General features: G+C 37.8%; 2 long non-coding RNA genes across 4 annotated transcripts; both read right to left on the reverse strand.

Annotated features, from left to right (window-relative positions):
* Positions 1-27,172: 27,172 nt before the first annotated feature.
* LOC149919446 (uncharacterized) lies at positions 27,173-29,788 on the reverse strand. Its single transcript, XR_016463580.1, has 3 exons — positions 29,621-29,788; positions 27,810-28,084; positions 27,173-27,257 (listed from the first exon to the last, which is right to left on the reverse strand). It is a non-coding gene; the product is annotated as an uncharacterized LOC149919446 (long non-coding RNA).
* Positions 29,789-38,429: 8,641 nt separating this feature from the next.
* On the reverse strand, positions 38,430-55,090 carry LOC116244295 (uncharacterized). Of its 3 annotated transcripts, none has more exons than XR_016464939.1 (6): positions 55,001-55,090; positions 52,641-52,873; positions 49,110-49,184; positions 48,757-48,808; positions 48,242-48,361; positions 38,430-38,825 (listed from the first exon to the last, which is right to left on the reverse strand). It is a non-coding gene; the product is annotated as an uncharacterized LOC116244295 (long non-coding RNA). The 3 variants fall into 3 exon arrangements; XR_004170156.2 differs by lacking the exon at positions 55,001-55,090 and adding an exon at positions 54,206-54,292; XR_016464937.1 differs by lacking the exons at positions 38,430-38,825; positions 55,001-55,090 and adding an exon at positions 54,206-54,292 and having other exon boundaries at positions 48,121-48,361.
* Positions 55,091-72,089: the final 16,999 nt, after the last annotated feature.

Raw genomic sequence — 72,089 nt, forward strand, 5'->3', positions numbered from 1 at the left:
TATTATTTAGTTGAACACAAAAAAGGCTGATATTAAAAATAAGTTAAAAATATCTATAGTCTTTTTAATTATTTCAAGCATGGGTAATTTATATCCTTCTATTTCACTTATTTAAAAATAACCTATTTTCAGTGCTTTTTATTGTATTAAAAATATTGTATTGAAAGTACAGACTTAATGCATCAGATCATTTGCTTTCTTCTATTATGCTCCTCAACAGCTAATTCACCCCAAGGCATAGATTAAATAGTATCCCATGGTGATATTCCTTTCTTCTTTGTTTATATCATTTCTTACAGTATTTCATGTCCATCATTCTATTTAGACCATTATACTAATCTAATTTAAACAAAGAAGTTGTACTTTCCAATTTCTTGTGACATTATATGCAGTATCTTGATAAAAGAAATGAAAAATCTATTTTTTGCTTCTTTTATCAAAGAAAGACTTTTATCCAAACTGTACATATTAAATTTATAAGTGAAAACCTAGAATGTGCTACATTTTAGTAGATATTTCATGCAAAGCACTGTAAGAAATAGGCATAGAGAGCAGGATTTTGAGATACCCTTTGAAGTACCCTACAGTACTTAAGATTATGATGATACCCAAATCTGCCAGGAGCAATGAACTACTAGAATTTCAAGGCATTGCTGAACATGCAACAGGGCATGATGTCTTAGGACATCTTGAATGATGCTAATATTTACATAAGTGCTGGACCTCTGCTTTTGGAAAAGTTGATCTCTATAGTCCATCGACTGTGTTAACTGAAACTTCATTAACTTTGACAAAGACTAGACACTGAATGGATGAGGAGATGTCTACATTTAAATGAATTCATTCTACCCTTTTTCAAAAGTAGTTGTCTAGGCTTCCATGGTTGCCAATATCAGTAGATAATCCATCCAGCATAGACCACCACAATTCACCTCCTATGGGCGCCTCACTTAAATCTACTTTGGTTTATATGCCATAGAAGTAATGCTAGTCATGTAGGCAAACAACCTTTGACAACAAATACTGTATCATCTAACTTAGGTGATATGTATAGCTATGTACTGATTCCTTCTACAGCTGTAATTCCACTCTTCTCTGATTCTGAGTTGTGATGCTGTACATAAGTAATCATGTTTCAAAAGAATCCCATCTCTACTGATGTGTTGAGGGATGGATACAAACAGAACATTGTTATTCAGGTCAGTGTTTGGATGTCTTATCAGAAAGATCCTGCTCTTACTTTTTTACATTGTCTCTACAATTAGAAATAAATGAGTAAGCACTACCAAAAGTGCCAAGTTACTGCTCTTGAAAAGATTTGTTTTTTTTTTTTTATTTTAGAATTACCTGTTTTAAAAAGTAGTAAATGAACCTAGCATACAATATTTCAGGCCTGGATGTATACCTGCAACCTTTAAGCATCTCCTGAGTCTGAGAAACAGAATTTGTACCTGATGTAAGGCCTGGTACCAAGTGGCTGCATCACAGGTTCAGTGAATTTGGGGAAGGCACAAGGAGAGGTGAGGAAGGAAGCAGATAAACAATTTTGGGCTATGAAATACTTTATCAGTCTAATATTTGCAATACATACTTTAAAACAATCACATTTCAGAGTTTTTCATCCTTCTTCCTTTGAATCCCCCACTTTCTGCTTAAGCCATCTATTACCTGCCATAAAAATTCTTTTAAAAAGCTCTTCCTAAATGGGAGGATGATGCATAGCAATTTGGATTTAATGTTTTTAGTAAACTAAATGTTATTTGGCTATTGGCATGAGACTGCTGACTCCTTATAAAAGTCATGCTGGGGCTGGACAATCCAGTTTTTGTAAAGCATTGAGAAAATAAGAATATTAAGGAATTATGTGTTCCAGTATTTTTGCAGTCATAAATGACTGCATATGCAAAAGTGCAAATCTACATTAAAAGCAACTTTGAGGCATATGTAAACGTTGTGTTTATGTTAGTCATAAAATTCATAAATAAAAAACTCTAAAATTAGTTTTAAAATTAAGGAGCTGGCTCCTTTGGACTTTTACCATTTCTGGAAAGCTGTTGCTACCTATACACAGAAATTCTCTAGAATAGCTTTCTACAAAGTAACAAATGTTTTTGTTTGTTTCTTTGTGTTTAATGTTTTTAAACTCATATAGGAGTGTTTTGAAAGCTGAAAATGTATTTTAAAATTGAATAAAATGAACTCAGAAAGTTCATTCAAAAATATTTTTGTTTTACTCTGAATTAGTCTTTAAAAATTATAGCCTGTGGGAGCCTGATGAATCTGTCAAACTCACTATCAAACTCACAAGGTTAACATTAATTTAACTGAAGAACAAACACTTTCTGTGAACAATAAAATTTGGCAAAACAAAAACAAACAAAGAAAAAAACCCAACTTGCTGGGTACTGCCTACAAAAGAAGCATCAGTATACTATGAAAAACATTCTCATCTTTTAATGGGCTAGAAATGTTGATTTCTGCTTTCGAAAATAATTTAGTTCTGCAACACAAAGGAAATACATGCTCACAGTGAAGACTTCCAGCTCCCTTTTTAAAATGCATGTAGTGTCACTGCTGTCGCACACCTTTGATCTGTTTCTGGTTAGTTGTCATGTGAAGTCTTTTGTAGTTGAATAAGTACCTTACCAATAAGTATTTTCAGAAGTGCTCTGCCATGGTTGACTGGATGGCCTGAGACCAGATCACATTTTAAGAAGCTTCCTCTGTCCATTTCCTTCTGGATGACTGCCTTGGAGAGGCATTGCATTCGTAACAATGTTGAGCTATTTTGTTGGGTTAAAATGTCTGGAAAGATAACTCATTTGTGAAATTAAGCCTGTCAAATGAAAAACTTACTGTAACAGTGTCCAACCCCCATCTCCTTTTAATTATCAGATGATAACTTCTCTGTGTTTTAAATGTGGGCCTTTAGATCTTTGCTTGTGAAATGTTTAATATTCACTTTATGCTGCCTCAGTAGCAGACTTCCAGTTATTGGTAAAATGAAATTGCTTTTGTTAGCATTTTTTTAAGTCTATGCAAAGAAGTGAATCATAGGGAACCTACTGACATTTATTTTGACTTACTAGAGAAATATTTTTGAAGCATGAAGATACATTTTCCTGAAAAAATGCCAAATCTAAGTTTCTGTTACTTAAGTAAAAGCAGCTGAAAGGGTAAAAACTGTGAAAAAGCTAAAAGAGCTTTGAAGAAAAATAACACACACCTACAAAGGAGTATTTCATCAGTAGGGAAGGACTGTGTCTGCTTTGTTCAGCTCACCTTTACCCAGTGCTGGGTCACATCATATCATGCATATCACAGAAGACATCAGACAACAGCATAGAACATCAAGCATCAGTGGGGGCTCTGCCTGCATTCCCCTATTTCCCCACATGTGACCACCCTGAGTGTGCTTTGAGGTGCAAAGTAATTCCCCAGCATTTACTCAGAAAGATAACCTCCCTCCTCACACCCTGCCGGTTCCCTGCACTGTCCACAATAATGATGAAAACATCTCTTGTTTCTTTCTGAGCACAGCCTAGTTTATATAAGCCTTAATAGAAAGAAGGAAAACGAGGCTTCCTCACGAGATATGGAGGGATAAGTAGAATCTGTCCCTCAGACTGTGAATCTGGCCTGTATGTTACTAGAACAATTTAATTTTGCAGCATGGAAATGCACTGCAGAAAGGAAATCCAACCTAAGCCTCTGTGCAAAACGAGATTCAAACGAGAAAAGAAAAATCAATAAACAGGTGTTTCTGTCACTACAAGCATTCAGTGGATGCTGCTTTCTATGTGTTTTCTTTTTGTCACTGTTGGGAACAGAAATAATTTCTTGAAGACTCTTACATATGTGGATAAAGTTATGTATATCTGCATACATACATACATACAATCTGTTTGTATACATATACACATATATATACATACACACATCTTGTCATATAGCTGGGAACACTGTAAGATCATCTTCACAATATTTTGCTTTTAACACATATTACAAATGGCAAATTATCACAAAGATAATTAAATAAAAGGTATTGGAGTCCACATAACTTCCCACCAGATTGTTTCTACCCACAGAATCAAAGATAAGCTCCTCTCAGTCACATTTAATTTTCCACCCCTTGCTATACATTTGTGTCAGATGTACTGTGTTTCTTCCTTGCACAGCAGCAAACCCAATGGCCAGACAATAAGGAAGGAATAAGAAGGGATAACATCACAAATCTAAACTTGAGGTTATTTGACTTAGCATTTGTTTGCTTAATGTCTGGCAAGCAAAGAAAACACACAGAAAGCAGAATAAGGTAGCTATGTCTGAGAGACAAATATTTAATTTGACTCTTGTGTAAGCTGATGCTCGTAAATGACAGTTTTGCATTTATCACTCATTCATACAGTTGGCAGCTTGAGTTCACCAATTACTCAGGAGCACTTTTTCCTCTTTTTTTTTCACTAAAAAATCTCTGGTGAAATCAATTAATTTCAATTCATTTACTCTAAATGTAGGACCTGTTGTTACATGACCTCAGCAGACAATGGGTCAGACTACTTTGGCAATGGAACAAAGCAAAACTGGGAGATTATTATGAAGGCACTTCAGTTACTGTACTCTTTGGATTACACATCCTACTGGGTGCTCTTCAGCCACATTCCTTTTTCAGGCAGAAATTTTATCTCATCCTATAAAAAAATAGTCATAAGAGCTGCAGTACTCCCGATAAAACTGGATCTCCTTACCTGGGGGTTGAAAGAACTTTTTGCAGACTCTGATTGTAACAACTCTACTGCTAAAAAGTCTATTTTCATCATTTTAATACATTGTCCATGCTTTATCCATTGTCCATGCCTACTTAATCAAGCCCTTTTTTGCAGAATGGTAAATTTCAGATTTTTCAGGAAACAGAAAAATTTCTAGTTTGCATGGAGGGAAGACTTCACAGATAAATTTCACTTAGTAATCTGTACACCCTGAGGTAATGTTTTCCATGAGAAAACTATCTCTATTATTTGTAATAAGTATTCTGCAACTTATTACGTTGCCAGGAATATGATCAAATATGAATAAGGAAGCCTTTATTATGCATTGAAAGTTAAACCAGCTCCCCTGATATGGAAATTTGCCATCAGGAATGCTTCTATAAGGAAAACTGGATAAAGTTTGAGATAAGTGAGAAAATTTTCAATCTGATATGTTACTCATATGTTCATAGTGTTCATCAAGATAGTTTCACATTATTAAAAAAAAAAAATGATTCCATTGAGGTTTCTTTAGAGCTTTTTTTGTTATTGCTGTTGTTCTTTCACAACTCAATTTCAAATGCCATCAAAGACTGTTTTATGTATGACTGAGGAGAAAAATCTGTTTTGTAGTATATTCACCTGTGACTTCCCCATCCAGTGTCAACTGATCAATCTGATATCTAGGTTTTGGTGAGCCAAAAATACTGAACATTTTTCACTTTTTAGATGTCATGGGGAAAAAATGGATGAAATTGCAATGCCTTTTTTCAAATTCGCTGTAAAGAAATCCAACGGCAGAGATACCTATTGTACTTCAGGAACTCCACAGAGAAAACTATGTTGTTCAGCTTAAGACCAAACAAGACACATAACAACTGTACAACATCTTATGATATTCATCCCAGAGTACTCAAACAGCAGGCTGATGTCATCATAAGACCTCTCATCATTTTCCAATGGGAATCTGGAGAGATTCTAGTTGACTGGAAGTTGGCAAACATTGTCCCAGTTTTCAAGAAGGGCAAGAAACAATTCTCCAGTAATTACAGACCTGTCAGTCTCACTTTGTTATCTGGCAAAATTATGGAGAAGATCATACTAGGATTTACTGAAAAACATCTGAAATACAGTCACTGGTCACAGCCAGTGCAGGTTCATGAGGGGAAAATCCTGTTTAATCTCCACCACAATATTTCTTTGTTATTCTTTGAACTTTCCACAGCAAGTGGGGAAAATGCTTACTATGGCACTGTGAAGGGATACTAGAAAACTTTCACTGAAAGCACAATGTTCTTGAAGCCTTTATTTTAATATCAGATTTCTCTCTTTGATATCTTACCATGAGTTGTTCGGGAAGTATAATCTAGCCAGAGAAAAGTTTATCCTCAACTATCCTCTCAACTACCAGAGGAAAAACTTGATCGTCCAATTGTATTTTGCAGGCAAGGATATTTGTATACAGTTCAATCTACTTTGCTATCTGCAAAGATAACAAAAATGGGTCATACCATAACATTCCTCTATTTTTCCATTATGGGCTATGCTTTTAACTTACTGTAGCCACTGAAGCTTGTTAAAAGAAATTAGAGGAATCTCTGCTTACATGAGACAGAAAAATAAGATTCAAATCAGTAGATATTCTTAGATATAGCCATCAACTCTGCAAGGAAAAAAAAAAAAAAGACACCATAAAAAAAAAAAACAAATAAAAAAAGAACATAAAAGCAAGAGCCTCACTTGGAAGTAAATAACTTCATCAACAGTGAAGTCTATGATGATATTTTATGTCAGGCAAGGCAAGGGAAAGCATAAGGAATGACTTTTAATTGTAGATCTTTTAACTGTAGATCTCTGGCTTATGGTGTACAGATCCTAATCCATGTAGATTAAAAGAAGGATATCATAAATATTCTCCTGTCAAAGAAAAATCGCTAAATAGCTGTGAAGAGCTCATGCATATGTAATATTTACAATTTACTGGCCTTACAAATGCATTACATCCCAAACAGAAGAAAAGCTTTTAGCCTCAGTACAATTGGCACAAGAGGGATACCAATGTCTCAGCCTGGCACAACTAGCAGGGAGTGAAAAGTGTGATTTTCTCTTAGTGTTTCATCTGATAAGCAACCACAGAAGTTCAGCTCCTGTCATAAATGCAGCCTCTACTGTGTTACCAGCAGGTCATTACACCAGTGGAATTTTTCAGAGTGTACAAACACCCAAAACCACTCCTTTCAGAGTTCACACACCCAATATATGTTCTGAAGACATGAGAGTGGCCAGGAGATCCTGTGCAACCAGTAGCCTAATTTGCATTTTCTTACTTACTTGGTGTCTCCTCAAAGACCATGACTCTCATTAGAGATCTTAAAGACATGAAAAGCTAACAACACTGCTAAAGGCTCATAGTTAAAAACTAAATTTGAACTAAATATTTTGCATAACCCCTGGAATAACATAAGGTATGTCATGGTTTTAATATTGTCTTCCATTCAATCAAAAGAAGTGCTGACATGATTTTAAATAGATGTGGAGTGTGATCTATAGCACAATATCATTTCTTTCTTGTTCAGAAAATGCTGTGGCAAATCTTTCACAGTGGCAAATCACAATGAATAATGGGCTGGAAACCTGGCAGGACACAAGTGCCACAACAGGCTTCCATCTAACACAAGAACAGTGTTCAGCATCCTGATATCCACACAGTACATTTTTCGCTTTTGCAGAAGTGCATTCCTTGGTAAAGAGGCAGAGCTGATTATTGGAACTGACAATATCTGAACCACATCTACCAACATTTTTTTCCCAGTGAAACAATAAATATTTAAAATAAATGCTTCACAGTTCACAGCACAGAATTCTGCCATTCAGTTAAAAGCATTCTGTTAAAATACTGTCATCTTACAATAAAATCTGAAGCTAAATGGACTATTATGAACTAATCTAGTGCCGTGTAGTTTTGTTTTACAACTTTGTACTACTTCTACTAGGTTTTCTTTCTGGCTATTCATTAAAAGATTATAATAGAGAATACTAGGAAAACATGTAATGTATAGTGAGTTTGATGTATTCGTTTCCTCTTCACAGCACTCCTTCCCTCAAAAAAGGTGACTTCAACTTCAATCAGCATTCAGAACTGATTTACTAAGACTTGTTCAAGCCAGTAATAGCCTACTCACTGGAGGTTCAGACAGGAGAGTGAGGGGTGGATGTCTGAACTGGTACTCACTTTTCTACCACTTACAAATTAGCTTTGAAGAATCTTGAAAATTGCAGTGCTTCTTGATTTTAGACAAATAAGTGGCTTTAAATGCCACCAGAAAATGAGTTTCTGCTTCAGATCTCAGCCAAATTCAGCATGCATACTTTACAAATCAAGGTTAAAAAGGCTGCATTTTTAAATAATGCTTCACCACTAAACTCAGCTGAAATTTACAAAATTTAATTCAGACCTGTTACTGTTTAAAATACTCACAGAATATCTCACATTTATATTTCAGATGCTTTATTTTTTTCTGAAAATTTTGATGAAAACACCAAGATTAAGAGGCATTCAAGAATTCAGACTGATAAGCAATTCTGAAGCTGTTCTCTGATGTTTTATTTTTGTAAGCAAAGCTCTTCCCCACTGCTTCACGAAGATAAATATCTTCCCTCTCCTGAAAGTCTTCAACTTACGAACATTGGGTAGATGGGAAGGGGGCACAATATCCCCATACCAAGTTTTTCTCCACTGAGTACATGAACAAAGACCATTGCCTGGAGACTTTTTCAGTCTTCAGTAAGCAAGAGAAGACAAATAAAGATAAAACTCTCACTAAAATAGCGTAGCAAACCTGTATAAACTGACACTTTAAAATAAGGAGCATAAAAAGTATAGAAATCCCCTCTGGATAATGAGAGTTTCAAATGCTTTCCTGTTTTGATATTGGTGCATTTTGTGCTTTGAACAAATGTCATGTCAAGCTGTGTGAGCATAAGAGCACTAATTTTCACAAAGCACACAGCAAAAGAAACAAATAAAAAATTAACTAGAGTAATAGAAACTGTTGAACTATTCCCATCATAAGAAAGGGTAAATTAAGTACCAATCGGACAATATGTGGTTTCTTTCTATTTTCCAAATGATTCCCACAAAATGGAGCACAGCACATTTGTAATATACAGAACACAGATGATGTATAAACACATCATATAGCAATATTCAAGAAACTAATTCTTCATACAACCATAAGGAACAAAATAAGCCAGACTCTCTTCACAATTAGTCTGTGTTTTTCCTTTTATTCTTACTGTTACATATTTCTTTTTTCTCCTCTCTGCTACGTGAGGCTTGGCTGCTAATGATCAATGAACTCAGAAGCAGGTCACAAACACAGAACTACTGAGCAGTGCTGTCCTAGTTCCTTCCTTCTTGTTAAATTCAGTGCTGTCTGTATTTTTCAGAGTGGATTTCACACAGTTGTGTCTACTTACAGGCTTAGAGTATGCTTACCAAAGGTTCAAATGTTTTTGTTGCCCATTTGGTTTTGGTTTGTAAACTGTAAACAAACAAACAAACAACAACAAACATAACATAATAAAGAATCTGTGTTTTATGTTACAAGAAATATTACTTCTACCAGAAGTAAAGCTCCCCTGCTTTGTATATGTAAACTATCATATTTGTCTTCTCTCTTCTTTTTTCCTCTGGTCAGTGAAAATAAAATTGAATTTAGCCACACAGTTAAGAATTCAGCACTTCATACATAGAGGAGAAACTAAACAGGTTTTTTTTTCTCATCTAAACACACACCTTCATGAAAATTTATGCAAACCAGTGCCAAATGGAAAAAAAGAAAAAAAAATAGAAATATCATTGCTAGATAGACAAATTATTGTTTTACCATGTAGATTAGGTTGAGATGCCTGCTGTGCCTTTGTTATCACTTACAGGGAATTCCATTGCTTATATTACTGAATTTTATTTAATCGAATTTAATGAGTTCATTTCAGCAGGGTTTTGTCTGGAGTCTCTATGTAAGGCCAAAACAAATGACATCTATAGGGATGCCTAAGTTAGCTTGGGCATAGACCAAAAAAAGTGCTATATCATCTCAGACAAATTTGAACATAAAATGTTTAAAATCTCATTGAGTAAGGTAGATTGATGGGTATGGCTCTAGCAATCACCATGCCCTCTGACTTCACATAACATCTATCTTCATCCTGCCTCAGTCAAACTGGATATTGAAACCACCCCAGCATACCTATCTTTAATTTGCCACAGACACCTTTAGACCAGATTAATTATTTTCAATCTTCGGGTCAGTTGCCTTACACATGAATATTAAAAATCAAAAGTATGCCCTCCAGTAAGAAACTTGCACAACTTTACAGAATAAGTGAGATTAATCAGACATGATAATTACGGTAATAAATGTAATATTAACTTATCACATCATATAAATTCAACTAAATGAGCTCCATGGCAAAAGCAGTTAAGAAGAAGGAAGAAAGGCAATGACAATCTACATTATTGAAAATAAACCCTTCAGTGGCCGAATTAAAGCTATTTCTCACAGTCCAGATACAGTTCATGTTATCCATATGCTCTGCATGTCTAGAGGGAGAAAAAATACATGGGCCTGTATCCTCTGCAAGTAAACTCTAACCAGATAAACTTTGACACAGCATGGAAAAAGTGCTGTAGACAGTTATTCTGTCTGGCTTTTCCTGACAACATAGCATTAAATGTTCTATTAGATCTTTATCGTTGAAATTCTGGTTCAGCCAATAGGCCTCAGTTAGTTTGTAATTTCACAAATTTGAAATGCTTAAAACTAGATCATTTTTCATTTTAGCTTCTAATATGCATTTTAATGTGGAGTTTGTCTACTGAAGGCAGAAAAATGTGCTCTGTATAAATGCTGTATCAGTGTGTTTAATTGATGACACTAGAGCAATGAGAGGCAACACACAACTTGCACTAAAAAGCTGAAAGATAGCCACTTTCTGACCATCACAACCCTCTCAGAAAAGATTAGGTCAGCTTCCTTAGCACTCATACCTGATATTTCTTACTCTAACCTTATTTTCCAGGTGATCAGTTCAATTTCACAGTGTTCTACAGTCTTCTTTGGTATCCTCAAATGGAATAGGGTCTGTCCATCAATTGTTATCTCCATGTCTTCAATTTCTATCTCCACTTCATTCAATTTTACAGTGAAACTTACAGAATTTCTTTATCAGCTGTAGCTTGTCCAGCATTTTATTAATCTTCTCTGTGTTCTTAATAAATAAAGTCTGACATTGTGCTATAACACAAATTCATACACTGAAAAATGGCAATGAGATAATGAGAAAAAAGTTAAAACGCCAACTATTGAAAGATTGCATGTCAATTCATTTGAACACTGGAGACTATTTATTGATATTATCACTGTCCAATAAAAGTATTTTAAAAGAAAAAAAAATAATAAAAAAAAAATGAACAAACAACAACAACAACAACAAAAACCACCACCATATGAAGTCATTAGTCCACAATTATATTTTGCCTGGTTAACTGAATCTCTGGTATGGAAAGTAAAATATGTTGATTCAAAAAAAGTGTTTTAGACTGGAATAAAGTTGATTTTTTCTTCAGTTTCCCTAACTTGCTGTCAGAAAACTAGATTGAAATATTTTGAGTAGAATGCTGGGAATTTTATTTAAAATTCATTTTATTTGAGGAATGAATATTTAAATACCCAGGACTGAAGTTCTGTGCAAGATATAACTGACATTTTCATCTCTTTTTTTTTCAGTCTGTCAGAAGTTCTATAGAATGTTTCAAGTCATTTTTCTTTTGCAATTGCGTCCAAATTAAAACACGAAACCTTAGTAAGATATCAGTTAACTAAACTTTCTCAGATTCATTTTCAGAAGAGATGTGCGGTAGCTACAATCAGAACTGAAGGCCATGATTCTCTTCACCTCTACCTCCAAAACAAAGAGGGCTTTGTGCTCGTGCCCTCACTACCTTCACAGATCATGGTCCACCTCCAAAACTTTCAGCAGAAAGCCAGTGCCACACAGCAGGAGGCAAGTATAAATTCACTCTGGTGAAGGGGATTGTTGGTAAGTTCATACTATGTTAAATATACAGCAGCATAAAAACTTATTATTCTCAGGCTGTACCTGCTGTAGCTCTCCATACTATACATGGAGAAATCGTATACTAGCATGCTTGATCGATCCATTTTATAGATTGGATGTTGGCACTGCAAGAAACAGCATGGCAGAGGCAATGTGCCAACCACTGGAGAAGCTATGGAGTGGTCTTTGCATTCATTAAAATAATAAAGCAAATATCTACATACAATTACATACAGCAGACGGCCCATAAATGTCAATGTTAATGTTTTCAAGATTCAGTGTTTCAAAAGCTTATCACATATCAACACTTTTGTATAAAGAGCATTGTATACTGAACAAAACAATGTTCTTGTGTAAAGCAACAGGAAAAAAACTGATGGCCATGTTATTTCACACATCTTGCATATCTTAGGAGCACCCCATCACTCCTTTCTAAACAAGGAGGATATGGAGGATATTTTTCAGTATGGTTATCATGATATACCTCTCCTTCATCTGGAAGCTAGCAAAAAAACAACCAAAACTAGTATCCTAGAAAAATCACATAATGTATTTATTCATGTTGGGGTGGATTTTTTTTTTTTTTTTTTTTTTTTTTTAATGCTGTCTATGTCTGAATCTACTTCTCATCTCTTGTCTTACATTGTAATTTTGGGAAAGACAGAGTCTTTAGTCTGTATTTTTCCTATGCTATCTAACTAAAGACAGTCTGTGACTGTCTAGTGAGATAAATAATGCAAACTAATATTCAATACTGAAATTATTTCGACTTTCATTACAATACTTCAGAAAATTATTTTTAATACATTATTTGTATTGGCATAATTATCATTAGGTGGAACAGAAGATACAGATCACATTTGCTTCTTCAAAATAATGTTAGTCCTGTAACTTCAAAAGCTTTGGCAAATTAAAAAATGTGAGTTTCTTATACCCAGTGAGTTCTATTGTCCTCTAAGAGAATGAAAGTACTATGTAACAATCTAAAACCTTTTGTTCTGTTATTTTGTATATAAAAAATGCAACATTTGTTCAGTATTTCAAAATAAAACCACTTCTCAATTCCTTTGCATTCACTAAGGCTTTCCTTTTAAAGGCCTCACTGTTTAAACAGTAACTGCTTGCACTCAAGGACCATGCCTGCTCAACAACAGTAATGGAGCAGGCATGGATGGCTGCAAACAGGCAGATCTGTGCAAGCAGACAAGGAAACAGTGCTGATCAGCCATCAAACTTAGTGTGCTCTCACTTCTTGCAGACAAGCAAATTAATTTCTCTGTACCATCCCTTGGACCATCTCTTCTCTCACTCTACACGCAGGTACTGGCAGAGGCCTGTGTCTGCCGCTGCAGTCAACAGAGGAAACAATGGAAAGCTGTCTTCATCAAGTTGGCAACAAAAATACAACCACAAAGGTTTCACAGCCAGGGGAAAATCTCCAGCTCCAGCAATGTCGTGTTCACTTATGAAAAGCAAAAAAAATACAGATCTTGGTGACTAGAGAGGTGCCTGAAGCTAGAAACTCAGTGAAAGAGGAATTGCAGCTGGCTACTGTGAGCCAGAGATGAGACTAAGCCAAAAAGGAACAGTGACAGCTTTTATACAATTAATATGGGCTCTGTTCCAACAAAATAACCTTTTCTGTTTTATTTAATCGTCCAAAAGAAATGAATAATGGGAAGGAAGGTGGGAGGAATAGCCTGCTTCAAAAAAATCCTGGATGATGGAAACTAACTGGAGTTGGTTGCTGCTTTTTTCCTTCTCTGAGGCAATGGTGAAAGAAGATAAGCAAGAGAATCAAAACCAAGTGAGCTCAGGACTCGATGGCTCCTTGCCATTAAAAGATATTTTCCTGTTCACGTGGTCAAGTGAATGAAAGAGTCACAGGGGGCACTGAGGAGACAAGCAGGGAAAGGGTTTGCTAGACATTAGAACCATTATTTCCACCTTAGTGATGAATAGTCAGGATCAGGAAAAAGGAAAATAGTAAGAAACTGCTGTTGTTGTGCAAGAGCAAGACAAAGATAGATGAACTGGCAACAGCTAACACTGACCTTGCTATCAGGCAGAGAAATGGTCTGCAAATGTTCACAGCTGTTCAAAAATACCAAGGCAGCAGCAAGGAAAGCAGCCACCTCTTCCACCTCTCTTCCATCTCTTCTGCCTTAGCTATTGAGAGCATGAGGACTGAAATAGCATTGAAAATATGTAAAGAAGGTTAAAAAAAAAAAATGCAAAAATGTATTGAAGAGTCAGTATTCATTTCAATATTTTTGTGCCATGTTCTCATGCTGTTACTCCCACTTTTCATTGCAGATTATTGTATGAACAAAATAATTCTGTGAAGGAGACCACATAGGCATTAGACAATCATGACAGTGCATGTGGTTTCTTTCACTTGAATTTACTGTAGGAGAAAAAAAAAATGAGACATAAAAATGGAAAAGCACATCGAAAAAAAAGGGAAAAAGAGACAGATTGGGCCCTGAGGAGGAATTCCCCTCACCTAAAAATAGATGTCTGAAAGGTAGAAATATAGAATCCTTCAACACTCAGAGGTACTGCTGGAGGACAGTAATTTCCTCACAAGATAAATGCCTAAAATAGATTAGATCAATTTAGATTAATTATTTCCTGGAATTGTCTATATTTGTCCAGTAGCCCCCGAGAAACAATAAACAGCTAACCAACTAACTTTTAAATGGACGGTGCTAGGTAAGTTTTTCCCATCATAAGAGAATGTCATGTAATGGCACATCTCGGAGAATTTCATTAACTCATATGCACCATCTCATACTTCCCGTAGTAACAGTAATGCACCCATTCTATATGTAAATTATGAAAAAGGGGAGGACTGGAAACAATCATTAACTTTACAAGAAATAAGAAAATACTGTTCATTGTACTACAGATATTAAAATGAGATATTCCAGTAATTGTTATCTAATATTTAACAGGCAGATTCGGAGGGGAGGCAAAAATCATTGCCTGGATGATAAAAATACTAGGTACTGTTGAATTAAGCTCTAAATCATCTAAACATATAAGCAAATATTCCTGCAGGGTTTTACAGCTATAAGAGTATATAATGCTGTGGCAAAAATGGCATATATACTTGTGTTCTAGCTGATTTGAAACAACGTAATTCTACAAAGCTTTACCTTAGTAAAATTCAGTGTGGAACACTTCTGATTGCATTCCTCCTTCATAAGACCCCCTCTGTAACTCTTACAGCCTAAGCAACATGATTCATCTGTACTGTTGAATTATTTCTAGCTCACTAAGCAAAGCTGCTGCCTTTTTTTCATGTTTATACACTCTTCAGAAACCATTAAGACCCCGCCTGACTTTCACAGTAGCCAATACATCTTTTGTTTCAACAATAAGACACAGTCCTGATTGTCAGTTTGGAAACAGACATCTCTTTCTTTATCATCATGCCCCGATATTATTGCTCATCTTTTCCAAAGTTGTGATCCAAAGTACCATGAGAGGAAATTAAAAGGCGAGCAGGAGACGGATGTTAAGGATGGAGTTTTAGCCTTTGAATTTACTGTCTTTTATAAGTTAGATGAGATTATTTATACAGAGTGATCAAATGATGGTCAAACATGGAAGAACTCAGCAGTTAGTAGGGTCAGCTCCCAAGATCTGCCTAACCAAATAGTTAAGAATTCTTTACTCTCATGTGCACCCCTTGACTCCCTTCTATAAAACCCAACCAGCTCACTCTCAGCTTCAATATCTTTTTTTTTCTTTAAGGAGACTTACTGAAGTTTTCCTTTAAATCTTGTGACTCTTCCAATTGTCAGCTCTGTTTGAATCAGAACATATACATTTCCTGTCTTATTTCTTCCTCAGAAGGGATTCAAACCTGGCTCATTAACTCTCAGAGTCATCCTCCTGTGTAAGGGTACTAAAGAGAGAACAGGTAAGGAATAGTGCCGAGAGGTGTTCTTGACCACATCCTCCTTTTATAAAGTCTAAGCATTTAGCACAGTTCAACAGACAAAAGCCTGCCTTAGTTATTCAGATAATTCTATTGTAATGTATGCATCCAGAGGTCTATCCATTTAAAAAAATATAATGATTCAGCAGAGCACACATTACTGGACCTGCTCTGAAAATAATGCCTCCTATTTTATTATGTTGGTCCACAACATCACAGAATCACAGAATGGCCCGTGTTGGAAGGGAATTCAAGTATCATGATTCTCCAACCCCCTGCCACATGCAAGGCCACCAACCTCCCCATTTAATACTAGACCAGGTTGCCCAGGGCCCTATCCAATCTGGCCTTGAACACCTCTAGGGATGGGGCATCCACAACCTCTCTGGGCAGCCTGTTCCACACCTCACCACTCTCATAGTAAAGGACTTAAATGTGTTTGAGGTAGTAAAGTGGAGATCCTCCTGAATTTTCTGGAAATCATCAGACAAATCATCAATTCTGATCACTACATAGAAACTCTGATTAAGTTGAAGGCTCATACTTATGAATCAGGTCGGAGGAAAAGATAACTTTTCTCTTGCAACATGAAAACACCAGGCCCCATACCAGTTTAAAGACAGTGGAGCTCATTGCCAATTTTGGCTGGAGTGTCCGACCACACCCACCATATAGACTGAATTCAGAATCTTCCGACTTCTTTCTGTTCCAGCCAATGAAAGATGGACTATATGGGCAATATTTTCCTAGCACAAAATCATCATAGCATCTGCAAAACTGTGGATCTCCTCCACTTGTGTACATTGTGCTCTTGTTCATCACTGGTGAAAATGCACAGCTAATGGTGGTGAGCAGTTTGAAAGTAAGTGTTCGTTAGCTGAGAATTTGCTCTATAAATTAGTGTTATTATGCTCTTTGTAGCTGTCACTATTTCCATGGAAATAGATATGATGCATTACTTTCAGAGCAACCTATGTATCAGCAGGCAGTAAAATAAAAAGATTATTTCTCTGTCCCCAGCCATTATCTCATCTGTTGTTCTTCCTGCCCCTGTCCTTATAAGCACCTCTTTCCTCAGTACAATTTGACTTCTCTCTACCTCTGCTCTTCATAGCGTGTTTCTCTGATTTGATGTTAAATGATGAATATACAAGTTATGTGAGCACTTCTCTCTGAGGGAAATACTTTCGAAGGAATACAAGTGAGATGTAAATGATATAAGATAAAGTGCTATAATTCCACCAACATGAAGTTTCACCTGTAGAAATTTAAAAACTTTGCATGGTTCTGAGCCACCTCATCTAAGTTGGGGGTTGAAGTTTCATGGTCCTTGAGGTCCCTTCCAACTATGGCCATTCTGTGATTCTGTGTGAGTTCAAAGTTATCCTTTCTTTTGAGAAAGAGATTGGACTAAATGATCTGCAGAGATTCCATATGGTCTGTCTTTCCCTGGTTCTAGAAAAAGGGACTATCATTCCAAAAAGTTGCTCAGCAACATCATGAGAACTGGAAGCATATAACTATGTAAGCTATGTGTATTACATTGAAGCCATTAATTTAGCTTTAATTATAGAAAGATTGGTCAGTACAGTCTCAATAAACAATACAAAATTGTCATTGTAGAACAAAGCAATGACTCACATACTCCATTGTTGTGGCAGTAGCTTAGTAGTATGACTGCATGAAAAGTGAACTCCTAACTCTGTTTAAGTTTTGTGCTTTCCAGATTTCAATTTATACTTCCAATATGTCTTTATCCAGTCCTATATAAATGGATGTTATCATTATGCATATAAAAAATAATTTCAGTGGAAGCCTCATATGTACCTATGCTAAAAAACCTTGCTTACTCCTGAAGCAAGAGAAAATTGAACAAGTTCTCTGATAATTCAGCAGTATATTCCAAAATTTTTAAAAAATGAAAGTCTCAAACTCAGTCAAAATGCACCCCAAAACTCAAAGTAAATTCAGCAATCTAATGCTGTTTCTTCATTCAACATGGACAAGTTTTCTCAAAGTTCATTTGCATGTGCCTTAGAGTGCAGGCTTGAACAGGAGAAAACATCGTCATTCTTATTTAAAATCTGCCATCTTACAAATTTCAGTCTCAGACTCACACAGCTGAAAAAATACAGCTAATAAAAAGTATTCAGAAGACTTTACAGTGATGAGATCACTGCATTTCTCTAGCAAATCTCATCCAGCAAAGAACTCAGTTTCTTTTAGGCTGATGATGCTTCATTTCTCACCTAGTCAGGTAGCAGGTGCTTAGCCCTCTGAAGAGATCCTGAACATGAGCACAAAATTAAAAATGTAATAGAATGAGAGCAGAGGAGATAATATTGTCATGGCACCAGCATGGAAAAATGTTTTAGGGCAATCATTTTTAATTTGTATGACACCCAGAAGTAATTTCTCTTTCTCTTTATCTAATAGGTAATGCTTAGTGTCTTTTGTTTTGATTTACCCAGTCCCCAGGCTCTGATAGCACTTCATTTGGTGGCCATTTCACACAGCTTGATAGCTTTTTCTGTTGCTCCATGTTTTATAAAGAGAAATCTCTCTTTCCAACATCTGGAAAATGTTTCTTCCCAGGAACAAAGTTGATGACCTTGTCCCAAGAGACTTACCCCTCAGAAAGGAAATCAGAGTGGTGTGAAAATGCAGAGTTTACTGAGGAGATGTTCACAGTTCCTGTGCTCTTAAAATGTGTTGTTTACTGCTAAGATATAGCATAATCTCTCACGCTTTTGCCAGGCTCCTTCTTTGTCAACATATCAAGACAGCTCTGAGATTCACAAACTGTCCACTTTGGTCACTTCTGCTGACTTAACTTCAGTCTTATCCAATGCCATCAACAGGCGCCTGTTTCACCCTATGACAGCACTTCCCAGATTCTCCAAATCCTTGTTCAAGCTGCTTCCAGGCATGGAAATTTCTGTTCAAATAACTCCACTTTTACTGTAATCTCCAGAAACACTCAACACTAGATAAGTCTGAGGAATACTTAATACAAAAGTTCAAAATTTTGAATTAAAGAAAACATAATACTATGAAAAAGAAATTCAAATTTAATTAGTCTGTACACAACAGTATCAAAATATTTAACTGCTGGGAATGACACCAGACTTTGTCCTTCTTGACAGCAGCCTCAGTTAACTAATTTTTTTTATTTTTATTTTCACTATGTCCTTAAATACCACCTAAAGCCTTCAAAAGATTTCTGTTACTTTTCTGTGAAGTTTAATACATACTTTTTTTTTCAGGAATCTTTACCAGATTTTGACTTCTTCTTTGTGTTTGTGCATTTTTCCTTCTTACTGCATGTATCACTGGATAACCATAAGCTATTAGTGGGCATTAACTTTGACACCAACGGAGCACCAATAGTAAGCATCCATACGCTACAGATTTGTATAGATACAGCTCTTAATATAGATGTATCAGATGTATCAGATGACAACTGACCGAACATCCAAGCCTTATATGTCAGTACCATAATTTGGAAGAAAAGTGTTATGGTTATTCTGTTTCCTGGCTTTCTAATTGAGGCCATCCTGAAACCTCACCTCCCTGTTACTAAACCTTGCCTCGTAAAATTAATACAGTTATGACTAGGTTTCATCAGCTGTTGCATTTGGAATACGTTGAACAAGCATGTGGCATACTTTGAAGTGACTTTCTTGACCCTATTGCCTCTCTAGTGTCCTTCTCTGCTTCTCTACTTCACCATACCCTTCTCCACAGCTCAGCTTGCTCAGCAAGTGTCTGATGGTACCTTTCACACTGAAGTGTGTAATGGTGATTTACAACAAAGTAGAGACTGCAGAAGGCAAACGAAAAGTTGCAGAGTTTTGCATTAGTACCAGAAAAACTCCAGCTTTTATTTATCTTCAGCAACAATTACAGTGTATTTTTACACCTAGGAGATTTCATCTGATGAAAATGAAATATACTGGGAAAGCTGACCAGGTCTTGCAAGCTTCTTGTATTAGATGATTTTAATGTTTCGGAGTACCTGAAGATATTTCAAAATTAGTGTCAGAATGTTACAGATTTTTTTAAGTTTGTTGAAGGAAAGGGTCTAGAGAAAATATGTCTTAATAAACACTTTAAAATATTTCCCACCATTGTAAAACTCAGTAATGAGTGTAGATACTAACTCAAATGTTATCATCGTAACATCTGAACAGCTTCCAGTCTGAAAATATGTTTCTAAAGAGAATAGGTAAAACTTGATAGCAGCCATAAAAAACGAGAACAAATGCTTTCATAACAGGAGATCAACCCATTTATACAATTTCCAGGGACACAGTGTATCTGTCTGCTTTTCTGTTTTTCTTTAGAGGGTCATAACATTTGCTGAGGTAAAAGCAAAATGTAAATGGTTAAACTGGTGTGGTTTCCTTTTACGTTTATGTCCTGTGATGCACCAGTGCAGATATATTCTCCCTTTCATGACACATGAATACCAATTCATGTTTTTAGAACCAGACGTAGCCTATGAAAGACAGCAACCTATTGACAATTTTGACCTTTTACTTATTCTAGACTTTAATTGATTTCCTCTCTTCTTACAGGAAAGAACCATAGCCTCAACCAACAAAATTACTGAATTTTGTAAAGGTAAAAGCAACACTGTGTGGCTTATGATACGATCGTTCATAAACCCATGCCAGACACTGAAATTCAGATGCCTACTTCTTGTGACAAAGATGAGCTCAAGTACAGGAAGATTAGCAGGTACATAACAAGTATGAATTTGCCTTCAGTAAAGATTTCAGCAAAACACTGGTGGTATGAATTTAATCTACCTGGTTACGGTAGTTTACTATCTATCATAGACACAGGCCCAAATTCACACTTTTCATTGTTACATAATGTTCACATTTGGAACAATTGTTCTATGAATACATGTTTATTAAGCTAATATTTACACACTTCTTTAACAAGTAAATAGTAAGAATATTTTTACTATTAATGTACCACTGTGAGAGTAGAGTCTACCCCTTCTGCTAAATACTCAATTATGCTTCAAAGTAATAAAATATTATAAAGTAGCTGGAATTTTTTCTTTCTCTTGAATTGTGCAGAGTTCAGAATGTGATATTATCTTCTGAAATAATTGTGCTGTTGTGGTTCTTGACACTCTTCATTCATGCAGCAGCAAAATGATGCTTACCCTAACTTGGGATTCACCAGCAGAAAAATCATTTCCAGATATAGACAATGTAAATAAGGGAAAAATTTCATGCAAGGAATGATGTTGTTAGTTATTAGAAGGCAGTTTGGGCTGTATCTCAGTATAAAAAAAAACAAGAGTAAAGTGATCTTTAATATTCAGAAGAGACATCATCTGTTTCAAGTGAAAAACCTGTCAAAAACCTGATAAAAGATGGGTGTCCAAGCAGAGATCATTTTTGTAATATCGCAATAATGACTTCTGAAATATGTTTTTGTAGTAACATAGGCAACTATATCAACAGTATGAGTAATATGTTAATAAAAATCATATAGGTTAATGTCACAGCTTGATACAATTGAGTCAGATTACATTGTATTCTTCAACCCTAAGTACAGATAACTTTTTAATTACATCATCCAACTTAAGCTTGAGAATATTTTTAGTTCACATAGGTTTATATTTAATTTTATTTTGACAGCCATTAGAGATTGCTGTTTTACATCTCCAAGTCAATTATCCACCATCAGCCCCTCTATTTCCTAATCCTTTCCTACTAAAGGAGAATTGCTTATTAAACCCTTTGTAATATGCTTTGCCAGTCTTTCAGTCTCTGAATATTCTTTCTCTTCAAGTACTCTGAGTGAAAAGCTGGGTGATAAACTACTCTTTGAAGCCATAATGCCCCATGATAACTTCCAAGAAGTACTATTCATACAGCACAGTGCAAATCAAAAGTTTAGAAGATAAGATACTTGTACAAGTTTCCTGCACAAACATAAATCCTCACAACAGACTGCTGTTAAATCTCTAAGGACAAGGCTGTTGGACCAATATCTTCAGCATAATAGGCACAGTCTTCCTGGGCTTGCTGGCTTAACTGGAGAGCTAATGAAAACAAAGGTATATGTAGGTGCTTGTGTGTGTGAAGGAGATTTAAAATAATTTAGACACTACAAGCTTTTGTGGATTTCTTTATTGATAAACTGAAGAAGGAGATGAAAATCATTAAATAAATATTTTGTATTGATTCATTCCCCGATAAAGCTTGGCCATCTTCTTATGCTACTTTGAAAACTGTGACTAAAAATAATTAACATAGAATTAGTAACAATAACAACAGAAATAATAATTCACTAAGGTGTTAGACCGAAGAATAGACATTTCCAGGATGTCTCTAGGAGTCTTTAGCTGTAGGCTGTGTACTTTATCTAACTGATGTCCAAGGACTCTTAAAAACTAAAGAGGATATGAAGATCATGGGCCATGGTAATACTTGGTTTCAGATCAGGTTTCAGATGGGATGTAGAAAAATATGATATAACATTACTGAGATAAAAGTCAACCTTTATTTCTTTGAAAAACTGAGAATGGGAATATATAATCAGATATGCACACACATGGTGTCAAGGAAATTAATCCTTATTTCATCCTGTGTTTGAATGCTAAAATTTGTAGAGCTACAAATAGAGGCAGTTGGAATAGCTAAGGAAAGCATCTATATGGATGATCATTAATATGTATTTCTTTGTCTGAATTTCTACTCTGACATCTTTATTATGGATATTTTTCTTCCAGAAATGTTGAGAATGGGTTTCAGCTGTCAGAAGAAACTGCATTTCCTTGTCTACAGATTGATGAGGATGCTTAGGTAACCACTGAAGTTTTGGTTTATATAACTATGTAATGTAGTAAACAATTACTTTGTTCACTCTGAAAAATTAGGCACCATCTTCAGCCAGCTAAGCCATTTCACAGAGTTCATTGACTTTACTGCAAATGTTCCTGATAGTGTTGTTTGCAGGTAGACACCTAGAATGCCCTACGGTATCCTGAATGGACTCCATTCATTTCTTCAAAATGAAACAGATCCATTGCCAGTCCTTTCTCATAGTACTCTATCATGTTGTTGACACCCTTGGGTGTGTCAAATGGCTTTAGAGCCCTGAGTGTGGGAATCTTAATAGAGCCTTAACTTTCCACTGATTACAGGCACCTAAGCGTAGATGCATTCATGACACTGAGCTAAACACGATCCTGGATGTCACTGATCTCTAATCTCTGTATGTCACAAACTGTTTGCACAAAAAGATGAACTGATAAGATATTTTAACATTCTGTGGTGTAGTGGATTGTTCTTATTATAAGGTTAAGTCCAAGAATCTGCAGTGAGAAGGCTGGGAAATGGCAGGGACTTCTGCAGCTAGAGGAAAGGAGGGAAAAATCCAGGTACTCAAGAGAAAAATGAATAATTTATTTCTATCAAGGCTAGATTATACTGTCATTTATATTTAATGTCTTTTATTGTAAAGGGCTTCTACATCAAAAGAAATATGTGCCTTACAATTGTAATACAATTACTACTCTACGGGGACAATCTCAATCTAGTAACATACGGTATTGCTAAAGAATCTTGGAAAAAAGCAAAGTTTGATAAGGAACACTAGGATATACTTCTATTTTTAGTAAAAATATGCCTTAAGGCTGAATTTTCAAATAGGGACAATCGAATAACTCTCATAACTGCACAAGATACAGTGATTTGAAATGCCAATCAGGTAATTTCACATACAAATGCAGAGTTCAGTGCTATTTGCATATGCATAAGCTTTTTTCCCTGCATAGCTGTGGAGAGTGCATGGCACCCATGAATAAACATTTGTGGGCACTTTAAAAAACACTTCAGCCTAGTTGTCTATCACTTGAAAACTGACTTTAAATGTTCACGCAATGAAACGAAGACCTCAGTCTTTCAAGACCTGGTGTTTTTTTTCCCTCTGTGTAGGAGTTATTATATTGTTATTCCATAGCTCATATCTCATAGGCCTCGGAAGAGAAATGTATTCCTGTAATTATTCTAGTAACTTTATTTTGTTGTTGTTGTTAAATGAGTACGAGTAGACGACAAATTCCTGAAACAATCACAAGTGCTAATATTTACTGGAAACTTCTTAAACCTGACAACCAACATCTGATTATCTTTCTTTCAGTTTTACCATCTTTTATCCTGTTCAGTCATTTATACCATGCAAAGGAATTAAAATTCTTACCCACATTGAATGGGAGGATTTTCCATATCTCTTTCCATCATTTCAAGATGTGTGCCATGCCTGAAATAGTCCTAAAAGACTATCGCTGACTTTAATACATGACTACCAACATTAGATTTGCTTGTATGCTTAATAACAAAAAATAGATGAATAATCACTGAATTAAAAGGCTGGTTGTGTGAGGCACTAACCATGTAAATGGTGAGACAAATTTATGGTTTATTTCAGAATCAGCCTCTCGGGGCCCTTAGATAAGATGCAGCCATTCACCAACCGGCATAAGTCACAGTCCTTAAATCCAGGACTTAATTTACATAGATTTTTAAAATTTCAATGAAAAATTATCTCATTGAGGCTGAAACAGTTGTCAATTAAGAGCATGGGCAATCTCTCAAAACTTTTTTTTTTTTTTTTTTTTTTTTTTGCTTATTGAAATTCAGCATAATGTTCAGTTTCTGTTAAAATTCTAAGAGTAAGTGAAAAATTGAACGGGCTTTGTCACTGGATTTCCCAAAACCTCAGTACTAAAAGGTTTTTGTATTATTTATCTTCCCCTGAGAGTTTTATAACTATGCTGCAGTGAACAGCTTTTCCTGGTTTTGTAATTTGTTAATTCATCATTCCACAAAGAATAAAAAAAAATTCAAAACCTATAACAAATACCTACAGTAACAACTTAAAAAGATACACAAAAATACAATAGTAGATCATTCTCTGAATATACTGATATATCACAAGAGGATAATTAGAAAATTCACTTGCCTTTTTCAACAGCAAAAGCTTGTCATTCTTTTCCAGAGGATATTCCAATTTTCTAGCATTAATTTTAAACACATGATTATTTATTCAGATAGGAACTTTAAAAGTCTCTTCAATGAATTTTATCTTCTTCTTGAGTTGTTGTCCTCAATGTAATACTCTTTCTATTTGGAATATAATATGTATTTCCTTGTCTGGGTGTGAATTATAGTATTTTTAGAGGGTAAACTGTGCAGTTCTCCCACTATTAGCCTAAGATCCATCCAAGCTTTCTGCAGAGAGCTTCATAAAATCCTGCACCAAACCTCTAGATTATATTGTACTCCTTAACATTCAACAAATTCAAGTGCAATTTAGATCAACTAAAATGTAAAATGTTTGTTCTGTTAAACGTGTATGTGAGTACTATGATCAGAAAACATTTCAGCAAAGTGATCATATGGAAATCTTTCGAGATTAAAAACCTCCTTTGTTTGACAATTTGTGCTTTTATTTTTTAATTGTGTGAAGTGCTTAAGATAAAGCTAGTTCACTTTTGTTGAAAGACTTTCTCTGCTATGGACAAAGAAAAAAAAAGGTATATGTGTTTTGTATCCTTTGAATGCCACAGAGTCAGAGTCCAGCTTGCTTTCAGAAAGGAAAATAATAACAGTGAAAATATTTCAACCTGTCTAAGCTACTGGTGACAAGACATACATTCAATAATATTCCCATTGATCTTAAACCTTCCTGTTCTTCCTCCTAAATTAATTGCTTTACAAACATAGTCAGAACGGATCTCTCTTCTCCTGCATCTGGTCAAGGGTATCAACTTTCACAACAACTGATAAAATCTCTGTGGAAACTACTCCAGATTTAATGTCTGGAAGATGCATTGCACATGTAAGCCACCACGAGTAGAAAACCAAGGAATCTTTCCTGCCTACACTGACTATGCCTATGTTGGTAAATAGATGTGCCTGAAGTGGTCCTATGGTATCAAGAATAAGAAGAGAACAGCTCAGTATCATACTTTAGAATTCACTTTCCAAAACTGAATGGCTTTGTCTAACCTATCCTTGGGGAACAGTTCCTGATCAACACCAACTTCCTTAGGCATGTCCAAAAACATGTGAGCTGATAAGCAAAAAAAAAATCCAGGGATAACTCAGAAACCTAGGAACAGAAACAGTAGCAAACCAATGTGTAGGATGCTCTTTCGTTATGGTCAATTATTAGCATAGACAAGGCATTTTGAGTCAAACATTTCCAGCAACGCCGTGGTAACTTTTTTCTTCTTTGATATATTCCTAATTATTTTTTAATTATTCCTAAATGTGCTACATCAAGATACCTCAGTCAACCAGAAGCAGCTCTTGAACTGCTTCGTTGTTGTGGCTGCTATGTGGTAAAATGGAAAGCAGCGTAGTGAGAAAAGAGTACTATGTTTGTGTTGAGATATAGTCTAAATGTTTTGAGACTGGGATGTGACTTAGATGCTGAACATGACAGAGTGGTCAGTTCCTTATGTGGCTTCAGTAAGAAATCTGGCAAGGAACAACACATCAGTAAATTATCTTTATATTGCTTCAAGGCAATGCATTTCAAGAATAACTCAAGGTTCAGGAATACATCAGAAAATCGGTCATGGAAAGTGGGAAAAACAAACAAACAAACAAGCTTATAACTTAAGCAAACAAACAAAGTTTGAAGTACAAAAAAATAAATGGTCGTTCATATTTGACTGGCAAATTAAAAACATGAGGCTAACTGGATTGTGTGAGATACACAGCATGTGTTGTTTCAAAAAGACTACATGAGCATTGTTAGGTAATACTGCGGTAAGACAAGCCGCATCATTGCTACAAACAAAAGCTTAAACTATGTTACCTGAGCAGCTGTTTCCTACTGCAAGTCTTTTGGTTCAAGGTGTGTGACTTACTGCTGAATTGTGTAAGGCACAAGCGATCTTACTCTAAAGAAATGAGTGTCTACATATGACAGTACTTTGCAGATCTTTACAAAGATAGTGGTTGGGCTTAGCTGCACCATCTCAGGAAGTTGCTCACATCTAAGCAGGCAAGAAAGACATATGCTAACCCTTTTAGAAAGCCCACCTACATCAGTATGTTACAGATTTGATCTCTTGCTTTTTCCCAGATAGGGTCCTCTGACAAAGATCTCAGTGAAAATTTTCTAGGCTTCAGATTCACAAAGTTCTGCTTGCATCTGTATTTTGGGCATCTCAGTGTCATTCTCATCTTCAAATATTCCCAAATTCAAAATAAAAAAAAATATAAAGACAAAACAAACCCATTGAATCTGATGACAGTAAATACACATACAATGGAGAAAGAACTATTTAGACTTTCTTTTCCTGTAGGCATGGAGCAATTGTATTGTTCATCTTATTTCCTGAGAGCATCATTTTCTTTCCTTTCTCCCGTGTTCATCTATCATGCTAAATGCTGTTTGGAGAAAAATGAAGAAAAATATTATAGTAGGCACAATCAGTTAATACTGATTTCCTTTTTTTTCTTTTTTTTTAAGACTTAGAAATAAATGGAGAATTCAGCATCACTCTTGCATTTCACTAAGTAAAAAAAACAAGTATTGCTGAACTGTTTATTTGTCAGGCAAGAAGAAATCTGTAGCAACTGAATGGCACTTTTTCCTTCAGTTACATAATATCTACATGTATTCAAAAATGAGGTAGAGGAAAGAGTATTATCAGATTAAGACAGTCCAGGGAGAAAGATGTTTAAGATTTCTAAAGAAGGAATCACAGAATCACAGAGTAGTTAAGATTGGAAAGGACCTGTGGGTCCATCTGGTTCAACGCCTGCTCCAGCAGGGACCTAGAGCAGGGTGCTATGCCCAGGAGGCTTCTGAAAATCTCAAAGGAGACTCCACATTCTCTCTGGATATCTTGTGCCAGTGCCCCGTCACCCTCACAGGAAATAAGTGTTTCCTGATGTATATTTAGACATATCTCTTGTGCTCCAGTTTGTGCCTTTTACCTCTTGCACCTGGGGAACACTGAAAAGAGTCTCAGTCTGTCCTCTCTGCATTCTTCCATCAGGTATTTATAGACATTGAGGAGATCCCTTTCGAGGTGCCTTTTCTCCATGCTCAGTAGTCCAAGTTCTTACAGTCTCTTTTCATAGGAGAGGTGCTTCACTCTGTTCATCATTTTCATGACCCTTTTTTCTAGCAGCCCCATGTCTTCTTGCATGCGTATCATGCATGAGAGAGAGACAGATAAACCCATCATTATCCTTGTTCCTTCCGAGTCCTGAAAAAAAATGAAGTCATTTTAATTTTTTCCTAGGACAAAAATTTAAATTTGAAATCAACTGTTTTCTATATCTCCGAGAGCTAAAGAAATATGTCTGATGTCATGGGCTGGCCTAGATATTAGATGACCTTATCAACTGGATCTTATTCATTTTTAAAATCTCAGTGTGGGTTTGATCTCCCCTGGGTTTAGATGTATGTTCTAAAGGCTTTTATACTAGTCCTGGAGGTGCTTTTGCAGTCAGCAGGGGGAATTGAATTCACCTACCTAATTCAATGCCTTCCAGATGAAAATGGTATTTCAGCAGTTTGGATTTGGTTGGAGATTTCATTAACTACTTGTAGGTTTGGGACTTGTTTGGTTGTTTTTTTTATGCCACTTTGCTCCTGAATTTCTGAAGTCATTATCAAGGAACTGCTTCCTTGGAAGAATGAAGATGCATTTCCCCTACTGTTATGTCATGCAATGGTAATGATGGATAAAGAATATCTTATTTTTATGAAGGTTTATGACATTTTTGAATACCTGTCAAGAGCACATCTCTGTATAAAACATGCAATGCAGCCAAGATACAAGTGCAATTATGTTTTACAAACTAAGAAAGGTATTTTAACACTTCTTCACCCCCCACAATCCCCCTCCAAAAAAAGGGAGAAAAAAAAAAAAAAGGAAGGGGAAATTGCAATGCTAATCTCTCCTTTCTTCCCTTCTGTCTATGGTTTAGCACATTTTTCTATTTTTCAGAATGACTCCTCCAGCTGAGACAGCTCCATTCAAGTATTCAGAGTACAGCTATAATCTCACTTGTAGGAGTGAGTATTTGGTATCTTTCCAATTTGCAGATCAGCTGCCTCTTACACTAAGCTGTAAGCTATGACACAGTTCTCTTTTTTGCATGCCTGTCAAAGACTTACCTTTTCTTCCATCACAGCTTTAAGCAGCATGCAAGGCAAAACATTTGACTGGAATAATGCTGAACCGTGCAGATCTCACGCTTTTGTTTTTCATTTGACATGCTGTAGCCCTGGCAACCACCTCACTACACTGTCAGTGCTGGTCCACGTGCCTGAAGGCTGCTTGGTGATGTGAAAAGATTCACAAAACATGCCTTGGATTCTCCTTCTTGCCTTGCATTGTTCAGGGGAACTGCAGAACTTTGGCAACAAATCACCCATTATGCTAGGACTGGGGAAATTTTTCACCTCCCCACTGCAGCACAAGGTTTTGCAGTTTCAGATGGGGTGAGTTTTCCTGCAAAATGTTACAGCGCAGAACTGCTTGCCTCCAATCACTGCCATTATCCTGTCCTAGAAGCTACATAGCTGGCACTGCTAAAAGCACAGTTTGTGCACTTCACTTTGGGATGTTACAAGGCAAGCCACTCACTACTATCCCTAGATAAACCATTTTAGGAAAAAAACTAAGACTAAAACTGCAGACCTATGGGCCCTTACAATAGCCTCGAGTCCATAGAGAAGTAGGGCAGAGTGGGAGACAGAAAAACAATTAACAAGAAAGCTAATTTACGCTTACCATTGTAAGTTTACTTGTTGCTCTTATATTTTTGCAGAATAATATCTTCATTGCACATAGTATCTTATGTACTGTACTGTTTGGAAAAGAATTCCTTGAGACAGAACTGGATGTCTTCTCTCATGATAATGAATGGAATAGAGAATAAAGCAGGTTTAGTTTCAGGAGGTGGAGAGGCTAAAGGAAGAAACAGATTTTGTTTTCACTTGCTTGAATTTTGCTTGAATGAATAAAACTCTTCATCCTCAGAAAACTTGCAGTAATTGTGATTAGTTGCTCTATCAACATGTCTACAAAAACAAAATGTCTTTCCAAGAGAAAACAGTGTACTGTTGTATTCTGAGGATAGTATTGATGCAGATCAACACTGTAAGATGCACTTGGGTGGCAATTAAGGTGTTTATGGTCATGGCCCTTTTGTTCTTGCTTAGCAGGACAGTGGTATACTGAAATCTATATTTCCTTCTCCTCCATTTAACTTTCTCAAACTCTGTGTTGTTGTTTTTATTATTTTGAATGTGTCTTAACTATTCCACTGTTTTAATACTGTAGAAAAGAAATAGAAACTCACGCAGTGTTTTTGAGTTTCTTATTTTCACTAGCCAAACCAGACTGAAGATGTTCTTCAGTCTGGTTTAGGCTAACCATCTCTAAAGTTCATTATGCATGGTGGAAAAATCTTAAAACAGCCAGAACACAATTCATTAACACTAAAACTGTGCCTGGTGACTTTTTTTAATACTGAAATTCAGGACTACTAAGATACCAAACCAAATGCATCTTAGAGGAAGACAGGTTTTGATGTGAGCTTGACATCTAATCCAAGTTAAAAAAAAAAAAAATTAAAATGACAACACCAAGATGAGTGGTGCAGTTGATATGACAGATGCCACCAATGGAACATGAAAAATCTTCAAAAGTGGACCCGTGTGAACCTACTGAGCTTCAACAAGGCCAAATGCAAGGTGTTGCACTTGGGTTGGGGCAGTCGCAGATATGTCTATAGAGAAGTCCTTGGGAGCAGCCTTGTGTACCAGGATTTGGGGTTCCAAGCATATGAAAAACTTAACATGAGCCAGTAGCGTGCTCTGGCAGACCAGAAGGCCAACAATATGCTGGTGCTACATTAAAAGAGAGGTGGCCATCAGGCAGAGGGAGGTGAATGTCTCTCTTCTCTGACCTTGTAAGGCTCTATCTGGAGTACTGTGTCCAGATCTGGGGCCCCCCAGCACAGGAAGGTTATAGAGCTGTTGAAGCAGACCCAGAGGAGAAAGAGCAATTAAGATAATCAGAAACCTGGGACACCTCTTTTATGGGCTTGTTCAGTCTGGAGATGAGAAGGCTCATGGGGGACTACATTGTAGCCTTCCAGTACTTGAGGGGAACTTATAAACAGGAGGAAAATCAGTTTTTTACATAGTCTGATAGTGATAGGACAAGGCAGAATGCCTTTAAACTAAAAGAGGGAAGATTCAAATTTGATCTTGGGGAAATTTTTTACTGAGGAGTGGTAAGGTAGAGTTGAAACTGGCAAAGGTTGTGAAGAGCAAGAAGAGCTTCTAAAGATGCATCAGCAGCAAAAGGAGAACCAAAGAAGACATGCTTGATAGTTAGACAAGAAATTTCATGATGAGGGACACAGGAACGGGTAAGTTACCTAATGCCTTTCTGTCCCATTATTTATTGCAAAGGTCTGTTCCCAGATCTCACAGGTCTCCATGACTTGTAGCAAGTTCTGGAGGAGAAAGATACATACAATGGAAGGGGCTGAAGCTAAGGGCAGATATACATTCAGTGAGTAGACCATAACACAGTGGAAAACTGACTGGACAGATCGGTTCAAAGCTTAGAGATGGAAAGTTTAAAGTCTAATGAGTAGTACTTAATGTCTTATCTTCATATGAAATCAGAGATAAAGATGTGTAATATTATCACTACCAAGGTAACAGAGAGGTTTGCTCCCTAAGGCTCCCTTGGGATTCCGTGGCTTCAAATAAAATCTGAGGACCCTTCCAGAAGAGAGAAATACCAGCACTCATATTCTGTTGCACAACTCACTGTATAACATCTTGTGTCTTTCCTTGTCCTTCTCCAGACTTCTGTGACTATCTCTCATTCAGGTATAATCACAGAATCACAGAATCACAGAATGGCCAGGGTTGGAAGGGACCTCAAGGATCATGAATCTGCAACCCCGCTGCCACATGCAGGGCCACCAACCTCCACAGTCAATACTAGACCAGGCTTTCCAGGGCCCCATCTAATCTGGCCTTGAACACTTCCAGGTATAACTTAAAGAGTCCCTGTTTAAACTATCCTTTCAACATGATCCTGAAGCATGCTGAAAAAAAATTTGCATTTAGACTTATACATTCAAAACAGGCAGGTACTTTGTTTGAATTTTGTACCTTTATTAGAAATCATATCAAAGAGTTAGATCACAAATTAATATTGGTTATACTAATATTTCTAGAGACTCTAATAAGACAGTCGTTTTATATAGATGTAATAACAAGACGATTGCTGGGAAGTAGATTTTTCTCTCTGATAGACACAGTGAATAAGTACAGAAGCATATATTAAAACGAAAAATCAGAGACAAACACTCCAGAATCCCTAATCCAATAATTCTGAATGCTGCGCAAGTACAAGTAAAGTGGACCACTGACTACAGTCAGTCTTAAAGGCCCTCCCTAAATAGCAACTTGTATCAGCACAGATACAGAGAGACTAAGGGTTCAGGGGACCACTGATCTTAACCTTTTGTTTTTACAAATGGAAGTCAAATTAATCAGGAGTTCATATGAAGTCCAAGCTGTCACATCGGACTAGAATTTACAATTAAGAACTCCTGTCTTCTTATGCCCTGAACTTTTCTCTAAAAAAGTGGTGTGACCAGGCTTTGAACCAATGCTTTTTAAGAGCTGTGAGTCACACAGAGAAAGGGCAGCAGCCAAAGCAGTAAGTCTTTATAGAACCTGCAGAATGGATTAATTAAGTATTATTATGTATTTCTGTGTTGAAATCTCATGACAAATCCAGTGATGAATAGGTCTTAGCAGACACTGATTATCCCTGACTGATAATCCTAATGCTAAAGCCTACAAAATAGACCAATGAAAATATAATTGAAAATGATGGATAACTTCAGTCTGTGTTATCAGCTGAATGTTCACATTTCTTCATCTATAGACCCTATTCCTGCATCGCAAATCTTAGAAACATGTGGCCAATCCCAGTGCAAAGGAAAAAGGTTCCAGTGGTTGTGGCACATACCCACTGAAGTACGAGCAACCAAGAAACTGCTGAAAGAGAGGAAGGAGAAGGCAGAAAATGAAGGATAAAGTAGTCCTGCAGCCTCAGATCCTTGACTTTTACAGATCGGGGATACAAAGTTTGCTCAGTCTTGCATGACCCATGAAACAATGGAATAAGCATGGTGAAAGTACACTGTCCTCACAACCAGAAAAGGGAAACTGCTTAATTCTCTTTTTCATGGGTTTCATACACTCACCTAGTTACCCAACAACTCCAGCAGTAGGTCTTTTCCTCTGTAGGCTCCAGCTCAGAGAGGCACTTGAAAAAACAGTGAGAATAAAATATTTTACCACTATCAGATCAAATGACCCAAAATAAGGTTTTTTAAAAAGAGTTGGTATCTCCTACTCTCACATTCTCACATTCAATTATTACCCCATCAGAGTTGCTCACAAACACTGTAAATGTACCTACAATAAGTAAGAATACCAAAAATCTTTGACCTCAGTAGAATTAGTCAGTGGCAGAAAAGAGTACCAGGGCAGAAGTCAAGCCATTAGCTTATTTTACAACCATCCAAATTAAGAAGTTGCCATTCATTTAATTGAGAAACTAGCTGTAAGCATAAAAACTGTAGCTGATCAAATGAGTTTAATGTGTGCCTATAGAAAATCTCCGATTTCCCACAAACCACTCACTACATCTATATTTTATTTCTGCAGCTATTTTTTTTTAATAAATAAATATTTCACCTTCTGTAAAACAAAAACAGAATGCAGATAGAGTTATTCATAACACAGCAATCAGTGTCATTATAACCAGAGCTGACAAAAATTTCATTGTTTCTCCGTTCACATCATAATGGGCCCAAACCATAGCAAGAGATTCATAATATTATTGTGTAAAACTAGACTGCTTCCATGAAAATACTGAAAGTCATATTTGTCTTAGAATACTCTGTCAATCTCTGAACAGACATGAATTTAAAATCTTACTGAGGATATGATACACAGAGCTTTTTTAAGTGGCAATAAAATAAAGCACACACACTAGGTGCAGTTTTTGTAGTATTGACACAGTGACAAAAAACACAGCTGTCAAAACTTTGAAGGTTTTACGTGACATTGCTACACACATTGACATCTCTTGCCTTCTTTTCCTCATCCTTATTTAGGTTTCAGGATCCTGAAATTCCCAAGTCTGCTAACAGTACTCAAATAAAATTTATTCAATCTTCACTGCACTAGAATGTAGTGTTTATATACTGTGTTTCCAAGCAGTGCAGTGCACTGATCTTCACTGCCTCTAGCCAGTCCCAGCTGTTCACCATAGGCAGGTTTTCCTGGTTTTGCTAAGGTAAATGGCTTTTAATAATGGTAAATATAGCAAATGCATTTTTATTTTGTCTTTGTTCTGATGCAAATAAAACCAAGAAAGGAAGGAAAGTATTAATGCAAGGGGAGAGGAACTGCCTGGTGACTTAGGAGAACCCATCCTAGAAGCTTGTTCTAGTGGGAGGAAACCTCCAGGTAGAGAGGTGCTCACTGTCATATATTCTAGTACCAGATGGAGTATATCCGCCTTTGTAAGTGTCAAAAGAATGATTCCCTGGCACATTTGATGTAGCATAGCTGACTCAGAGTCTGGTCTTAATAGCTAGTCCAACTAATAGAAAAAATAAGGATATTCAATCTTCAGATACTGTCAGAAAACAAACAGAAAAACTAATAAGAAAAATATTTTTGGTCCATAGTTCTCTCTGTAGAGAAAAAAAATATATATATTCTCAGGTGCACAGAGGAGTATTATATATCCAAAGTATCAGAATTTGAGAGCAATCACTTAACTGTTCTCTTTTCCTTTAAAATAGTTTTCTGTAAATAAATAATTTTCTCAATCTGCATTTGAATAATTTAGTACAATTACTGTGTGAATCTAGCCATTTTTCCACTGCCTTCCACAAAAAGAAAAAAATAGCTGAAGGCATTAAATAGTAGCACTGCTTTTCCCTTAACAAACCTGGAGCCCAGGTGCTCAGTTCTCTCTTGATAATGTGCAGCTTTCATTACTGTACTACCTGGGTGACTGCCATTAAAAGGGTTTTTAGTCTGAAAATTTCCCTGTATCTAAGGCTTGTAAGACCATTATATAGAGAGTAATACTGTAAAGGTTACAGAGGTGTCTAAGTTTGGAACTGCATCAAAATCTCTTGTAGTATAGCTTGGAGTTCCACACACTATGTCCTGCTCTCTCTATGAAGGCCTTTTCAGGGATTGGTTTTTCCATTCCACTACTCGTGAGGAGAAGAGAGATGTACTAGGTATCCAGCTGGGCTTTTAATTATGTTTGGTGGTTTGGATGTGAGGCCTCTAGAGCCTCTTCCTTCTTGGCCATTTCCAGACTCCCGGAGTGCCCGGCAGTACAGCCTCTCCTCACACTTCAATGGAGAGTCAGTACATCTGCAGGCCTGTGACGCTCACAACACACACATCTCATCCCTCACTGCCCCCCACCTTCTCTATGCCACAGCTCTCCGTAACTCCCTACACAGGTCTCTTCCACTCACAACTTGCACACACCCCCATAACCAACCCCACCAGGACTGCATGTCAACAGTTTCCACATCCCCAGAAAGCTCCTCTAGAGCCCTTTGATGAACATCTCCCTCTGACTGTATGGCCGCTGATCTACCTACCAGCACCATCTTTTCCCCACAAGAGCATGGGGCCAACAGGAAATGTACGAAGTGAAATGATGTGGAACAAAACAGAATAGGCTGAAATATCATGGAGAAACGCATGGACATGTAAGGTCTGAGAAAACAGGTAGCTCTAGAAAGGTATTGGAGAGAAGGAAAGGAGGACTGCAGATGGGATGGAAGGACGCGGATGAAGATGGAAATGACAGGGGTTAGCATAGTGATTTTAAGTGGCTGTAAAGTGGGATCTGGCTCCTTAATAATGACTTCTGTATTTACAGATTTCTTCCATTTTCTTTTTCTTAATAAATTCAGGCTTTACTTTTTAAATTTTCCTACTCATTTTTCATTCTTTTCTGCTTTCTTAAAACTTCAGCTCTCTTTCACCTATTTCTGAAATTTCTCCATTCCTCTCATCCTCTCCATCCCCCACCTCCCTCTCTTTCTCCACAGTGTAACCTTCTTTTTTCTCCCTGTTAATGATTCCTGTTCTTATCTCAGTGCTGTTCCTTTCTTGCCCCCACATGTTCTTCATCCTACTAAATTTCAGTTGCCACAAATAGCTCTCCTAGTCTTTTAGGAGTCACATGTAATGATTAATTTCCATCCCTGATGTTGAAGGAAATATGCCTCTCAGAAACTATTCTTTCTATAACCAGATTTAGGAAGTGATACAGACACTCACAGCTGCTGCAATGACTGGATGAAATGATGTAGTGAAGTGGTGTTTGTGCTGATTGAAGCAGTCAGAGGGTGAAATAAGCACTGGCTGCATTGGCAGAGAATTACATCACATGGAGGAGATGCACTCCACCAAAATAAATTGCCTGTGGCCTGTCAGGTGGGTACGTTTCCACACAAATGTTTTATAGAGGGAACAGTGGACTTACTTTCTGAAATTAATGATTAACAATTTAAAAACTGAATGTCAGCCTTCTGTTGTCACTTATGAGAGATAATATCTGACGTTTTAATGGGCTCACTAGCTGACATCTTAATTCTCCTCGGCCATGTCTTTGAAACAATTATTTTCTTCAATTCTCTAAAAAAGCTCTGGAGAAAGAGAGTCCTTTTTGCAAGGACTACTCTTCAGCGGGGGAGTTCAGGGAAATTAAAATGGGTTGCAACTACAGGTAATGTAACCAATCAAAAATCTAGGGCAGCTTTGTCCAGAGAGAGGATACCTGTCTCTGCATTTATGAAAAATTACCCTTGAAGTATTTATTTATTTAAATGCATTTAAAATATTTAACCAAGCACTGTCTTTGGAACATGGGCCACCACACTTCCAAGGACAGGAAAGCTGATAATAGATGTACCATGTTTTCATGTCCTAAGAAAAGAATCACACAGTATCTGGCAAAAAAATGTGCCATTTTCTGGAGTCTGAACCTGAGCACAAACTAACACCAGGAAAGTATTATTTCAGAAAAAGAACAAAAATCCTTTAATGTTTCCTTGCAAAGTGCAATATTACAGGTATAGATCACAGTGTATCAGTCTTTTTGTCTAATCTAAAAGCTCCTTAGCTGCTCATCACAGTTCACAGACCACAGGTATCAAACAGGAAAGCATTGAAGTAGAAGCTGAGTCTGGTAATCCATCATCCATCACACTTTGTACGACCAGGCTGTTTTCAAATGCAACATTAAGCTCACATCAAAATTTCTCACCACAGTTCTATTTGTACAGCCTTTCATTTTTAAAAAGTTACTTTCTAGAGTTCACATTTCTTTTTTTGCTCTGAGAGACAAAAAGATTGGTTAAATTCTTTTGATTAATCAACATTAACTCTAGTGCAGAGCCCAGTAATTTATTTTGGCATGATGGTCACTGCTGGAAAAGTCTAGGATGTAGAAATAATTAGTACAGATAGAACAATATTTCAAAAAACATCCCCAAAATATTTGGAACATCAAAGCTGGGATACAAAGGAAATCTGAAGGAGAACATGCATTTTCCTCACTTCAGAAAACTTTTTTTTTTTTTTCCTGCAAAATTGTTTAATGAGATCAACTGATGTGAGCAGTAGTAAATCAGACTATGCATTTACTATTGCCTGTGTATTTCACTCCAAATTCTTGCCTTCTCTGTTCACAAAAGGGCTAACAGCACACAAGGTTGGATTACACTTGTACAGATACATAGATAGACAGATATAGATGTAAATTCTATGAACATAGATAGAGAAATTGATAGATAGAGTGAAATAGATATGAAACTGCTGATGAAGTTGATGAAGCTAAATCCTGAAATTTACGTACTCCATTAGGCATCTGTTAATATAAAGAATTCTGAAGTCTGGAATTAATACTCTGAAAAAATCACTGGAGTAATTTCCTTAGTTTTCATAAAATAAAGGTTTCTGCATTTGTAATTCTACAATGTCGAATTACAAATGGAAAAATGTAATTAAATGCAAACACACATATACACATACTATTGTGTAGTTAGGTGATGTGGCATTCAAAATTAAGAAATTCTATAGAAATGACCTTTATATGCAATTAAACTAGCCAAATCACTTTCCATCTGAGTTTTTTTGTTTGTTTGTTTCTTTGTTTATTTTGTAGGGAAAAAAAAGGTAAATGTTTGCAAAAATATAGGAAGGAAGCAGTTGAAGTGTGGTCACACCTTCCTACTGAGTCTGCTGCACAGATGGGGACCCCGCAGAGGGGACTGTAATGAAAATGAAAATATGGTAACAATCTGACCACGGTTCAGCCAAAACAAGTCAGGTCTGTAATAGGAAGGCCCAAGAATAAAGGACTGGCAAATCACGCTCAGAAGAAATTTATTGAAATCTACTGCTAAACATACAAGTTGTATATTGGAGAACTTATAAGAAATTATGAAACATTTTCACCTCCTCCCTGGGTGAGAGGGTCTCTTTCTGTCTCTGTAAGAAAACCTGAGCCATGATAACTGTGTTTGTAGCCTGCTAACACTAGGGAATAATCTCAGTATTAGTGCAGTAACAACATATGGGTAAAAGTACGCTCCTCGTCACGTTTCTTAGCCTTTACCTGTCAATTCTTATTAAGCTTTTTAAATTTTTCCCTACTTAACTTTGTAGGGGAGATATAATCTAGCCTCAATCCTGAAGTCACCTATTACTTTTTCTAGCCTAACTCAAAATTCTTCATTATAAGGACCAATGTAGAAGTGTTGCTGTGGGATAGTGAAGTCTATTCATGACGTAGACTGGTGCAGGATGCTTCTGGGTAATTCCCCTCAAGAGTCTGCTGACTAGATAAACAAGAAAGACAGAATTTATTTACTCAACTCTTTCCCCAGTATCCCACAAATTGGTTTAAAAAAATCTCTGCATGTGATTGCTTCCTATCCTCTCAGTTGGTAACTGAGAAGGGCACCTTGAATTCTGTTCTTGGAGACCATTATTTACAAAGGAAATAAATCATATAATTTCTAATTATTGTAGGAAAGAACATAAGGAATCCAAAATCATTTCATGAATCCAGTCCTTGATCTATCCCAGCATTCTTATACTTCTTATACAGAAAAATAAATGATTCACAAACATAATTAAATCCTTCTTTGAGACTGATATTATGATCCAAAATACATGCTGAAACTAATACAAGTCTGTGCTAGTTTACTTCTCAAGAACTTACCTGTGTACAGGATACAAGTCACAGTTGACTACTTAGAAGAATTATTAATATTATCCATACGTATGCTCCAAGCGTAACAGCCTATTTAGAGATATTAGTTTACTGATCAATTTTCCTCCATAATGACAATTTTCATAGGATTATACAATCCCTTGTGATATGAGTTAGTAGGAAAAGTTTTGATAGAATTAAATACATTTTAACTTGCCTCCTGAGAGAGCCATGTTTGAGTCAAAAAGCAAACTCTTTCAAAGTGCATAATGTGCTTCAGGAAATTGGTTTAGTGCTGAAATCTACTAAAGATGTCTGAGAGAATTCCATGATCCCTACTGATCTGTGTCACTGGGAAATACTGGTTTGTAGTAGTTATTTTTATCGCTCCAACTGTTGAACCCTGCCTCCACAAGGGCAATGTATTTTTAATGCATATGATGTTATTATGTAAATTGGTTTAGCTGTGTAATCTACTAAAGGTGATTTCTTTGTCCCATGTGAACAACAAAGCCAATGATCACATAATATTCATTAAAGACAAAACTGTCTTACTTTCCATAACCAATTCCCAAGTGCATTGCTCTGACAACTTCAATTTCTGTTCAATAGTGAACCTGATGCTCATTTGCCAAACTCTAATGAATGAGCTAAATAAGAGGTAATGCATTTTTCCAGCTTGCAGGCTATAAATTATTTTCCAAGGAGTAGCATACACAGTAATTAAAGAACAAGTATTGAAGAAGAAATTAGATCCCATAAATTTCTTAGGGTTGTTTTTTTTTTCCCTGCATCAACCTATTCCAACAATGAAGTAAAAAAATTCCTGACTCGATGTAACTTTGGAATCAGGTACACATCAACCTAATTTCCATCTATAAACAGAAATGCAAGGTCATGTCCATGCAAACAAACCTGCAAAACATGTCTGAATAGTACAAATATACAGCTAGGCTATCAAAATTCATTATCTGCATACAGGTATTCATATGGAGACCTGCAATTAACTCATTTAAAAGGACATTAAGCATATTTGTAGATTTTCTTTGTTGACAGGAAAATCAGGTAGCACCAGTGGATATTGCAGTTCTATACATAGCTATCTTTGTCCATAAAATGAACAAGTGCAAAGCAAATGACTGGATAAACCTTCTTTAAAACACAATACATTAGGTTAATCTACCAGTGCATCTCCACACTCTGGGGAGAAAAGTAGTTCCTGAAAATAATTAAATGTTTTTAGATAGCAATTTTTTAAAAATACTGAGAATCTAAGAATATTGCAAACAAACAAATGCAGGAAGATCAAAAATGTATGAGTAAACCCTTGACACGACCAATGAAAGATCAGACACTGATGGAACTACTTGTAAAAAAATACTTTCAATGAAGACTGAACTGAGAAGTTCAGCATTTCAGTAAATATTTAAAGGTAGGAGACTACATCAGCAAAAATAAATTGTCCAGAACAGTTTCCAAGAATAGGTTCCCTCCACTGGTGACATTTATGTATTTCAAAAAGGAAAACATATTTAATTCTGAACAGAAGGTGACTTACAGTTTTGAAATTCAAAGCAGGTTTTTGGCATTTTTTCTGTTGTGAAAATTGCTGTTTTTCAGAGACAGAATGTGAACATAAATTATTTCATGGAGAATTATTTATACATTTATTTTAACCACTGTCATAAAATTGCAGCATAGCCATTCTCAGAAATAGTTATCCAGTGAGAATTTCATTCAGCTTCCACTTATTGATTCTGGGCCATATTTTAATTCAAAAGATGAGAATTAATGCATTTTTTACATTTCAAGAAACTCACTTTCCTCTTTTTTCTTTGGTGAAAGCATTTGTAAGAATGTGTTCAAGGGAGATGCAGGTGTTGAGTAGATCAACTAATAGCTGGTCCTTATGTTGCTGAATTTTTTGCCCTTTTTCTTGCTAAGTGCTAATAAAACGTTCACTGATGCGTAAGATGGAAAAAGAGAATACAAATGTATACATTGCATTAAAAAAAAGATGAGAAAATTTTTTTAATTGCATTTTGCTGGCTCACTATCATGGTCAATATGGAAGATGTAAATCTTTGAAAGTATTCAAATTCTTGGAAAATTATGATTTTATGCAAAGGAGTGCCACAATAATAGCAGGGGAAATTTTGCCTTTTTTCCTTGAGACTTGAACACTCAGTACGACTGAAGGAAAATATTACAACACAGAATTGATTAATTGGAACTTATTAATATTTGTTATAGCAGCTCAAATTGTTAAACACTAGGTTAGTCAATCATGTAACAAAGTTCGTGTTTGCATTATATAGCTCTAATTAAACTATTTAAAATTTGAAAACTAAGATGCTCACATTCAGTTTAAAGATTTTTCTTCTGTTGATATACTACATTTTAGAATTTTAAACTAATTGTATTTTACAATTTACAATTGTTTTTTACTCTTTTTCTGATCCTTTACTTCAAGCATTGTAAGGATAGTCACTCATTAAGGTGCAAGGAAAAAAATCATGTTTTATTGTACAATTTTTACTACTTAAATCAGTTGAATAATGCGCTTTGTGAATGAAATTCATCACCGCAGAAGAAAGTGTGTATATCAGCTTGCACATCCTTGAAAATCAAAAAACAATTTCTGGTTCTTCATTTGATCATCTATGATGTAGAAAGTGAAGAAAAGGTATAGAAGGGAAATGCAAGGAGGAATCCACCTGCCATACCTTATGAACATAGCATAGGAAGGAGTTGTCTCTTCACCTGCTTTTTCTTATATGTGCTGGATCAAATATGCGATGAAAATTTCATCTTTCATGCAACAGACAAGTTAATGCCCATGTGCCTCATGACCTGAGCACAACACAGGCACTCAGCAGAGCTTTTCTAGTTCTTTTTTTCACATCTTCTCTTTCCACTTTTCCTCTTCTTGAATATGAGGACAATAGCATTTATTTCTTCAGAAAACAATGAGATCTGAGTGTTGAATTCTGGTATCTCAGTCCCTGAGGTGTTTATTCTCTAATGATCCTAAGGAGATTGAGAAGTTTTCTGCTACTCAGGATTTAAGTTCCCGAATTTATGCTTCTAGTGACAACTTCTACACATTTTTGAGCAAACTCCAGGCAAAGTCATCATTTTCTTATTCTAGAATGGAATAATATGGCTTCCTTATGTGTTGCTTCTGGTAAGATGTAAATTCTTTGTGATTCAATTAATATTAAGCTAGTGGCTCAAGAAATACATCTTCCCCAGCAGCCCAATAGAATACTGTGATCTGCGAATTCAGGATCCACATTTTCATTTCCATTTGTATTACTTCCATTACTTTCCCCTAATTGGTTACCACTCCAGTGCTGAACTTTAAATATTGTAGACAAATTGCATAAATCGTGGAAGAAGTTGGATAAGACTAAAAACCAAAAACAACCTAATCAAATTAAACTCTAAGAATTCATAATTCCCAGATTAACTTTAAAATCTCAAGAAAGAGAACAAAATGTGAAAAGAATATTAAAGACAAATCATTTAACAATGAAAGTATTTTATTTTGGAAAGTAAAAAAAAAGTTTCTTCACTTGCTAGCAAAACATAGTCTAGTAAGTGTGATGTAATTAAAAATATATGGAACTATCCTCTTTCGAGATTTTTTCATTTTTATTCTGTGGTGTTACAAGAAGAGCAAAACCTGTTTCAAAAGGTCTTTGGGAAAGAGATCACTATTTAAAAAACAAACAACAAACACATAACCAAAAACCATCAACAGGATTGTGACTGAATCTGCTGTTGGTATTTAGATTCATTTCTGTTTCAAACACACAGGATAGTACAGTCTCTGGGATGCTCTGCGTTGTTTTGGGTAAGTTAAGTGGGATCCAGAACCTCCAAGACTCATCTTTTTTTTCTTTGTTGAATTGCAATGTTTCCTATGTGACCGAAGCTTTTTTTGTGCTTAGTATGTGCATTTCTGCATGGTGACAGTGATTAGGCATCTGGATCAGCTGAAGCTGAAGCTGAGTTTTTCTTCCCCAACTATCATTGTCATTGTAAGTCATACGGCACCTGAAAATGCTTCTTACATGACTTTAAGAGATGGGTTATTAGCTGAGAGATCAAGCTCAATTACAAATAAAGCACAGTTTTAAATATATAATTGCAAGGGAATAAAGCAAGAGCTCAAGTATATTACAGTAATTAATTTTGAAGACTCAAAAGCATAAAATAATTTAAAAAACCCCAATCCAATATTGCCATTAAAATATAATTGGATTATTTTTAGGGTATCACTTATGATTTTAAATGGTTCTGAACTGTCTACATTATTACTGCCCCCAAAGTTGCTGCAGAGGATTACCGTGAGTATGAAATACAAGAATTTAAGGCTTTTCACCTTGAATCACAGAAGTACTCAGTCAAAACTAGGATTTGAGTTGTGGTGCACTGCCTGAACCTGTGATGAGAACATCAGAAAAGAGTGTACATATCTACAGTGCACTGAATGAGCTCTTATTTTGTGTAGATCAACACACAATCCTTGCTGGTGTAATCAGGGTATCAGCACATGTCAGTGGGCAGCTCCTTTCATGAGCATATTGTAATCACAATGCTGATGGGGATGAAGAGAGCAATTTCCTCTTTAAGTGCAGCTTCTCTTTCCTCTTCTCATGAGGCAAAACATTCTTCACATCAGGCTATGTAATTAGGCCAGAAGATTCAGTTCCCTTAGTTGTCTCCCTCCTTTGTTCATTCCTGCTCCTAAAATATTGTATTCCTGCTTGGCGGAGAACTGCATCACTGATACTGAGCTTCTTAGCAAACAGTATTTAGAGTGGCTGTAATGAAGTATACTAAAAAGGCAGCTCAAAAAAGCAACCAGAGATCAAGCTTTACAAGTGATATGGTACTAGAGCTGTCTTCAGGGAATGATAATTGACTCAAACCATTCTGATGTGAAGTACAACTGACACTTAGAGGGATATTCTTTTTCCTTTTTTGGGGGGCTCTCTTGGGCACTGGAATTGTAAGGATTTTCAGAGGATTAAGCAAATGTCATCTCCAATTAAGCTCAATAAGTTCACTGTTTACTTTGGAAGGTTACGCTTCCATTGGACTGAAGTCTTCACTTGGAGTAGAATACTTAGAAAACAAGTACACGTTTAACTTCCAGAACTGTACCTCAAATATTTCAGTATTATGTATGAGTTGGAGAAAGAGACAGCATAAGCATATTACTTAACAAATTAATTAAATGATAAAAGGGAGAAGGACAAATCTTATAATCCCCAGACTTAGAGATATGCCAAATGCATTCCCAGTTAAAAAATGGGAGAAAAGGCCTATTCATAATTCACACGGAAATTTTTATGTACATTTACAAACACTGATGGCAGCATTCATAGACTTACTGTTTATCTCGTGTTGTTTCTCATGTCATGTCTGCTAACCGTGGGGACATTCTGAGATTTCTGTTTAGAAACTGGAATTGTTGCCTCTGAGCCTAGCATGGGTCATGATTCATGAAGACACATTCTTTTAAAAGGAGTGATTGCAAAAGACTGATTGTAGTCAAAAAATTCCATTCAACAATTCAACAATAAACTTTCCATTCCATCTCCTCTGTTTGATATCTTGTTGTATGGCTTGAAATTATATCCCTGCTGGTTGCTATAATTATGTTCTATTAATCTTGCTTAACATAAGCAACTAAGAAGGAAGAGTTGGAAGCGAAGAAGAGTTGGAAGCAGGAAGAGTTGGAAGCGATTGTGAGTCAGGCTAATTATGACCTTGTTGCTATTACCGAAACATGGTGGGACCACTCCCATGACTGGAGTGCTGTGATAGATGGCTACAAGATCTTCAGAAGGGATAGCCGTGGAAAGAAGGGTGGTGGTGTGGCCTTTTATACTGAAGACTGTTTTGATGTTGAAGAGCTTGGGGTTGGGAATAACAGATTTGAGTGTCCATGGGTAAGGATCAGGGGGAAGGCCTGTAGGGGCGACATCTTGGTGGGGGACTGCTATAGACTGCCTAATCAGGATGAAGAATTGGATGAAGCATTCTATGAACAGCTCGCGGAAGTCACGCGTTCGCCAGCATTTGTTCTCATGGGAGACTTCAAATTCCCTGATATATGTTGGAAGTATAATACAGCACACAGGAAGTAGTCCAGGAGGTTTCTTGACTATGTGGAAGATAGTTTCCTTATGCAACTGGCAGGAGAGCCTATCAGGGGTGGTGCCCTGCTAGACTGGTCTTCACTAACAGAGAAGGACGGGTGGGAGAAGTGAAGGTTGGGGACCATCTTGGGCAGAGCAACCATGGAACTGTAGAATTCTCTATTCTTGGAGATGTCAAAAGAGTGACAAGCAAAACTACTTTCTTGAGCTTCCAGAGAGCGGACTTTGATCTGTTCAGGGCGCTTGTAGCACAAGTCCCTTGGGAGCTGCTTCTTAAGGGTAAAGGGGTCCAGAAAGCCTGGACGCTCCTCAAGATGGAAATCTTAAAGGTGCAAGAACAGGCTGTCCCCAGGTGCCATAAAACGAGCTGTAGGGGAAGACGACTGGTGTGGATGAACCGGGAACTACTGTTGAGACTCTGGGAGAAAAAGAGAGTCTATGTCCTCTGGGGAGATTACAGGGAAGTAGCTAAGATATGCAGGGAGGAAGTGAGGAAGGCAAAAGCCCAACTTGAACTCAGATTGGCCACTGCAGTTAAAGACAATAAAAAATCCTTTTATAAATATATTAACGGTAAAAGAAGAACCAAGGATAATTTTCATCCTTTACTTGATGCAGCAGGGAATGTGGCCACTGAGGACAAGGAGAAGGCTGAGGTCCTCAATGCCTTCTTTACATCAGCCTTTAATAGCCAGATCAGTTATCCTCTGGACATTTTATGCCCTGATCTGGAAGTCTGGGACGTTACCCAGAATATACCCCCAGCAATTCAGGTGGAGACAGTCAAGAGCTCCTCCTCCATCTGGACTGTCACAAGTCCATGGGACCAGATGGGCTACACTCTTGGGTGCTGAGGGAGCTGGCGGGGGTGATTGCTGAGCCGCTCTCAGCCATCTATCAGCGCTCCTGGTTAAATGGAAAGGTCCCAGAAGATTGGAGGCTTGCTGATGTGACTCCCATCTTCAAGAAGGGCCGTAAGGAGGATCCAGGGAACTATAAGCCTGTTAGCCTGACCTCAGTACCAGGGAAAGTTATGGAGCAAATCATCTTGGGTGAGATCACACGGCACGTGCATGGCATCCAGGGGATCAGGCCCAGCCAGCATGGGTTCATGAAAGGCAGGTCGTGCTTGACCAACCTCATCTCCTTCTACTTCAGGGTGACCAGACTGGTAGATGAGGGAAAGGCTGTTATGTAGTCTACCTAGACTTCAGCAAAGCCTTTGACACGGTCTCTCACAGGATTCTTCTGGGGAAACTGGCTGCCCGTGGCCTGGACAGGTATATTCTTCCTTGGGTAAGAAACTGGCTAGAGGGCCGTGCCCAACAGATAGTGGTTAATGGAGTGAAGTCCAGCTGGCGAACTGTTTCAAGTGGTGTCCCCCAGGGGTTAGTACTGGGGCCTATCTTGTTTAATATCTTTATTGATGACCTAGATGAGGGGATTGAGTGTACCCTCAGTACGTTTGCAGATGACACCAAGCTGGGAGGTGGTGTTGTTCTTCCTGAGGGTAGGGAGGCCCTTCAGAGCGATCTAGGGCTGAGGTGAATGGGATGAGGTTCAACAAGGCCAAGTGTCGGGTCCTGCACTTTGGCTACAGCAATCCCATGCAGCACTACAAGCTTGGGGACGAGTGGTTGGATGACTGTGAAGAGGAAAGGGACCTGGGGGTGTTGGTTGATGCTCAGCTGAACGTAAGCCAGCAGTGTGCCCAGGTGGCCAAGAGGGCCAATGGCATCCTGGCCTGCATTAGAAATAGTGTGGCCAGCAGGAGCAGGGAGGTGATCATCCCCCTGTACTCAGCACTGGTGAGGCCGCACCTCAAGTACTGTGTTCAGTTTTGGGCCCCTCACTACAGGAAAGACGTTGAGGCCCTGGAGCGTGTCCAGAGAAGGGCAATGAAACTGGTGAGGGGTCTGGAGCACAGATCTTACGAAGAGCGGCTGAGGGAGCTGGGATTGTTTAGTCCGGAGAAGAGGAGCTCAGGGGAGACCTCATTGCACTCTACAACTTCCTGAAGGGAGGTTGTGATGAGGAGGGGTTTGGCCTCTTCTCCCAGGCAACAAACAGGACCCGAGGAAATGGCCACAAGTTGTACCAGAGGAGGTTTAGGTTGGACATGAGGAAAAACTTTTTCTCTCAGAGAGTGGTCAGGCACTGGAATGGCTGCCCAGGGAGGTGGTGGAGTCGCCGTCCCTGGCAGTGTTCAAGAGGTGCCTGGATGAGGAGCTGCGAGATATGGTTTAGTAGCTTGCGGTAGCAATGGTAATGAGAAGACGGTTGGACTAGGTAATCTTATAGGTTGTTTCCAACCTTGTGATTCTATGATTCTATGAAGAATTCAGTATAGTCTAACATGGCACTAGGTCACCAGTATGCTTAGCCATCCAAGCTTCTTTTTATTCCAATGAGTGAAGTATTTTTTCCCAAAATAAAGTGCATTTAGACCCTCCTCATGCCTACAATAGCTCCTAAGAAACTGTATTCGGCCTTCTCTAATACAAAAAGGCAGGCTTTTAGGAGGTGTAGCACTACTGATGTAGAGAAAAAATGACTGTCAGGAGTCCTTTACATGTACCTTACTCTATTTCTGAAAATACAGTTGAGTATTTTGCTCTTATATATGGCAGAAAATTTTAATTAGATTTACAGTTAGAAGTAAATACATCACATAAAATTCAAAACTTCTTTAAAGAACATAGCAGCAAATTCTTCATTTATCATTTATCCTCAGAAATTGAAGCTTGGAAGAACAGGAAAAACATTTCAGGAAAAAAAAATGTTTTTCTTTTTCCTTCAGAGAGCAAAGAAAAAGGAAGTGTAACAGGCCTTTATGGCAAGATGAAGACAGAAACATTCTTACCTTCTTTAACCTTTTGACTAAAAGCTTTTGGAAGAATCACAATGGCTCCAATACAGAGAGGTGATCTGTAGCACATACAATTTCATCTGCTCTCCATTGCATTTTCTTTTCTTGGAAACTCTGGGGTTAAGGATGTGGAGTTTAAAATTCTGTAAGATCATCCCTAACCAGTAATAAGAAACTGCATTACGAGTAGAAAGGACTATTGCAATATTCTTGTTTGAATGTGCTGCATTCAGCAGGTACACTGCAGAAGTGCATGCGCAAGAATAAAAGTAGGGCTCCATTGCCACTTATGTTGTCTTGACACACTTGATCTACTATCCTAGCACTTAACTTAAGGTTAAAAACCATGTGAGGGGCAAGTTCCTCAATAACAACAAAATACCTGAGTTGTTAATGAATTCTGTCTTCACTGAATGGATTTATGTCTAAAAACAAACAAAATTAAAAAAAAAAAAAGTTGAAAATCAAATATTTTTTAGGACAAGACAAATAGAAATAAACATACAGACCTATGGCAAAGTCTTCAGAATAGCATGGCATTCATTTATATTCAAATCATTTCTGGAAAAGAGAGAAAGGAGAAATAAAGGTTTGTGGAAAATAAATATTACCCAAGCCTACAAATTTCTATGGGAAGACTTTTATATGTGTTGATGACTCGGAGGCAAAAGCTGACATAGTCGGGCTGAAAGTGAATACTAATGTTGCCAGGAAAAAATCTGAGACAACTCTACCTCACACTGCATTCCTTGTGTAGTAGCTCACACCACTAGTGAATAACATGAGGAATGCACATCCTATGGTGTCCGTCTGAAAACTCCCGAGAAATGGAAAATGCTACTTCATCAAAACCTAAACTCACTGTGGTAACGTGTCCTTTCTTCAACAAGGACAGACTTGAAGGTCATACTGGAGAGAGGGTGCAGACAATCCTTCCCTTGGATCAGAAAAGAGATCAAGCATTAGGACTACTTGTCTTATATGCACTAAAATTAATTTTAAATCCGTGTTTCAGTTATATAAACTAGGGAAATGTATTTCAAAAACAGATCCAAACAGCTATGAGGCAAACACCTGTTCCAAAACGTTTAGGTTTAATGTGATTTTAGAGAAACTACACTTTCATGAAGGACATTCAACCTGCAACAGTATATATTATAGTGCTAATGCTTTAAATAGTTCCTGAGGAAAGGAGCAGACACCAAGAGCAAGCAATCAGATATTTCAAAACCTCCCCTTGTACAATTTACTAGTCCTGCATATCATTCCATATGTGTTTACATTTACACCTCCAAGTACTTCAATTTCATTAGATTTTCCTATCATTTCCCTGGTGAAAGCAAGATCAGGTTTTAAATGCGGCTCAAATAACATGAACAGTCAGTAGAGCTATTAAGCTGCATAGAATGTTGGGCTGCAGTCTTAGATGACAGCTTGTGCTTTCAGTTGATGTTGGAGAAAATATGAGCTGAGATGCCAGAGCCCTCAAAGAGGGGCCCACAGCAGTCCATGGTAAGATAATTAAGTTTGCCTGCCCTATATGTATAATTATATTAGTGAACAGAATTCTAGAAAAAGACTCTAATTAAGGAAACAAAAGAAAAGAGAGCATGAAAAGTAAACAAAGGCATAATTTTAGATTACTTGATCTATTTTCAAGCATGACTTGTTACAGTGCTTCACGTTCAGTCACTTAAAAAATTATCAGTAGTGCAGAAAAAAAATACATAGAGATCAGAATTTTTAAGAGCAGGCAGAAAGTCAACAATGTGTTATACTGATTCTCAAGATGCCTCTGAAACCGAAGACAGAGAAATTTCACAGTTGCAAAAAATGTATAAAATTAAAGAGAAAGAAAAAAACCAACAAAGATAGTAAACATTTATCATGGCATCCTTCAAGTCCACGGACTACAGATTCTTAAAAGAAAGTCAGGAGGGGAAAATGTCTGTATATATTCCATTATCATTAAGATCTTTTTAAGTTACTCTATATAATGTATTCTTTTTATTTCAACTTTTATAAACAAGAAAATAAATGAGTTGAAGTTTTGATGCTTTTTCCAGAGCCTTCTGCAAAGTTCTCTTCATGTTAAAGAAATGGAGGGGGGGGAACATAAGGAGGAATGGATTTAATGATCTCCACATAACCGTCTGACTTTCCGTTAGAACTGAAAAAAGAGACAGTTAAATAGAAGATGACTGGCAAAGAGAATATTTGTCAGAAAAGGTAAACAAGGTTGTGAGAGGGTATAGATACTATTTGGAGTGGGAAGAGAGAGGAAAACCAGTAGGTTTCATTAAAATGAAATTTAAGGACATCCCCCCTCCTTAGTGCCTTTTTAATGTTTTATAGGTGTGGCAAAATAGAAATGCAGGAATATAAATGTTCTCTTTCAACAGAAGTGCGTCACTGACAAGAAAGAGAAAGAAAAGAGCTCTCCGTTTTTAAGGAAAAGAATAGGAAGCAAGATATTAGAATACATAAAGCAATGTTCATTCAGTCCCTTCACAAGCATGCATTAGTGGCTTTTGAGCCTAAAGTAGGCCTGGTTAGAGAGTGGATAACAAAGATTTTGGTGGTCTAGGATTAAATAGGCTATTTACAGACAAACTCTTCAGTGGAAATAACGTTTTCTTTCATTTTACAAACTTCTGCATCTCTACTTATGCCTGAACATTCTTCCTTTAACTTCAAAGCCCCTGAATATCTCACATAACTTTTTTCTTAAATAGTCATCCTCTCTAAACTGTATGGACAGATCCAGTAGAACAACTGCACCCAACTTAATAATGTAGAACCCAAAAATAAGTTGAAAGTTTGAACTAATTTCTCATTACTGGGAATAAATAAATTTCCCCTCAGTCAGCAAACAAAATCAGGCAGTTCTTAACTGTGAGCAGTTAACACAGAGCACTGGATTAAAATGTTGCTGGATCTAGAGCTAACGTCACCCATTGCCTGTTGAATCCTTAAGGAATGATAGTATATAGTGTTAAAAGGCAGAAGATGTAGATGATAGTAGTACTGTACATCTTTTCCATAGCAGACTACTTGCCAGAGAACTTGCCTCCTGAGCAGGTGAACTCCTTTCCTGAAAACCTGTGTAAGGCACAACAACTGAGAGAACAGAGAGAATGTGTCCAAAATCCAAGCATCATTACAAATATAATCTAGAATACATGTATTAATAATAATATGCAATACATGTTATAAATATTTAGTGTACAATAATAATAGAATTCTAGTTTCATAACAACCTTCAGAAGACCTCTGGCAATTACTAGTTATCCCACCATGATATCTCAGTATGTACCAGTGATTTATTTAACAATATGCAAAGTAGAAAAATCTCCATACAAATGCCATTTTCTGAAAAGAAAGTATTTGCTTTGATGTGTAGGGGAGCACAGAATTAGTTTAAAATCTTTGTGTCTAGTTGTCAGCCTACAAACCTCCCTTACTGCATTGATTCAAGCAGCTGAAGGACCAAATGAATTAATCCCCTCTCTCCTCCTTCTCTGCCCCTACTTCCTCCACCACTCATCCTGATTACTTACAAAATCAGAATTACCCACTCTCCCCTCAACAAGTATTTCTTTTAACACATTTTTTTCTGCTGTTCTCTGCCCTGCTTTTGTACAAGTATAGAAGCAACAGAAATAAACCGTTCCAATATCAATAAGCCACTCGTTGGAAAGCTAAACTGTTGTTCTCTTCTTTCCTGCCCTTCCTTCTTTCCCTGAGATGACACATTTGGTGTATTCCCTCACATTCCATTTCCTCTTTAATTGTGTGTCAATCTCCAAAGCCACCCTCATTTTCTACACAGGTTTTGACAAAAGTAGAAGTGAGCTCAACACACAATCCTCTCTATTTCTCTGCATAAAGTGCACTAAAATATGGAATGCTATTAAAATTAATGATAATAATATAGCCTCTTGCTGCTCTACCAATATCTGACAGGAAACAATCAACATTGCCTGAGATGGTGGTCATGACAACCAATATATTTGCCCTTGCCCAATTGCTAAGGCTTTGGAACTAAATGCCATCAAGCTGATATAAAATGCCAAGACTGATGTGACCATTTGTTCTGGTTGTCAACAAATCTTTTCTTCAAATACATCACTGTAGCTGACTCATGCTACTACCATACTTCATCCTCTATTATATGTCTTCAAAAGGCTTATCTTGGAGTTATATAAAGTAGCACATATAAAAGCTTAGCAAAGGCTTCAGAAGGAACTGGAAGTGCCATGCATACAGGATGTTTACTATAGCACAGAATAAATTAAATCTTTGGCTATTTACAAGTTCTGAAAATAAGAGTGCCATGAAGATAAAGAAAAGTGCTGTCTCCTTCACAGCTCTCAAGTCAGACCATACTTACCCAAACTTTCTCACTGGATTTTACTGGGAACTGTGTTCGTGGTAGCGGTTTTCAGATACATCTTCAAACTTGGATGAATTAAAAAACGACTTCCAATATTTAGCACATCTAAACAACATCATTTCAGATCCATCCAGGCTGGGAAGTGATGTCTCATTTTTTTTTTATTTTGATATTTTCAGAATTTGATATTTGAATCATTTCTTCCTTTGAATTTACTTTTTAGACCTTTGCTGAGAGAAGAATCATAAAGAGTGGATAATCAGTGGTTTGGAAGAAATGCTTAGTCAACATAAGAAAATCCTTCTTATCCTGCTCTTGGTAAAGAGTTAATCCAACAGAAATTTCACAAGCTTTTCCCTGCAATTTCAGTTGGCATTGTATTATCTGCTGCATATTTGAAATCTTCCTTCTTGACAATATGCAAGTTCAGAGTAATAAAGAGTACATACAGCTAAAGTAAACTGCCAAGTAAATTTTATTGCCTTTTCAAAATGTCTTAATTGTACATTCACCTTCTTTGTCACTCTGAAAAGTAGCAGTATGTATCAAGAACTTTTAGGAGATTTGAGGAATGAAAATGTCAGTATGCACTAATGAAGGTGAAGTCAGAGTACAGAGAGTAATTTTTTTTTTCCTTATAGCAGATAGACATCTAAGAATGGAAAAGATAGTGAATTAGTAATCATTTCTTCCAGAAATCTCATGAATTAACACAAATATTGAATTCTGGGGGGCCAAGGGTTGACTTTAAGAAGCATTACAGAGAACAAACTTGGCTGTTATCCTTTGGATTTCCCTTTCCAACAATCCTTTCTATAAAATCAGTGCATAATAAGCTTTGAAAGCACTTTCAAGAGAAAGTTTGCTGACTTGTTAAGGAGAAGTTCCTAGAGGACACTTCCACCAGTACATATTTAATATAGTGGAAACTGATATTAAATAAATTGTTTTTTTCCTCTCACAAACAGATTTGGATTACATGGAGAATCCTTTCAGACTTCTTTCAGTTTCCACTTTTCAGTAATTCAGGAGCACTTTTCTATTTATCACAGCTGTAGCTGCGATCCTGTTGTTCCAGAAATGTTAGCTTCTTAATCTTAACATCATTTTCTAGGGATGCCTTGCAACATATGGTGACAAGCTTGTAACGTTGGAATCATGAATTTGTAGAATGTCTTACGTTGGGAGGGAAATTAAAGACCATATAGTTCCAACCCACCTGCCATGGGCAGTTTGAACCCACTGAATCAGACTGCCCAGGGTCACCATTCAGCCTAGCCTCAAACATCTCCAGGGATAGGGCATTCACAATTTCTTTGGGCAGCCTGTTCCAGTGCCTCATCACCCTCTGACTGAAAATTTTCCCCTTATGTCTAATCTAAATCCCCTCTCGTTTAGTAAAAAAAAAAAAAAAAACATTATCCCTAGCACTATCACTATCAGATCACGTAAAAAGTTGGTCTCCCTCCTGTTCATAATATCCCCATAAGTATTGGAAGGATGCAATGAGGTCTCCCCAAAGCCTTCTCCAAACTGCATAAGCCCAACTCCCTCAACCTTACTTCATAAAGGTGGTGCTCCATTTTTCTGATCATCTCTGTGGTCCTTCTCTGGTCCCTTTCCAAAGTTTCATGTCTTTCTTGTGCTGGGAGCTCTAGGCCTGGGCACAGTACTTCCATTGGGCCCACACAAACAGAGAGGGGCCACCCTTGCCCTCTTTTGATGAAGGAATGTTTCTAAAACTCTTCTGGTATACACTTCTCATGCAATTACAAACAGAAAAGTCAATGACTCAAATGGTCCAATCCAATTCTCTATTCTTTATATGCAAAACAACTAAGGACCAAATAATGAATGTAAGGGACATACAACAGGTACAATCTGATGATGTAGTTACGTGCAGCACTACTGATTTCAGAGGTAGTAAATATTTCTTACTAAAAGTCTCTTGATTACCTAGGCAGGTAAGAAGGATAGGGCTGTAGATGTATTTGCCTTCATGAATATAGCTTTGAGGTTGTTATTGTATCTTATTCCATACTTCATTCTTAACATCCCTGTCACTGCTGTTAAGCCTTGGTGGAGAGCAAATCCAAAACAACCTACTGAAGCTTCCAGGCTCCATATTTTAACACCATAGACAACATCTCATGCTCCATTCTGTTCAAACCCTCCAACTCTCCCCACCTGTTACATGTTTAGCTGAAGTATGAATGTTATCAGTCATTCCCCAAAATATTTGAGCTGATCTTGCATTAATTGCATTTACACTGACAAATATCCAGTAACATATTTGATGCACATATGTGCCATTGGAGTTACAGCAGATGAACTGTAATATTACTGAAAAGCATTACTTGCATGTTTTTGATTGCGGAATCACAGAAACATAGGGTTTGGAAGGGACTTCTGGAGATCATCTAGTCCAATTCCCCTGCTAAAGCAGCTTCCCTAGAGTGAGACAGATTAAAGCATCCAGGTGAGTTTTGAATATCTCCAGAGGAGATTCCACAACCTCTGTGGGCAGCCTGTTTCAGTGCTCTGTCACCCTCACAGTAAAGTACTTTTTCACTTTTAGATGGAACTTCCTGTGTTCTAGTTTGTGTCCATTGCCATTATCCCGCTGCTGGCCTAGTCCCACCTACTTGACATCTAGCCTTCAGATGTTTATCAGTGTTGATAAGATCCCTTCTCAGTCTTCTCCAGGCTAAAGTCTCATCTATTGTTCCCTATGATTTGGATATGTTAGCTTTCATGTACATACTAAATCCATGGAGTGGCATGTGAGCACCCCATTTTTGAATTTCCCTACATTGATTTTGTAATAAATCTGAACTGCCACTTGAATGATCAGATAGACCAAAACATTCATGCTTTCATGTTACTAAGGTTGCTCTTATCTACTGAATAACATTCATAATTTCACACTTGCAACCAAATAGGGCATCCGTTTAAGGTAGGCTTAAACTTGGGCTTTCTATCAAGTAAAGGAGTATTATTCATTGGTGTTTACCTGGTCAACAGTAGCTCTTCTGGAACTGTAAAAATAGTCATTCATTCTGGAACTATATTTAGATTCTGTGTACTTTTTGAAACATCTACAGCCTACATATTTGGCAAAGACAGTTCAGTATCATGTTGTTTCAACACATTCATTGGAAGAACAAGTGTTTTGAACAGATGGAGTTGAATTCCAATGGCTTCAAGATGGTCACATGGCTGCTCTGCTGTACCTGGCTGGGATGTCTTCTACATGTAGGATGAGTGATTTCCATTACATTTAGGCAAGAGAGATGGCATGACTTCCCAGCACACATTCAGAGCTAGATCCTAACTTCCTCTTAAACTACTGGAAGAAGGTGACTTACAGCACTTTTGTGTCATGAGCTTCAGATCTGTATTCTCTTCAGCCTGGAGGAAAGAAGGGTCCAAGGTGACCTAATAGTGCCTTTCAGTATAAAAGGGGAGCTACAGGAAAATAGGGGACAGACTCTTTAGAAGGATCTGTAGTGACTGAACAAGAGGAAATGGTTTATGCTCAAAGAGGGTAGATTTAGGTTAGATATAATGAAAAAATCTTCTACAGTGAGGCTGGTGAGGCACTGGAAAAGGTTGCCCGGGGATGTGGTTGATGTCCCATCCCTGGAGACTTTCACAGTAAGGCTGGATAAAGTGCTGGGCATCCTGATCTAGCTGTGCTCATTGCAGGACTAGACGGCCTTCAGAGATTCCTTCCAACTCTAGAGATTCTACAATTCTAAGGATTAACATATCGACTAAGTAGCCGTATCAATTTTATAATTCAAGAGATATTCACCTCAGGAAGAAACGACACATTATCATGTGTTTCAGCCTCAGGATCCAGAATAGAGGACAAAAGCACTGTGATGGCATTTTTCCATCTACTCTGTGTGTTTGGAATTCTTGCCCAAGTCCTTTCAATAACTCTTATTTTCAGGCTACTGCCATTGCAACATAAGAAATAGATACCATATGGATAGATAATACACTTCATACCCAGTATTTAATAAACTATCAGGACTAATTACAGATGTGCTTGTACAAATCTGAAAATCCTTGTGCTTATTGGTCTCCATAGATCCTCAGGTAAAAGACCTGAGATATTGCTATTTAGATATATGAGGAAAAATTACATATCCTAGGTTGTAAAAATTTATTACTGGGTAAGATTTCTTCTTCCTTGTGTCTGTGTGACCAGCTAAAATGACAAAGGAATCTCACAGAGATGTACAAACACAAATACAGGTTGGGTAGATAATGGTTTGAGAGCAGCCCCGAGGAGAAGGATTTGAGGGTGTGGATTGATGAAAGATTCAACATGAGCCAGCAATGTGTGGTTGCAGCCCAGAAGGACAACTGTATCCTGGGTTGCATCAAGAGAAGCATGACCAGCAGGTTGAGGAAGGTGATTCTGCCCCTATACTCTCTCTCATTAGATTCCACCTGGAGTACTGTGTCCAGTTCTGGGGTTACCAACACAATAAGGACATTGGGCTGTTGGAGAAAGTCCAGAGGAGGGCCACAAAGATTATCAGAGGGCTGGAGCACCTCCCCTATGGGGACAGGCTGAGAGAGTTGGAGCTCCTCAGCCTAGGGAAAAGAAGGCGCTGGGAGGGGACCTTATTGCAGCCTTCCAGTACTTGGATCTAATGCATTCTGCGCTGAAGCAGGGAATTGCCTTGGCTGGTTGAGGGATCCTCACAGGAAGAAGTTGCCAGGCACCATTGTTCTCCATGTGGCAGCGGCATTCTGACATCACAGGGGCAGAGCCAGGAACAGCAGCAGGATCATCCCCTGCATGTATAAAACCTGCCAGTAGGGACCCTCTCCTCTGCTGTCGTTTATCAGAGGGAGGCAATTTAAGGGAGGAGGAGGACTGGAAAGAGGTCCCAGCTCAGCATTGCAGGCAATGCCATCACGATCTTCCTCAGTACCCCAGGTGCCCTTTCATAATTGGTTTGAGGCTCTGGAACTTGAAGGAGAGGTAAGTGAGATTGCTGTGGGAGGTCCCACCCTTGAGGTTGTCTAGGGTGTGGTGGTCAGTTCTACATATCAAGACTGTCTCCATCAAGAAGGACAGAAGTGTAGGCAATTCCCTGCTGAGAGAACACAGGGCCCTATGTAATACTGCCTCTCTGGGGTCTGAGTCAGGGATGTTTCTAAGAAACTGTGTCTGATTCACCCCCCTGATAATTATCCTTTATTGATAGTTCAGTTCAGCAGCAATGAAGTCACTGACAGAAACCTGAGGATTATCAAAAAGGACTTCAGGAGACTGGGGTGGTTAGTAGATGAAGCAGGTGTGCAGGTTATATTTTCCTCTATCTCTTCAACAGCAGGGAAGGATACTGAAAGAAACAGGAAAACCCATCTCCTAAGTACATGGCTGAGAGGCTGGTGTAAACAATGATTCTGTTTTTTTTTTTTTTTTTTTTTTTTTTTTTTTAACCATAGAGCAGTTTACCTTAGCACATGGCATCTGAGTCTCACCTGTCTCAAAGGGGAAAATGGATTCTAACTGGCAGGGCTCGTAGAGAGGGCTTTAAACTAGATATAAAGGGGGAAAGAGATAAAACCAGGACATCTAGAGATGAGCATAGGGGAAAGATGATGGGATTGGGATTGAGGCAAGAGGCTCAAGTATATCTACACCAATGTATGGAGCATAGGCAACAAACAGGAGGAGCTGGAGGCCATTTTGTGGCAGGCAGACTATGACTTAGTTGCCATTGTGGAAACATGTTGGGATCACTCCCACAACCGGAGTACTGTAATGGATGGCTATAAGCTCTTCAGAAGAGACGGGCAAGGAAGGAGGGGTAATGGCATGGATCTCCATGTCAGAGAGTGGTTTGATGTTGAGCTTGAGGCTGGAAATGGTTGAGTCTCTATGGGTAAGGATCAGGGGAAGGGCCAACAAGGCGGGCACCCTGAAGGGGGTCTGTTATACTCTGCCTAACCAGGGTGAAGAGATAGATGAGGCCTTCTATGAACAGCTGGCAGAAGATGCATGATCACTAGCCTTTGTTCTTATGGGGGACTTCAACTTCCCTAAAATATGTTGGAAATAAAATATGGCACAGAAGAAATAGTCTAGAAGGTTTCTAGAGTGTATGGAAGATAACTTCCTGACACAGCTGGTAAGAAAGCCTACCAGGGGAGGTGCCCCACTAGATCTACTATTTACAAAGAGAAAAGGACTGGTGGTAGGTGTGTAGATCAGGAGCTGTCGTGGACAGAATGACCACGAAATGTTAGTGTGCTCAATTCTTGATGAAGTTGGAAAGAAGGGACAGCAAAACTGCTACCTTGGACTCCCAGATGGCAGACTTCGAACTGTTCAGGATGCTCAGGGAGAGTCCCTTGGGATTCAGTCCTGGAGGGTAAAAGGGTCCAGGAAGGCTGGTCGCTCCTCAAGAAGGAAGTCTTAAATGTGCAGGAGCAGACTATCCCACTGTGTGCAAGATGAGCTGTCAGGAAAGAAGACCAGCGTGGATAAACAGGTAGCTTTTCCTGAGGTTCCAAGAGAAAGAGTGTCTTCCTCCTGTGGAAGGAGGGATGGGCAACTTGAGCAGTATAAAGAAGTTGTTAGGATGCACAGGGAGAAAATTAGAAAGGCAAAAGCCCAACCTGATCTTAACTTGGCCATTGGGGTAAAAAAGAACAAACAAATTTTTACAAATATATTAACAGTAAGAGGAGGGCTAAGGAGAATATCCATCCTTTACTGGATGTGGTGGGTAACATGACCACTAAGGATAAGGAAAAGGCTGAGGTTCTCAATGCCTTCTTTACATCTGTCTTAAAAAGTCAGACCAGTTATCCCCATGGTGCTCTACCCGTGAGCTGTAAGTCTTGGATGGGGAGCAGAATAAACCCATGATTCAGGTAGAAACTGTTAAGAGACTTGCTACTCCATCTGGACTGCCATACGTCCATGAGGCTGGATGGGATCTACCAGAGGGTACTGAGGGAGCTGGCAGAGGTAATAGCCAAGCCTCTTTCCATCATCTATCAGTGTTCCAGGTCAACCAGAGAGGTCCTGGAGGGCTGGAGGCTTGCTAGTGGGACTCCCATCTACAAGAAGGGTAATAGAGAGGATCCAGGGAACTACAGGCCTGTCAGACTGACATAGGTGCCAGGAAAGGTTATGGAGCAGATCATCTTGAGGGAGATCACACAACATGTGCAGGACAATCAGAGGGTCAGGCCTAGTCCACATGGGTTCATGAAAGGCGGATCCTGCTTGACCAACCGGATCTCTGATCAAGTGACCTGCCTGACGAATGAGGGAAAGGAGGTTGACATAGTCTACCTAGATTTTCAGCAAAGCCTTCAGCACTGTCTCCCATAGTATTCTCCTATAGAAGTTGTCAGCCTGTGGCTTAAACAGATAAACTCTTTGTTGGGTAAAAAACTGGCTGGATGGCTGGGCCCAGAGAGTGGTGGTACATGGAGTCACATCCAGCTGGCAAACAATCATGAGTGATGTTCCCCAGGGGTCATAGTGGGGCCTGTCCAGTTCAATATCTTCCCTGATGACCTGGATGAAGGCACTGAGTGCACCCTCAGTAAATTTGTAGATGACACCAAGTTGGGAGGAAGTGTTAATCTGCCTGGGGGTAAGAAGGCTCTACAGAGGGATCTGGACAGACTGGATAGCTGGGATGAGGCCAGTGAAGTGAAGTTCAACGTCCAAGCGTTGGACACCTTGTTGGCCACAACAAGCCCAGGCAATGCTACAGGCATGGGCAGAGTGGCTATAAGACTGTGTAGAGGAAACAAACCTGGGAGTACAGGTTTACACTCAGATGAACACAAGCAAACAGTGTGCCCAGATGCCCAAGAGGGCCAGTGGCATCCTGGCTTGTATCAGAAATAGTGTTGCCAGCAGAAGCAGGGAAGTGGTCATCGCTCTGTACTCAGCCCTGGTGATGCTGCACCTTGAGTACTGTGTTCAGTTTTGAACACCTCACTACAAGAAAGACATTGAGGCCTTGGAGTGTGTTCAGATAAGGGCAGTGAAACTGGTGAGGAGTCTGAAGCACAAGCCTTGTGAGGAACAGCTGAGGGAGCTGGTATTGTTCACTCTGGAGAAGAGGAGGCTCAGGGGTGACCTTATCACTCTCTACAACTACCTGAAGGGAGGTTGTGGCAAGGTGGGAGTTGGCTTCTTCTCCTGCGTAACTGGCTGGGACTAGAGGGAATGTTCTCAGACTGTGCCAAGTGAGATTCAGGTGACATTTAGGAAATGCTTCTTCTCCAAGAGAGTGGTCAGGAACTGGAATGGGCTGCCCAGGGAGGTGGGGAGTCACCATCCCTGGAGATGTTCAAGAAATGCTTAGATGTACTGAAGGACATGGTTTAGTGGGGAAATGCTGGTGATAGGTGGATGGTTGGACTGGATGATCTTAGCAGTCTTTTCCAACCTTGGTGATTCTGTGGTTCTATACAGGAAACCTGGGGAGGGACTTTTTTATAAGGGCATGTAGCAACAGGATGAGGGGAAATAGCTTTAAACTAGAAGAGGGTAGATTTAGACTAGATATCAGGAAGAAATTCTTTACTGTGTGAGTGATGACAGATGGAAGAGGTTGTCCAGAGAGACTGTGGATGCTCCTACACTGGAGGCATTCAAGGCCAGGCTGGATGGAGCTTTGAGCAACCTGGTCTAGAGGGAAGTGTCCCTGCCTATAACAGGGGAGTTGGAACTAGACAATCATAATGATTCTATATACAATAAACAGCATGCATTGAAATAATTTGGGGTTTTGTTTTATTTTGTTATTTTTGTATTTTGTTTGTTTGTTTTCTTTGGAAGGCTTTTTCAAAATATATACAATCCATTATAGAATTCTGGTGCTGTAGAGTCTGTTGATGCATTCTTGTGAAAACCCATATCATTCCAAAGCATCAGATAATTGTGGTAATTTCAGACTTGCCTCATTAGAATTTCTTGCAGCAATTACATATACTCAAGCACTGCCATGCTACAGCTGAAACATTACTTTACCATCCCAGCACTCAGGTCTTCATTCAGTGATAACAGTCACTGGAAGCATAGCTTTCTAAAATTTTCAAATTTGTCACATATGCTAGAATTACTTTACTACTCTTGGTTGCCTTTTGCTCTAGGTTTTTATTTTATTCAATAATTACTGAAGTACACTCTGGTCCCTAGAGATTTCTCCACTTTTAACTTTATGACGGTGAGTAGCTTCATTTTAATGGTTTAAAAGACAAGTACAAATGTAAATTTCTGCCGGATTGGGATCTTTAAATGTCACATCCTCTCAGTAGAAAATGTCACCCTACATAACACAGTGGTACAACAGCATTTTAGTCAGAATCAGGTCTCTGAAATCCACCACAGGGAAAATATATTCATCTCAGAGATGATGCAGTTAGTTTCACTGAAGTATAACTAGATAATATGTTCTAAATTCCAGATATTTTGCAACAGTAAAAATATGTCTAGTGAATTCTTCATCACAAATGAGACCATACAATGTATTCTGTACCAGCCCAGACAGCTGTAGGTCACCATTACATTCACCAAACATAGAGTCCTGACATGGATATAAAACCCCCAAGCTGCACACATACACAAGTCCTGTAACTAACAGTGTTCCACAGGGGTCACTGCTGGATCCAGTCTTATTCAACATTTTCATAAATGTCCTAGATGAAGGGATAGAGTCCACCCTTAGAAATTCACTGATGTTACAAAGCTGGGAAAAGTGGGTGATGCATCAGTACTAGCATTTAACAAGACCTGGTCAGGAAGGAAACAAGACCTAGGCAGGGAGGAAACTGTTGATGTTTAACATGAGGAAGTGTGGAGTCTAGAGTCTTGCTTCTGGGGAGGAATAACTGAATTCATCAGCACAGGTTAGGGGATGATCTGCTGGAAATGAGCTCTGTGGAGAAGGACCTGGGTGTTCTGATACACAACAGATGCACCAAGACAGCCAATGGCCAACTGGTCAATGGGGAGGAGATGTGAGGCCACATTATAATACTACGTCCAGACCTGAGCTCTCCAGTTCAAACAAGACAGGGATCTCCTAGCAGGACTACAATGGAGGGCCACAAAGGTGATAAAGGGTCTGGAGCATCTCCCTTATGAGGAAAGGCTGAGAAACATGGGTCTGTTCAGCCTGAGGAAAAGAAGGCTGAAGGGGGATCTGATTAATTTTTATAAATATCTAAAGGAAGGTGGGAGGCAAATGGATGCCACACAGGAAGGTTATCAGAATAGATACAGATGGAAATAATATTCACTCAAATTATGTTCTGTTAGTATTGCTTCTTTTCTGAAAATTATAATGCCTTCAGGCCCTGCAAGACAGAAAATGAGAAATAGAAGTGCAGAGTTTACCATAAAATACAAAAAATGACTAACTACTAGACAAGTTTGAACAATTTATATAGATTTTTTAAAAGATAAAAACAGGTATCTTGTACATCTGAATTTTTCTAGAGAGGTGGTTCTCAGATTTTTATACAATATCTCATTAGAAAACTGAAAGTTCTTGTAAAGGGTTCACCTGTAGGTTTGTGTTTAAAGAAGATCACTTGAAAACATAAGCTATTCATGTGAATATATGCAACACTTCTACTAGATACATCAAGCAGCAGACCTTGCTTCTACATATTCAATGACAGAACTTCCGTAATTAATTCTAACCAATTTTCAGAGCAATAGCTTGTTAGCACTGCCATTTGACCATCTGTCTATTAGCCTCAGTATCGTGTTAAAATAAACAAAACGGAATAGTCTATCTGACAGCAAAGAAAGAAGACAGCTTGTCTTGTTGCAGAATCCTTGTGCAGTAAACTATGATGCTTGTATTAATCAGGTTGAATGACATCACACTTGGGAGCTGCAGGTGATCATGAGTTCTTGTTTTTTAATCATTTCTTCTCAATTTTGGAGAAATGAACCTTCTTTTTTCAAACATACATTATTTTGACTGCTACAAAACTAATAGCAATGTCTGACATTTTTAACTTTTAAATTTATTCAAACCCAGAATATAAATTAGGCACTACTTGAAACATTGATCTTATTCTGTTCCACAACTGCTTCTGTGCCTTGTATCTGATATCCTGTCAAGGCACAAGCTGCACCTCTGGGGAGCAGAAAGAGAAATCTCATCAACTTCAACAAATCGATGAACATACACTACCAGTAGGAGAACTTATAGTCCCTGTCACAGTCATCTTCTGCCAAGTACTGCTTCTTTGTTAAGTGCATGCTTGACAATACTGCCTAACTCCAGTCACAGGCCAAAACAACCTCTATGTCAGAATCAGGACATACAGGAATAGCTTGACTCACCATGCCTCTTATGGAAGGGATGAATTTGGTTCTCCTTGCCTAAACTTCTTGCTAAACTAACTTGTGTTCTGTCTGTTGTCTGAAAGTTCTCTCATTCATACATCATACTCAGCTACTCAATACCTTCATATTCTTGTACAGTCTTCTTTCAGTTGTCTATATTGCACAGATCAGCCATCTCAGGTTGACAGTGTTATTCTTAATTAGTTAAAACATTTATTTCTGAACTTTCATTTTCAAAGAGATTTTATTTTGGATTGTAAAATCACAGTAATAGTAGCTGCAAATCTGCAAAGCCCCAGTAGCCAAAGCAGAACCTTGACTCCTACATTTCACTCAGGATTTACCTCTTGGTAAATGAACCAGTGAAGGTGAGAACAAATTGCAGCATTTTCAGATGACAGCCCAGCTCACCTTTTAAGCGTTGGCCCTCAACATTCACTTCATCTGCTGCCAAAGGTTAGCTGCAGCAAATCTACTTTTTGCTGTCCAAGTTCTTGATGAGGCTGACTGGAACGGCACTTCCAACTGCTTTTAGAAGAAAATAAAGCCAACAATTCAGAATTGCTTTTTTTCTTTACTGGAAGCCAGAAATATTACTTCTCCTTTAAGTCTGTCTAAAACTGAAAAAAAACAGAGAAAATACGCATAAGAGCACAACACGCCCAGTTACTAAAAAAAAAATCCCTACAATTGAAGTGCTGAAAAGCTGAATTTTAATTCAGCAAAACCCTTACTCTGAATTCCAAAGAATAGAGAAAATAATGAATATGCTGAGTAAAAGAAAAACATTTTGTGCATCCTCATGACCAGTTAGTCTCTGTTGCTCATAATTTCTGGCTTGATTTTTGTTATTTTTATCGTACCAGTGCAGTTCTTGTGATATATAAGCAACCTGAGGATGATGCTCCTTCACAAGCACATCCTGTGATGCAGCTTTTGCTTATATTTTTAACTTTTAAGTCAATTTTGCACTATGTGACTGTATACTTGCAGTACTGAAGCTCTTAACTTTTGCAGTTCTGTAACTGTGTGAAGACAAACAAGCAACTTCTGCTTCCCAAACCCATTTGACTCATTTTTACCCCAAAGTATTCCTTGGTTTAACTTTCTTATTGATCATCTGAGCTAAAATCTTGTTTAAAATTTCTTTTCCCATTCAACCCTTTAGTCTGCTTTTTATAACACCATTCCTTTTAAGGTAGAACATAAGTGGAAAAGTAAAAATATCATGATATTTAGGTCTGCCAAACTTAGAGATCTGGCATATTTCTGCACTATTCTTCCCAGTACAGGTATGAATCCCCTTTCAGCCTTCTCAGAACAGGCTCAGTTTCTTTCCTTCAAATAAAGACCTCTGCTTTACTTTTAGTAACTCTAATTTACCCTGCTACTGCTTTGAACAGATTCCAGAGCTCCACAGCAGTGTAAAACAGGAGCTGTAGCCTGTGCAGAGCTCTGCCCTCAGGGCTACCAAGGCTCCCCTGACACTCACATTTCCTAGATGTTTTGAATATTTGTTTCTAATCCTGTCTTTTAAACCCCAGTGCGTTCCTTCAGGCTCACCAGGGAAATTCCTTCCTAGGATCTTCTCAGCTTTTCACTTCAATTAAGCTAATTGCCAGCAACTTAAATTCTCTCCTTTATTGTAAGTGCAAGCATTTTGTATGGAGAACATCTAGAATTTTTAAGCAAATCTTCTAGTGACAAAAATATTTCTACAGAAGCACTAAGCACCTGAAGCAGAGATTAAAATCTAGTGCTGACAAAACATTCTTTTAAGGGCAATGTTATATATGTATTTATACCAACCTTGCCTCACCTTTTTTTCTACAAGAATCTATTTCAGAGGTCTCACCTCCCTCTCTCAGAGGCCTATTAATAGTCTATACTTCACCCACCTGTGAGCTCATTTCTCCAGGCTTTTACCCCTTGCTGTGCTCACCTCTTTCACCTCTCATTGCTTCCTTCCCCTGTTTTTAATGAGCTCCTGACAGTCTTGGAAGATGTTTGGCTCAAGAAGAACCACTAAATCTTTATACATGTCGCTCAGTAGCTGGTTTTGTGTGTGTTTATTCACTTTGCAAAGAGCTCTGTAACCTCTCTTCTTGCACTCTGTCTTCTTTCTTAAACTCAGAAACATTGGCCTTGGAGATCTGCTGCTGCTAGATCTGAAGGCAGTGGTCTCTGGGGTTATACACAGAAAAGCACACTGCGTGCTCAGCAGCTACATAGTTTAATGAGCATGTTGCTCAGGAGGTGGCAGGAAGGATGCCACAGATGCAGGGTGATGCAAAAAGATCAATGATGGGTCAGGAGGAAGCACGAGGAGTAGGTTAAAATGCAGATGCCTGTAGCTCTGGGAGGAATCATGATGCTGAATGTTTACTGCTGACCTGGAAGAGCAGGTGAATAGGGAGGTGTTAAGAGTTACAGGGAATGCAAAATTATTCAGGCTAATTGAGTCTAATTAGGAAAAACTAATGTGAAAAAAAAAAAAAAACGAATAATATCAGAAAGATTTAACACAGCTAAGAAAAATGGAAAACAATAGCAGAAGAATCCCAGTGAAGTCAGATGTAAACCTGCATGAAGGATTAAAATGTAAACTAAAAAATGGGGACGGGTCTGACTTCAAATACTAAGGCAAGCAGCTTTCAATTAACTCATTTGTATGCAACATTAAGTGTACCTACGTACATGAGAGTCTGTATTATTTGCTGTGATATTCCAAAAACTGTTATAAGAACTGGAAATCCATGCTCAGGTATTTCTTTTTTTTTTTTTTAATCTAAAGGTTGCAGCTACAACCTAGGAAGCAGAATATTATTTAATTAGTTAAATCAAGAAAAATTTCATATGGGAGAACAGCTACAAGGACTAACTAGTAGTTGCAAAAGGAAAATAGCTGGATGCTTTAAGGCAGGTATTGTTTCCAGTTCTCTAAGATAACATGAAGATGAAGTGGAAGTCATTTACTGACACTGGTCAGAGAGGTCAGAAGTGCTGAAATAGGGAGGCAATGACAGGAACAGACTTCATCGTATCTGAAAAATGACACTGAGAATTAGGTTCACAACCAGGGTTTCCCAGAAACTTAGGCATATTTCACCTGTCTGCTTCAGACCAAAGTTTGGAACTTAGTAATTTGTGTTGCCAAAAGAGAAACATGGGTTACTTATTGGCTGATAAAAGCACCAAAGCAAAGTTTTGATGCTACCTGGAATACCTGATGATTTATCATCTTCACTCCTTCATCTTGCCTGAATTTGGAATTTAAGCACAATGAAAGAATAAAAGTTCCTAATGGAAAAATGAAACAAACTTTTGTTCTTAGTTTTGTCATGCCTAGGTGATGCTGTATCTTCTTATTTTCAAAGGAGTGCTTATTTTCTAGGCTGGTTTAAATAAATATTTTTTTTCCAATCCATTTGAAAGTCTGAGAAAAAAACACCATGAAAAACATATAGATAAATATATATGTATATCTATATATATATATATGAGTATACATGTATGTATACTCAGAGGGTTATGTGTATATATGTATACTCATATATATATATGTTTTCTATTGTGTTGAGCTATTGAAAGTTATTTCAAGGGCAATTACCTACCATCGAAGATATAGTACCTAACATTGCACCAACATACAGAGATGTAAATCAATCTCATCAGGGCCATATCAGCTTTTGAGTTATGGGCTGGCTTGCCTGCACCTTACAACCTGTTTGTTTTCTACAGTACATTGAAGGGGAAAAAAAAAAAAAAAAAAAAGACAGAGAGAAAGGGAATAAAGGAATAAAGGAAAATTCCAAGACCTTTTATGTAATGTCTATTGGGGAACCTTTCTTGTCCAATGCATATTTGTACTGGGTCCAGTTAACACTTGTGTTTATTCTTTGCTTGAGAATATTCAGATTTTCTGCTCCATTTGATCTGTCATTTTGCAGTGAAAATCATAGTATAAATTGCAGTAGCATAATTACCTATTTACTATTTTATTCTGAGTAGTCTTTTCCTCTAATGAAATTTCATAAAGTGTGAAGAATATACTGGTGTCCACCAGAAGGCATCTACTTTGGGCATTTCATGCTCTTGGATTCTAAAGCACTGTTTCTCAATTCTACACATGCACTAGGTATATTTAAGAGGAAAAAAGAGCTTAACACATGAAAGACAAAAAATGACTGTTTGTATCAACTATTCAGTATTTGCATAATTTAAAAATTGCTCATTAGTATCTGTGAAACATTTAGATTCACTGATGAAAAGACCCTGAGCATACTAATTCTGTCTTTACAGCATTTTATAGTAAGTATCCAACTTAAATAAAACAACTTAACATGGAAAGACAAATTCCAAGTATCATTTTGCTAAGTAACTACCATCTATCCTGTGAAGAAAATAAGTCTGAAAAATGTAGGAAAGGATTAGGTAATTATCATAGTTGGAGCTGATGATGAGTAAGAAATTTCAGAATCCTGAAAATGACTATTTCTTTTTAGAATATATGTGTTTTCAAAGTTCAATTGGATGAGAAAATCTAAGAAGCAAGCAGAGCATTTAATGTTACAACTTTAAAGACATTTGAAAACACACTGATCCCAAGAGATGTCCCAAGGTGACCTGTGGACACACTGGGAGCTGGAACTGTTGGGCTTCGCTTTGCATAGCAGACATTCTCCTTCACATCGCAGTTCAAAACAAAGCTTTTGTCAGAGTGGGGCTCAGGGCTTCCTGGAGAGACACAGGACCCCTGAATATGGCATAAAGAAAGCAGGAAATGACAGACAGGAGATGTGGGCATATAGGCACTGAGACAACATCCACGGTCACAGATGTTTCAGATGTTTAAATTTAAGCTCCTAGTTATCTGTCAATGAAGAAGGCAGGAAAATTTTCTGACTGTATTTTGACTGCATTTCATTCAATCTGAGAGTGTTCTACAAACCATTTCAGTTTAGAAGGATCAGCAGTTTCTGATGCTATCTCATTAATTATTTCCTGGAAAATTACCAACCTTCTGTAATCATATTTCATGTGCACCTAGGGATTGTAGCAGAGATGCCCCCAAGGGCATCTCCCAAATTTCAAGCACTTTTACAGTGATTTCAGATTTTTTTTTTTCTGTGTGTTTTTGTATGTGTATGTGCTTGTAATTTTCTTAAGAATAAAATATAAAAACAAACAGGAGTTGGGGCGGAAAGGAAGAAAAACTCCAGTGGCATACACAGACCATGGGAGAACTTGTGGAGGGGCAGATCCCTCCCAGGCTCCGGTAGACCATGTGCACAACCATAGACTCCTCTGTGCCTGTCCCGGCAGAGATCTCTTCTACAGTCCTCTCAACCTATTCTTCCACAGCCATCTTCCCTCCCTAATTCACCATCCTGTTTTTATGGTCCTTTCCCCCATCTAGTCTCAGTCTGCACATCCTGAGCAGTTTATCTCAATTTTGCAACTCCTCCCTTTGCTACAATCCCTTTACACATATCCACATTTTTTTCCCCATGGTTACTGGCCCCTGGATCATGGATGCTTGCCCAGACATGTAAGTGGCTTCCTTGCAGTGGTAAAAAGCAATAGCAGTCACAGAATCAAAGAATGGCTTGGACTGGAAAGGACCTCGAGGATCTTTGGTTCCAACCCCCTGCCACAGGCAGGGCTGCCAGCTGCTGGATCGAGTACTAGATCAGATTGCCCAGGCCCCCATCCAGGCTGGCCTTGAATACCTCTGGGAATGAAGCATCCACAATCTCTCTGGGCAGCTGCTCCAGCACCTCATTGCCTTCTCAGTGTCAGCCCCTGACATCTAATCTAAATCTTCCCTCCTTTAGTTTAAAACCATTCCCCCTTGTCCTATCACAGTCTGCTCATGTAAAAAATTGATTTTCCTCCTGTTTATAATCTTCCTTTAAATACTGGAAGGCCGTAATGAGGTTTCCCTCATTACAGGAAAAGAGCCTTCTCTTTTCTAGACTGAGCAAGCCTATCTCCTTCAGTTTGTCTTCATAAGAGAAATATTTTAGCCATTGGATCATCTTAACAGCCCTCCTCTGGATGCTCTCAAAAAGCTCGACATCTTCCAGGTAACACTTCACCTCTGGTCATTCTGTCCAATACCTGAACATAAAAGTTATTGTCAGTGCTGGTAACTCAGTCAGTTAATATCCTGAGTGAAATGAAAGCACAAATCCAGCTCCATCCCATGAAAAAAAAAAAAACCAAAACTGATTTTCTCTGGTAGTAACTTATATATTCTTTCTTTGAAACCTTTTTGTACGTCACCACTTGAAATGTAGCAGATCACTAAAACAGCCATAAGATTTATTATCAAGTTAATGAACAAGTTATATAGGCAGTTGATCAATGTTTTTAGAAAAACAAAATATGACATAGGAAGATTTAGGTAGCCAGAATATGGAAATGAGAATTTCATTGCTAGGAGGATTGTAACAGGATTTTTAATTAGCAGTTACTCCACGTCCCCAGTTTCAGCATGTGCTCGGAATCCACTCCAGAAGTGGATCTTTACCTGCCACCTCGACAGACTGTTTGTTCAGGAGAGGCCCAGAGAGTACTGAATGCCAGACACTGGCTACTGAGGATCGGCAGTTTTCTTTGGACTTCTTCCAGCCATATAACAACCCCAGCTATTCTTCACTTACCTTCATGCTGAAATTGCATCTTAGGACTGAATCATTAGTGTACAAGCAATTCAATCAGCTTGAAGCTTTGTGAGCCTGGATAAAGATCCAGATGATAATCTGGACAAAGCTGATAGTAGGGTCCCCTACAAAACTCAGGCATTTTCAGAAAATCCTGACGAAACTGCTATTGGTGCCCTTGGTATCTCTCTCTATATGGATAGAAAGGATTGCTGAAGCTGCTATAACTCTTTCAACTAAAGAGTGATTGTTTTACTTTTCCATTATTGTAAATTATGCTCTTCTGTCTGCTACTTCAAGAATTGAAAATTGCAAACCAAGCTTTTCTAAGAATGTAGTGTTGCTTGGTGTGGAGAATTACTTTGCTTTTTTTAATAGTATTGAACTATTTAAGGCAGAGCCTAATAATTTAAAAACAACCAAATATATGTAATACTTTTAACTTAAAATGCTACTATTACTTTTCAGCTATAAAGGCAAGGAGTTGTTTCATAACTCAAAATATGATTAAAAGGTACTTCCTCATTGAATTTCAGCAGTTTCTTCACATACATTTGGTTATTTCTGCATTGATTTCTTGTTATGCAGGTCAAAATGCCCTTTAGTACACCGAAGTTTCATTCACACTGCCATATTAGACTTCAAAACAAGCTGTTACAAACAGATAGTGCTTTCAGACAAAAGAATTTAGGACTAAGACAAAGCAGCTCCTTAAACTGTCTTAGATTCAATGTGACAACAACTAATACCTTTCAGTGCAAGGCCAGTCGTATGGATGGTAACCATGGTTTATGTGTCACAGAGTTTGGACTGGACCGGGACAGTAGTGCCCACAGTCCTAACTAAGTTGAAGACAGAGTACAACCAAGCCTAAAGCTAAGATGTGGAAGCATAAAGAATGGGAGAAACCCAAAGTCCTTCCAGTGCAATGTCTGGATATTAGGTGAACTTATAAGCCAAAGGAAGAAGCAAGAATACATGTCATGCTAAAGCATGAAGTAAGAATATTCAGTCACATAGAATATGATGACACTGAGTTTACAGAGGTTTTGAGAGCAAGCAAAAGAGAAGCAGTGGGATTAGGAATGAAAATTCAGGGTTAGGCAGACAGCAAAATATTGTGAGAGGAAATTACTCAGAAACTATGTTGTGGAAGGCTGCACAGGGAAGCAACCTTTGCACTTTTGCTATCAGGGGCTATTTAATATTTGAAGCATTTCTGTGAAACCAAATGTATTGCTTTGCTATCCTTTATTTGCATATACGACATGGTTGATTTTATGAAATGATCTTTGGGTTACTGTTTCCTTTGGGTAACAGTTGACCTAACTTTGCCAAATTTGAGGAACACATAATTAGGCATAAGCTGTACCATTCTAGGACAAAACTCAAACAGAATAAAATAAAAAC

The sequence above is a fragment of the Phasianus colchicus genome, chromosome 1 (genome assembly GCF_987193195.1).
Source record: "Phasianus colchicus chromosome 1, bPhaCol1.hap1.1, whole genome shotgun sequence".
NCBI classification, from domain to species: Eukaryota; Metazoa; Chordata; class Aves; order Galliformes; family Phasianidae; genus Phasianus; species Phasianus colchicus.